This window comes from Pinus tabuliformis, chromosome 9, assembly GCF_031772625.1.
Source record: "Pinus tabuliformis cultivar Carrire ecotype Pingquan chromosome 9, CPIR1, whole genome shotgun sequence".
NCBI classification, from domain to species: Eukaryota; Viridiplantae; Streptophyta; class Pinopsida; order Pinales; family Pinaceae; genus Pinus; species Pinus tabuliformis.
In genome coordinates, this window is record NC_142307.1 from 221628514 (window position 1) to 221700602 (window position 72089).

General features: G+C 37.3%; 1 protein-coding gene across 1 annotated transcript; it reads left to right on the forward strand.

Annotated features, from left to right (window-relative positions):
* Nucleotides 1–12492: 12492 nt before the first annotated feature.
* LOC149147946 (protein neprosin-like) lies at nucleotides 12493–40318 on the forward strand. Its single transcript, XM_089442021.1, has 7 exons — nucleotides 12493–12786; nucleotides 38518–38598; nucleotides 38706–38948; nucleotides 39044–39208; nucleotides 39545–39598; nucleotides 39680–39823; nucleotides 39902–40318. Exons 1-7 carry the CDS (start codon nucleotides 12493–12495, stop codon nucleotides 40316–40318), a joined length of 1398 nt encoding a protein of 465 aa, XP_089298147.1.
* The last annotated feature ends 31771 nt before the right edge of the window (nucleotides 40319–72089 follow it).

Consider the following 72089-nt stretch of genomic DNA (forward strand, 5'->3'; position numbering starts at 1 on the left):
ATGCTTTGCTCCGTATCCTCTCTTTATGCAAGCTGGGTATCGGCTAATCCTACGAGTTTAACGGGTTAGACCTACAAGTTTAAAGGGAGGACCTAAAAAACTAAAAAACAAAATAACCGCCCGTGCTTGCATTCCAAGAGGTTTGCATGCCCCCAGGTGTAAGTCTAATTTCAAGGTCGCCCCTACTTATCCGTCAAAACCTTTGTTTTTAACGGGTGAGGCCTACCTCTTTCAGGTTACCCAAAGATTGGTTTTATTTGCTGGCGCAAATGAAACTCTTTCTTCGGCGATGTCTATCATTAGGTTACACAAAGATGGTTACAATTTGTTGCAGCAATAGAATCTCTTTCTTTGGAGGCTGCCCCTACTTATCCTTTAAAACATTTGTTTTAATGGGTGAGGCTTGCCTTTTACCCAAAGATGGTTACTACTTGCTGCCGCAAACGGATCCCCTTCTTTGGCAGAGCCTACTTATTTAGACAAAGGTGAATGACGATGCTCCGCCACACACTTAACTTTAACAAAAGAATCTTTTTCCAGAACAACCCCACTTCCTAACTGCCCCTTCTGAGTGCCCAACTCTCTCTTTGTCTTCTTGTCCTTCTTCTCCACGAAGATGGCTCAGAGGAAGATTCTCAAAGATGAAGGAGGGGACGGGGTACGGACTAGTCATATTCGCCCGCGGAAATTCTACTTTACACCCAAGTTTTTTTCTGACCCCAGCAGACCAGGATGCATGCCCCCTGGGTTCCGGCCCTACTTTCCCGAATCACCCGCACTCATCAGGAAGAAGAACCAGAGGTAGAGACCTTTCTTGATCAAAAAGATCATTCAGGATAGGTATGTGACTATTTGCGATGCGTGATCCCGGAAATGAAAGTTGGTCTACGAGCTTGACCATTCTTCCTTCGTATGGAAAACACATTATTCGAAAGAGTGAGGAGACTATTGCTTCCATGCAATATATGTAGTCTCGTCCAAGGAGTAGGTTATAATCCAAGGGTCCTTGGACGACCATCAAATTCATCTTGACAGCCTTCCCTTTCAATGTAATAGGCACATTAGGTAGAATCCCTAATGGTCGACTGGTTCCTTTGTCAAAACCCGAGAGATTTCTTATCTCAGGCAAAAGCGCTGGGCAACCCAGTGCTTTCCAAGCAATAGAGGACAGGATACTCACAGACTCCCCTTCATCAATGATAGTTCCAGCCATCACCATTTTGTATATTTGGACTATAATTCTAAATGGGATACTGGCTGGTAACCGGGGTCTGCCTAGTTGGTTCCAATCAAAGGACACAACCAGGTTGCTTGGTGGTGAGACCGAATATACGGCCAGGTATGATCCTGACGATGCTCCTTCCTGCGATAAAGGAGTGGGCACATTGTCCTGATGTTCATCAGAATCGGTGTTGATGAAAATAATATGGACGGTGTCATCCTTACTCTCTCCGGTAGGGGTGTCAGTTGAAGATGAATCCTCAGTGACTGTGGTATTTGAAGATGAAACTTCTGAAGGGAGAACCGGGTCAACTGCCGTTTCGACCTTTGGACTTTCGTCCGGTCCGAATTCAGTAGGTTCACTTTCAGCGACTGACACTTCAGCTGGCCCTACGAGCGGGGCAGCTGTATTTTCGACCAACGAAGGACTTGGCGCGAGTTTTTGGTATCCAGGAGGAAGTAGCAACGGTGCAACCGGTTGATCTTCCAAAACTCTCTTGGCTTCGTCTAAAAAGGGACAACGGCGGAGGGTGTGATTGCCTTCACACAGTTCGCAGGGGAATCTCATTCCCCTTCGTCGTCTAGAACCTTTACTTTCATTGGTCGACGGTAAGCATTCAACCTGGTTGTCAGAGGTTAACGCTTCCGAACTGTGCAAACGAGGGGACCAGTCCTTTAGTATCCGGGGAATACTGGGACAATCACGGTGGAGGTGGTCCCCTCTACATATGACACATGGCGATTTGGACCCGGTCCGTGCCATGTGTGGATTTTTGTTAGATGCCTTTTGCTTGCTCCCAGGCTCCTTCTGCCTCTTTTCTTTCTTCTTCTTCTCCTTCTTCTTTTCTATGGGAGCTCCGCTTTCGGCGGCTTGACCTTTCGAAGAAGAAGGATCGGAGGAAGGCTTATAAGAAGTGGAAGGCTGGAGAGTAGCTCTAGACTGGTCTAACTGTTGACTCAACTGTTCAGGAACCGTGGTGGTCTGAACTACAGTGGTTGAGAATAGCCAAATAGGCAGGCCAATTGTCAGTCCCGGAAGTGACAACATGGCCATGTGGGGCGCACCAACTTCTCCCCAAGAGGAGAAAGGGCTAGGGGTCCCATCATGTGGAATCCCTCGGTTGGTGTGTTCCATGTTCTCAACCTTAAGATCAACGTAGGAATCAAGGGTAATTATGTTCCGTTTAGAGTGAATTTTATATGACGACGCTTTAGACACAACTTGCTTTTTCACATTTTAAGAGTCGAGAAAAAGCTAAAGATGACTCTAGTCTCCTTCGATGTATTAACGAGCCCGAAGTGACAAATGCTCGGATGGACTTTTTCAGTTATAGAGTTTGAAAAAGGCCAAAAGAAACTACTCTGGAGTTCTAGGCAGAGGGTGTGCCTAACCTTTCGCGAAACCACAGAATACATTTTACGGTACGAGTGGTCGATCTTCGTGAATGCTGTGTTCACTGCATCGCGATCAGTAGGGCGGCAGACACGGTTTCCTATGGATAAAGGCTTTGTTCCTATAGGGGTCCCCCAATATACGCGACGGTACGCGGGGGCACAAATTTGTATTAGCGCTCTCATCCCTCAGGAGGAATCACCCACCTTCGTAGAGATCGATAGTCACTATGTTTAATGACGCCGGTTCACGTCTCTACCTAGACCTCTACTGTGTTTCGTTATGTTTCAAAGCGTTGTTAGATAAATTTAGTTCTTTTTAGGTTGATCTTGCTTAGTAGTTTGCCTTTATGGATCACCACATGATGTATGATACAACTCCTAAATGCAGTCTAAGAATGATAAGCAAGCTTTTTCAATTCTTTCAACTTTATGAAAATCCTAACTACTGAAGGAAAAGAAAGACATCATCTTTTCAAACAAATCATAGAGCACACACTGATGCACTTTTCCTAAATCGACATGCAAACTGTCAAAATGCACATGCACAATGCAAGTATTTCTTTTCTTCTCTCTTAATGTTAGTGTATGACAAAAAGAAAGCTGTTGTACGATTTCGAATTCAATTTCAAGCGAAAGAAAACAAGTATTTGTCCAATAATCAAAAGAACACCTTAAGATTTACTCGTTTCTACACAAGAAATACTGAAATTCGAACCATATAACGAAAGCAAATGCTCAAGCAGCTATGAACAGCAATAAACTAGCTCTTAGAATCACAACGACACTTTCTCACAGGTCTAGATCCAAGAGGTCACAGCAAGACTAGTTCACTTTCGCTACGGGAAACTGTGAATGAAAGCAAGAAATACAATAAGAACAATCACGGTTTCTTCATACAACTGAGGCGAAATGAAGGCAAAGAAAGGTAGTTTCAGCTGGGTATACAGGTTGACAACAGGCTGCAAAAACAATATTGAAAACTGGGCAACAGACAGTGGGGAACCCCAGTTGCACAAGGCAAAACTGGATCAGCGCAGGTACTGCACTGTCAATCTGACATGTAGCGCAGGTAGCCCCTTCGGGACCTGCGTTGCAGCGCAGGTAGCCTTTGCTGCAACTGCACTGAAGAGACAACTCTCGTCTCTCTCAGATTCCAGGTCACAGTTTGCTCAAAAATCAATGGTTTTTGGCCAAATCAGAAGCTATCAGTCAAGTATACACTAGAGGATGATTAAGAGAGATGAACACTATCACAAAGAGCTAAAAAGAGTCCTTGTGGATCAGCTCTTCAGATCATGAACATGCCCAGCACTCGGCTAGAGTAGCTGCCCTCTACTTTGCATTCTAAGGATTCGAATGCAGTTCGATTCGGTACTCCCTTTGTTCAAGAAATGAATAGCAAGAAACACAAGTTACCAACAAGACACGATCCCCAGCGGAGTCGCCAGTCTGTTGTGGGGGAAAGTATCCAACTCGGAATGACCCTAACCCACTCTAAGGGTGACAGTTCCTTAGCAACAGCTGAAAGCAAAGCTATCTAAAGTTTCTTCTTTATGACATGCAAGAGATAAAAGGAAGAGATCCACTTACCGATGTCTTGCGCAAATGGTCGATCCTATCTCCTTTGTTTACCGCTTGCTCCCAGCTCCAAGTCTTTTCACGAGCCCAGCTACACGAGATCCTGCAAATAAGACAAGAAAAGGAAACTACAAGAAGCATGCATTCATAATCGATTGAAGGATTAGCATAAATCAAAGACACAAGTAAGGCAATACACTATTGAAACACATGCGAATAGAAGAACCTCAAATGCTTTATTAATATATGGAAGTAAGGTTCAGGCGGTGATACAACCATGAGAGGTCCAATCCAGCATCACCTTCCCGACGGAGAGAAATCTCTTCTTCACCTCCCTCAAGCAATCACCCAATACTAACAACTGTAAACCAACAGCAATTCTTTGCACTAAATTCCGCCCTCTAGATCCCATGGGATGAGATCCTTATATAGAGTTTTGGAGTGAAGATAAGTCAGCTTGATGTGTGACTTGTTGTCCTCTTCAACTCCAGTTGTTCTTCAGTCCTTCACTCGGAGTTTCTGCCTTCCACTTGGAGTTTTAGAAGCTCTTAACTCATCATTAGGCGAATCTTCTGATCCAAGTGTCATTTTGGAAGCTTCCTGGGCACTGGCACATTGAGAAAAGATTCCTCCACATGTCAAAGTACGCCCAGCGCAGGTAGCCTTTGTTGCACTTGCTATGCAACGCAGGTACACCATAGAGCTTTTGACATTCAGCGCAGATGCTTAGTGGAGCAGCTGCTTTGATCCAGAATTGACCTGTTTTTGAGTGTTTTTCAGTGGAGAACTGATTTGTAGTGCTGTGGTTTGCTGACCTTGTTCCTCTAAGGGTAAGAACAACATGTTTAGGGACTTTGGATCCCTCAGATTATTGACATTTCATGCTCCATGCTGTAAGGCACAAAAATGTCTATAACAAGGAGTCTATGGAGTCACAATATAATCCAGCCGACCTAACAATAATAATATAAAGCCACAAAAATAACAATAGAGGGATTCTATGGGCACATTAATAGCAATATGGGGGTAATGGGGGCACAAAAATGTAAATAAGGGGTATAACTACAATAGTAATGGGGTAATCACTAGTATTATACGGACCCAACAGGTTGGCCAGCATCCTTGTGGCAGATGTGAAGAGGGAGATAATGTTTGCGAAGGAGCGAGAATCTCGAATGCTGCCATCAAGGAAGTTCAGGACATCATCTACAAAAAGAAGGTGTGTGAGGAAACAGTCATCAGTAATTTTTAGGCCACAAAGATCCCCATTCCTCTTTGCCGATTCAATAAGGCGACTCAATCCATTCATGACAATCAAGAATAGGAGAGGAGACAGAGGACAGCCCTGTCTGAGACCACGTTCAGAGTGGAAGAACTGGGATGCAGATCCATTTATCATAACACTGTAGGTGGGAGTGGTTATACAGGCCATGATCCAAGTGATGAAGTTATTAGGGAATCCCATATGAATGAGAATCATCTTGAGATAGAGCCAGCTGACCCGGTCAAAAGCCTTGGCTAGATCAATTTTTAAGATAATGGCTTTGTGATGCTTGGTCCAGATAGTATGGAGGGCTTCCTGAGCCACTCCAATGGCTTCATGGATCTGTCAGTGTTCGAGGAAGGAAAATTATTGAGGAGCAATATGACGAGACAAGATGGGACGGATGCAATTTGCTATGATTTTGGAAATGATCTTGTAAAGCACGTTGCAGAGGGAGATGGGACAGTAATCATCAAAAGAGGAAGGGGAATCAAATTTAGGGATTAGAGTTATGAAGGTAGAATTGATAGCATTGTATAGCGATCCCGATACTCTACATTCCTCAACCACCCTCAGAAGATCATTGCTAATTAGCTCATAGAAGGCGATGTAAAATTCGATGGTCCATCCGTTCGGCCCCAGGCTTCGATCCTTCTTGAACCACTTAATGGTGCTTTCAAGTTCTTCTGATGTCACTGGATCAAAGAGGGTCTCTGCATCATCATCGTTTACAAATCTGGGGAAGTGACCAGCAATGTTGATGATATCAGCAATAGTTGCACCAGGTGGCTGTTTCTAGAGGTTCTTGAAGTGGGATGATCCCAGCTGTGAGAGCTTGGGGAATGTGTCATCAACATCACCGTCTGGCATAGGGAGACTCCAAATGGTGTTCTTTACCTTTCTTCCTTTTGCATAATTATGAAAAAAACGAGTATTGTCATCTCTCGCTTTTAGCCAAGTAGCTCTGCTACGAAGTCTGGCAGATTCTTCTCGCTCCCTCAAGATTTTTTGCTTCTAGTTTTCAAGATCCACCAGGTGGGCTTTTTCATCAGCCGAGGTAAAGCCCAATCCTCTGACATCTGTGAGGGTGGATATTTCTGATTCTATGAGCTTTAGGACAGAATTCTCCTTATGGTTTTTTTCTCTGGCCTAGTTGATTGTAAGATGTTTGAATTGCGATAAATTCTTACAGAATCCCTTTGCCAACGAGTCTGATCTGTCGATCGGGTGAAGTACTCGGAAGTCCTTGACCAACTTTATGTAGGATGGGTCCTATAACCAGCCATGGTTGAATTGAAAGGGGCTTTTGGTTTTTGGAATGGCCCCGCAATCTCCAGGTAGATTGGGTGGTGATCAGATATGCCTCCAGAACCGACCCATTTTTGTAATGGTGGAGCTGCTGAAACAGAGAACCTTTCATCATAAACCTATCTAGTCTTCTAGCCTTGGCCGCTTCTCCAATTCTTCTGTTCCTCTAGGTAGGGAGAGGCTTATTCATGGGAACATCCAGTAGGTCATGGCGATCCGGAGGTCAGCCATATATTTAGTTATCGATTCAATCTGAGCCATAGTACCCCAGGATTCCTGATAGCCCAATGAAAAGTTTAGGTCACCCCCCAGTATGATATTCTCAGTAGTGAAGATTGATAAATTTAGGAGGTGGCTCCAGAAGAATTCTCTATGATGGCAGGGTCCATAAATGTTAATAACCCGGAGGCATTTACCCAGATCGGCCAAGAAGAGGTCAAGACCCATGAATCCAGGTCCCCCCCAAGTACCCAGAGCACTAATGGTCTCAGGATTTTAACCAATAGCAAGCCCCCTCCACCCCCCGAACGACCCATGGAGTCCATCGCGGAGAATTGCCATCCCGGGGTGATAGAGGAAAGAGAAGCAGATATGGAGTCGGCAGGGCCTAGGGTCTCCTGGAGAAGGATAATATCAATAGGAGAAGATCCAAACAGTCACTTCAAGGCTAGCTTCTTGGAGGCGCTAGCTAGACCTCTGCAATTGAAGTAAAGGCACTTCATGGAGGGAGGTTCCCAGGGGTATTCATTGCTCTAAGAACCCCATCGATAGTGGATTGTCACCCAGTGGCAACTCCGGCTTCCGCTCTTCAGATAGCTTTAGTGATATGATATTTTCTCCCCTGAGCAGATAATGTGTTCATCCCCAGAGATGAGATGCCAAAACCAGCAATCTTTAGATGTGATCCTAGGGTGTGGGGACGAGGTCGAAGATTGTAGGTATGCTTAGAACCTCGGGAGGATGATGGTGAGGATGATGGCGAGGGAGTCATGTGAGATGAGGGCATCGAAGGTGCTATGGCCGGTGAGGTAGGCAATGTACGAAATGCAACAGACAATGCAGGAGAGTGCAACGAGGGAAAATTGGAATATAAGCACAGAGCAGAGAGATGAGAAATACCCAGAGAAGAAATGGCTGCTGAGGCTGCTCGAGATCTGGTGACCGACACTGATACGGTACCTTGAGCTGCCCCGTGTGTCTGTTGAGTTGTGCTGGTGGGGGTGCTCGCAACCAGAAAGCGCTGTGCAGCCGGAGAGGTAGTCTTCGAGGGAATGGTAGATGTCATAGGAGGGTCTTCTTGTTTTTTGTTGAGCGGGCAGTCCTTAAAAATATGTCCCACTCTGTGACATCGACGACATCTGAAAGGCACCCCTTCATAATCCAGAATCTGAACCCGCATGTATCTGCCCCAGTGAAGAGTAATCTTTTCCTCCAATCCATCGCGGGTGTCAAGGTGAACGAGGATGCGAGCAAGTGTTCTGTTTCTGGACTCCACAAAAGTGCGGTCATGGTCGAGATAGGAACCCAGTGCGTTCCCGATGCGAATGAAGACTTCTTCGCTCCAGTATTGTAGGGGGAGCCTAGGCAGGCGAACCCATAATGGCCCAGCCCCTATTTGTTCTCGTTCATGGTCGAAGAGGGGACTCCGTCTCTTCAATAACACTGGTGCCATCTCGATGTGCAGTATCTAGCAAGTACCATATCAGTGTAGTTCTCCTTGTCGAAATGCAGGGCGAACCAGCCACGAGGCAGAACTTGAACCTCCGGGAGTTCCTTTAGAACACCTCCCCAAATCTCCTTCACCCAGAGGGTGAGCCGGGCAGCCGAATAAGCACGTCCTCGAACATGGCCGACTAGGATGGTGTTCGCCATTTTCGCAGCTTCCTTAATAGCCGACGTCTCCCCAAACCGAATTGAAATGTCCTTAGAAGTAGCTTTGACGCACCTGGTTCTTTTTTTCCCCGAACACGGAGCTAAAGGGTGGTCCGACAATGGATCCGAGGAGCTTTCTGGAGGGGTTGTCTTCGCCGAGCTGACCCTAACTACGGGGGTTTCAAAGCAACCTGAGGGTGAGAGGATGTGGGCAGGAGGCCCAGCCGTCGAAGAGGGGGGGATACCTGAAGAAGATGCAGCCAAAAAGGAGGTGGACAGGGGATGCGGATCAAATGAAGGCAATGGAGGAATAACAGACGACAGGAAGCGGAGGGTTCCAAGAGACAGAGGAGGGAGCTCTAGGCCCGTGGGCACGTGAGGTGTTGAGTACTCAAGCAGATATGGCGGTTGGGGATCCGAAAGAGTAACCACAGGAGAGAGATGCGGTGATGAGTGCGACAGAAGGTCAGGGCCTGCAGAAGACGAGCTGAAATGAGGTCGACTGAAAATAACATGAGAGTCGAGCGAATCCTCAAAATAATCAACCACTTCCTCTGTTTCCATAACGTCACCGACAGAGTTGGAGGTCATATTGAAAACGGCAGATGGTGCCAGGAAATCCGGCTTGAGTTAATTTATTATTTTGATTTATATTTTATTTATTTTATTTTTCCATTTTTTTATTACTATTTTTATTTTTATTTTTTTAGAATAGTTAAATCTAAACTTATTTATTCTTTATTTTGTTTTTTTATTATTTTTTATTATTATTTTTCAGTTTTATTGTTTAGAATAATTAAATTGACCTTATTATTACTAACCTTTAAAAGAATAAAATTAATTTAATTTTTTATCTGGAACTAATTTCCATATGTTACTTAGTTTTAATTAAAAAATGGTTTGTTAATTAAAAATAATTCTTTAGTCAAAACTAATTGTTATATTCTAATGCAATGATCTCATTCTTCATCTTGTTGAAAGATATCTCAACATTCATAATATGGATCACACAAACCTGAATTCATATATATATATATATATATATATATATATATATATATATATATATTCCAACCATTTATTTATGTATTCAAATATTTTTATAGTATAAGGATTATATATAATATAGAAAAAAGAGAATATAAGATTTTTATTTTTATTTTTAATTGTTTTATTTCTCTCTAATCTTTTAATAAATAACATTATCTCATATAGATATAAAAATATTTTGTTTAGATTGAGTGAGGGCGGACAATTTTTACCTCCCTTCATATTGAGTCCTAATATCAACTAGGAGAGACATCAAAATCATATAATTAAAACTAGCCAAAGAGGTATATTTATTATAGCTAACTTTGTATAGGTATATTTATTATAGCTGACCTTGTATTGTTATTTAGAAAATAATTGATTGTTATTTTAAAAAAGACACTCAACTCATGGTTGAGCAAAAATGGAATGACATCACATTGTAGAATGTGCCTGAACAAAAAAATCTCCAAAAAATCTACTTGGGCAACAATAATGTTGATGTTTACTATAATTTTTCATTAGAGACAAGGAAATTCAATTGAGAGAACTTTTATATATTCACATCAAGTAATAATACGTCTAAACCAAAAACCAAAATAAGAAATCAATTATTTAGTTAGAGAGAACCTTCAACCGACTCGGCCTAATCAACCTCGTGCTTAATAGGAACATACTCCTTCACGAGCCTATAAATCTATATAGATATGAACATACTCCTTCACGAGCCTATAAATCTATATAGATATGACCACTAAGCTCAATATTGCACCATTATAAGAGAAGTTGTTGTCACATATTCTAATGAAAGAATGATTGGTAAATATACCTAGATTGAGTGTAGTGATTTTTTAATTTATGCAGTTATGCAAATTTAATTTGATAATGAACTATATCTTGAAATACTTGTATGATGTAACTATCTTAGTATCATTGCATGCAAAATTATGCTAAATAGGTTTACCTTCCATATCTTTTATTTAATTATCAATAATTATTTGATGGATGTTAGTGATATAAGTTAAACTAAATATTCTAGAATAACATTAGTAGTGATCACTAAGAAAAAAAATGAGATTTATCTTAAAACTAGTTATACCCTTTCTACCCTTTCAATTAAATTAATTGATTAAAAATATGTCATATTAACATGTGCTATATAAATATAAGTTATGGTCCAAAGGGTTTGGATCCACCGTGAGTGAGGAGTTTTTCACTATGGAAGAAGATGCAATTCCTACGAAGACTTCCCTAAATCCATGGAGCACCTTGAGGTAGTCGTTCAACTTGTGTGGTTTACGGAATAGTTGTATCTTACTCTCAATAACTTTTTTTAAGAATTTCATCATAAGGAGCCATGATATTGCCCATCACAAATTATACATATAAATTTATATATATTTAATTCATACATTAATTAGCCCCACTTGCACCCATTACCATGTGACATTTATGAAATAATTGTATCTCATTCTCATTTTTACTAAATATAAATTATGGTTTTTTGGGCATTTGGTACTAGTAACACATGGTATAAGGTCAAACTAAATTATTATATTGTATTAACCATACAAATAATTTGGTTTCCAATTTTATTGTTTTACATAGACAAAATTATCATTAATGCCTAAGTTTCTATACTGCAATATTGCACAAAATTACTATTAATATTTAAAGTTCGGATATTGGATAGAATTACCATTAGTGCCTAAAGTTACAATCTCATGACGAGTCCCGCCCACCAATGTTTAATGACTGAGGTTTCTATATTAGACAAAATTATGGTTAATGACTGAGGTTTCTATAATACCCAAAGGTTTTATAGGTGAGGTTTCTACATTATACAAAACTATGGTTAATGTCTAAAGTTTCTATATTGAATAGAATTGCCATTAATACCCCATGGTTTTATAGCTGGACGTGTATTATACATAGTTTTTATCACAAAATATTTAATTGAGATCTTCTGCTCATCCTTTCGTGTTGTTTTGGTTGCTTTGCAATGAGTTCGTTTTTGCTTTTCATGTGTTTGTTTCTCTTTCATGTTACTCTCACCTCTGCTATTGATAGTGCGTGAAATGAGCATTGATGAATATATCAATTTCGTTAATCCTCCAGCTGTTCACCAATATCAAATAATATCAAGTCTGATTATATTAGAAAAGTTATCAATTTTTATGATAATATTTTTATAAAGCCCATTTGATTATTTTGTGTTTTGGAAATCGCTGAGGTGAGATTATATTTCAACCATGAAAATAGATTTAATATTTTGAATTTATTTTAAGGATGAATGCGTCAAATTTACGATAAAATTAACTTCGACAAAAACCAAACTCCTTTTTTTTACTCTCTGCTCTACTAAAATAACTTTGCAAAAAAACCAAACCTGATTCTTTTGTTCTTTCTATTGATACGCAGAATGAGTTTGGACAAACCATTCTTTGCGCAAAATTCAGCGATCTAATATCTGTGAAGTACTCACAGGATAATATCACGAGGGTATGATAGCCTAGTGTTTTGAACCTAACATATTAAACTGGGAAAACATCAAAAAATAAAATAAAATCTGGAAAGTGTTTGACTATTGCTTGTGTCTGTTTTGGGCGTAAAAAGTGTTTGAAGAAAGCACCGAAACTGAAGCCGCTAAGAATAAGTATTTCCAAGTCTGACTCCCGCCGCGCAAATTCCTCAAGAGTGGGCAGCGTTAAGTCTCAGTGTCCCGAGTGCACAGTGGCGACCACCGAAGTAAAATATTATTGGATGTACAGGAAGTGGACGCAAACGTAGGTCTGATATGGGGTTTATATTTCAACGGCAACGATATGGGTTATTGGCCAGCCTCATTGTTCACTGATCTCACTCAAGGCGCTGGTAAATTTGATGTTGGAGGAGAGGTTGCTTATTTACCAAAACCCCCGGGTACGCCCATGACTGCTACACATATGGGTAGCAGTAGATTTCCTGTGGAAGGCAATGGTTTTGCCACATATACCAGAGACCATCAAATGTATGGTCAGGGTGGGGCTGTGACTAATGCTTTTACTAACGTTATTGTATCAAAGCCCTACTGTTATGCGATGAGTTACTCTACTTTCCACAAGCAGATCCACGATGGGGTAAACATATTTACTTTGGAGGCGTAGGAGGTGTGAATAATCCTTCTTGTGTGGCCTGATAGATATCTATCTGTGAAAACTAATATTGTAACATGTATTTTACTAAGTAAATTGGTTTATGAAAATTAATATTATAATAATGATTTGTTTTACATTTTTTTTTATTAATTAGTCTAGCTTTATCTTAATTTTAATTTTAGATTTTGGTTTCTAAAAAATAATATGATAGGATGGATATAAACTTTTTTTCTCAGCATGTGGTAGATCCAGAGTTAACATGGATCTAAACTGGTTTAATTTCCCTTTTAAATACCCTTTTAACTAGGCTACATTGTATGTGAATACCATAAATCAAAACCATGGGTTCTTAATACATGGTCAATACCATAGCCCTTTTTATATTTATTATTATATTACTTTAAATAATATTTTCTTTACAATTTCTATTTTTTTTTTAAATTTTTATGTGTACTTTACATTACATTAATCATTTTGTTTAATTTTATTTTTTATTTTTATGTAATTGACTATACATGGGAGTTAGGTTTACTTATGGACCTCAAATATTAATATTTTTTTTAAGTTTTGGATAAAATATAATATAATAGCATTATATTTTACCCAATATTTTTTGCTACTCTTACCAAGTAATGCATTTTACATAATATTTCTCATCACGGGCCAAAATAAATATTACATTGCACTCAGTATTTTCCTTCACTCATCCTAATTTTATAGTTTTCACCCATTCTAATATTTTAGTTGAGTTGGTTTACTTTCGAACTCAAAATATAAATAAAAACTATAATAAAATGTGGCCCACTTGAGTGGAAATATTGGATAAAACACAATGTTATAGTATTAGATTTTACCCAATATATCTCACAAGCTAGTAAAAAGTAGATGAAGATAGGCATAAATATTTAGATAAAATGTAATAATTACACGACATCACATTCATAGCTTATTCATTTCTAAACTTACCACCTTAGATCTAGGAGCTCTATTTCTATAGCACATTATTGTACATAAATAAGAGAATATATTACATGTATTATATTAATGTACTTATCAAATAAGCCATTAGAATGAAAAGAAACTTTGTTTTGTGTTTTATGCAATTGTATTTAACCTTACACATTATTAAAACACCTTCATCAATCACCCAATAGCCTCGAGCAAAATCTAAAGTTTGTACCCATAATCTAAACATTCTACACATATAAACTTTATGTATTTGTCCATTCTACCATAAAAAACAAACATACTAATACCAAGTGTGATTGCATATCCATGGCTGAATACGGTCCTTAATGCCATGGGTCATTTTTATTTTCTTTGTTATTAATTTTTATAGGGTTATTTTTATTTTGTAATTTTTATTTAGAGTCGTCTTTAATTAGACTTTTCAATTCCGAAAATTTTGAGGTGAAATCTTCATTTGTGTTATTTAAAGTGGTATATATGGATTCAAAACCCTGAAAATTCCTACTACACTTAGATTATGCAGGGGTTACTCATGATGCTTGTGATTTTAATAAATTCCTCCCGGTAGTGAGATTATGTAGGGGTTACCCATGATGCTTAGGCCTATGATGATTAGAGAAATTAGACAAGAAAAGATCACTAAAAATCTTCCCAAAATTATCACTAAAGACAACTCGTTTTTATTTTATTTCTAGATTTAAAATATATTACATTACATTAAGTTATATGTCTCTACTACATTTTATTTTTCCTTTTTACTGAGTAAAAATGATTACATTAACATTACACATCTTTGGCATCTCTCTATAAAACCAATGTTGAATTTAAATTTATTGTGTATGTTATCACTTAAGAATTCCAATGCCAAAATTTCTCATACTAGCTTGATGACAAAGGTCGGTGCTAGTCTAAGTTTGTTTTTTTTGTTTTCCCTTAGAGTCTAAGTCTTAGGGGGTCTTGAGTCAAATATGCATTTTCATTCACCACTGGTCATTCTCATTTCATCATCGGTCTCATAGCCATGTGTTAGCTTGGTTTAGAAATTACTATGTGCCACAAAGCCTTTTAGGTGATTTCGTAGCGCATGTAACCATTCTGAAGTGATTTCGTAGCGCATTAATCCTTTTTAGCAGTTTCGCAGCACAAATGTGTTTTAGGTGATTTCGCAGCACGACACGTCTTAGGTGATTTCGCAGTGCATAATTCAAAATTTACACTGACCGCGCTCCGAAATCGAAGATTCGTGCATTCTGCAGCGAATCTTTCCCAACTGTCAAATTTGTCAAGTTAATTTATGGCTGTGTCATTCATTGTCAGTTTATGCACTCCACATATCATTTCCAACCGCTTATCTCCATTATTACAACCACTAGGTACGTTGGTACACAAGGAATACAAGTTCCAAGAAAGGCCAGGTATGCACAGTCTTAATGATGATTGTATGCCTTGCATGAGAAACAAGTGTGCAAGATTTCAATTTGAAAATATTGTCATCAAGTGAGGCAGTTATTAAGCGAGGCAGTCATTCAAGCAAGGCAGAGGTTGGAGTTTGAGCAGCGCTAGCAATTTCGCATCCATTACACTAAATCTTCATGGAGGGATCGGTAGAAAGGAAAGACCACAGATCAGGCAAATGTTTGAGAAATGAGCCTAAAGGTTTAGACATAACCTTGAAGAACCGAGAAGCTGAGCAGACATTTAAACAAGCTGGATGTTGGAATTTTTGCAAGAAGCTCCAGGGAGGTCATGCACAAGTTACTAAGGAATTTTCCCTGAATTTCACAAAACTAAAGTCAAAGGTTGGTATGTTGGAATTGCAGGTCTCACCAGACATGATATCCACAGTTACAGAGATTCCAAGAGGGCAAGAAAATTGGTTCAAGAATTTCAAATTTCACATGAACCCATGCAAAGAATTTCTAAAGGAGGAGTTCATTAACTTAGATTTGAGCAAGTCTGTTCCTAGAAGTTATGTCAAAGAATCATATGCCCATTTTCTTACCTGTATACAGAAGTACCTAACATGTGAAGGGAGATATAACAAAGTGTATTCATACCATTTTAAACTTATGTTGCATTTCACAGGGAAAACATCTATTGATCTACCTTTTTACTTATTCCGCAACTTAAGTACAATGTGTGACAAGGTGCAACTACGAAAAGAAGCCTGTGAGACTTCATTGTTCCACCATGGCTTGGTTAAGTTGATTGTTCTGCATGAACTCCAGAGGGTAGGCAGAGACTGGGACACATTCATATTCATGTCCGGTTTCAAGAGCAAGACCGGTCTCAACCCTCAAGCTGTAAAAGATCTTTCAACAACAACTGGTCCTCAAGCAGAAACAAGAGCCAAGAGGTTTTCAAAGTTAAAGTCAAGGAAACAAGTAAGAGAATCTACCAGGCCACTAACTATTCAGGATACACCCCAGCAGTCCATTAAAGAGAAAACTCAGGTCAAAGAAACTGCACATGAATCAAGCACAGGTGAAGGAATTCAAAGAAGAAGGACTAGGAGCCAGGTGGCTAAAGAAAAAGGTAAGTCAGTGAGTACTGAAGAAAGCCCTGTTTCAAAGGGAGACTTAAATGATTTATTGCAAGCAATTGACATTGAAGAGTCCCCACTAGTTCAAGCTGATTTGATACAATCAGGAAAAGAGAAGGCTAAGAGGGTCAAAGACTCAAAGAAACTAAAGTTTGATGATCAAGTTGATCAATTTGTTTTTAAGCCCAGGAGACCCATAACGAGGAAGTTCAAACAAGTACAGGAGGTGCCGCTAAGAGAAGATGAAACAGGGAGGTGACACGACCTCATGAAAGAAAGGATAAAGGCAAAACAATTGCCACTCAAGAAGAAGGTAATGTGGAAGACTTGAAAAAGAGATTAGGATTGGCCAACTTCGAAATTGCTAGACTGAAAAAGGCTGCCAGAAAATTTGCACTTAAGGAAGCTTATTTTAACGAAATGCAAGCTCGGTGGGAGGACCAAACATTTCAAATTCCTGAAGTGGTTGATTTTAGCGTTCAATTCCGTAGCTAGACTACTCCTGCAATAAAGGAAGCTCAATTTATCAGAAAAGTCAATACAAATCTCAGGTCTGGGATCAAAGTAATGAAGAAACAAATTGAAGACTCAAAGATACAGTTGAGCCAGCAAAAAGAATCTCCATAAAGAAATCTCACTTCAAGTAAGTTTATGTTTCAAAGTTTTGATGGTTTTGCTTGGTATAATCTTTATTGAAGAATCAAACCTTCCCATTCAGTTTTGAAAGGTCTTGGAGTTGTTGAAAGAATGCTTAAGTAGTAAAAGGCTCAAAATGGAAAAAATTTGGGTTGAAACTGTGATTTTTGAAACAACACAGCAGTTTCGTAGCGCGCTACAAAACTGCTGAAGGTGATGACTAAAACTCAGCAGTTTCGTAGCACGCTACGAAACTGCTGAAGCTACACAATCTAATCTCAGTCAACCAGTTTTGAAATATAAGCGGGAATTTTGAAAAGGGAATATCTACAAGGAATACAAGGCATCATTTGAAGCTATCAACATTCAACCAGGTCAAGACAGGTGGAGAAAATATGTATTCGAATCCAATTTTAAATTTTTTGTCATAAAGTGAACACATTTACCACAGTTCAAGATATATCAAAACAACTTGGAAGAACTTTTTCCTTCACACATGAAAAGGGTGGACAACACTTCAAGCACGTGGCAATCTGTTCTATTTTGAATAATCAAAGATAAAGGGCATGCTTCTTTGGATTCGAACATTTTGAGGCAAACCAAAGACCGATAAACAGGGGTAGTTTCCTCTGTTTCAGGGAAATGGAAAAGATGTGACATTGAAGACCAACATGGATCCTTGAACATCCATCACAGCTAAATTAAAATGGGAACAGATGTCAAAGAACGAGAATGATTCTAATCAAGGCTATTATTAGCATAATATGGAGTTAGAATCCTACTTGATTTAGATCTCTAAAAAGTCTAGTTGAAGTTTGTTACATTAAATAGGCAATTAAAAGTTAAACATTTGTCATTAGAAGTAGATTTCGAGTTCCCCTAATGTTTAAGCAGGAATCTCAGTCAGGTCTATATATAGGAGAAAGTGAAATGTAATAAGGGTTGGAAGTTTATGTAAAAATCTCTGTTATTAAGCTTATGTAAAAAACTTTGTTTCTTTGGTAATATAGTACTGGCTTCTGCTGCTCAAGAATCATAGAGATTTCAATGTATGTGTTACTGTTGTTGTCTTTTCATTTTGCCTATAGTATTATGAGTATTTGATTACTTAGAAATCACTTGCAGTGTTCTAATTTCCTTCACATACTTGTAGATTGTCCTCTATGTGTTTGGTGTACTATAACTATACTGAAATCTGAATGCCTTGATTTTATTACAAAGCCAATTCTACTGTTAATGCTAAAGGATATAGGACTCCATAAGCCTAATGGATGCTTGTTAATTTTGATTCCACCAGCTTCATTCCTATTTGTTTCACAAAGAGTTAGCCATATTAATCATAATTGAAAATCTTCAATCCTTTGAGAGAACCCTCTCAGGCTAAGGAGGCTAAGCCTTAGCTAAAAGATTGGTTTGAAACAGTTACTTGAATTCTTCCTGGTCTGTAGCCTTCCAAGGCTTGATTTTGAGATAACAGTATACATGATAATTATATCAATTTTTAATTAGGTTTGACATTGACATGACATTATATTTATTAAATGTTAAACATTTATAGTCATGCTGGGTTGTAGAACCTCTTAGCTCAATTCGAGAAAAAAACCAACAACCTAATTCCATTGAATACTTTATGTTTGTATATTTTGATGGTACATATTTTATATGTTTTATCTAGACCAATTGTTAATTCCTCAAATCAAAGAAAAAATAGAATATAATAACTTATAAGATACTAAATTATTAAAATATATATATATATATTTAAAATATTAAAGAAAAATTTTAAAATGAAAATGATTTTAGATACTAGTACTATAAGCTATTCACGGAAGTGCTATAGTATTAATCTTAATAAGTGGAGGGAACTGTAACAACATTAATTATAATAAGGACAATATTTATTGGATGATATTATAATTTCAATTTAAATGGGTGTTGTTAACATTGTATTAGAGGTGCAATGGTCACAATAACTTCGAACAATGGCCCATAGTGTCCATTATCCTTTCGTGAGATTTATCTCAAAAAGCAAGGAAATTTAGCTTAGAGGTATCCAACCGAAACCCTATCAAGTGATATGGTGTAATTTTGATACAAGTATCAGTCACCTATCTTTGTTTATTCACTTAGATGTAGGATTGCTTAATCTCAGGTCCAATTCTAGTTTCATCATCACTCTTAACTAGGTAAGAAGCTTTGTACAAAAAATGGTCCATTTACTCACTGAATGTGAATTCATTTGTATGCTTCCTTACCAAGGAAGTCCAATGAATCACTGACTATTCATTTCCCTATTCATCTAGTTTTTGTAATGTAAATTGAAATATATCTGATTGATGGAATAACAACAAGTAAACTAAAACTGAAGCATGATTGAAAACTCATTCTCTAGAAATCTTGATCAATTGTTCATGGATGACCTATGCTAAGAATCCGTTGTATTGAAAAATGATTGAAGGATTTTCTGCTGTTGAGAATACTGATAGGAAAGCTATAATGGCTTAACCATTGATCAATTTGATAGCCCAATAAACAAGAAACTATATAAATGAGTTCTTTTGTCATTTCAAACAACATAGAGGACGGATGAGGGTTTGTCCTTGGAAATTCAACATTCTCAAGTAGAAATGTCTTGCAATGTTTGCCTCTATAGGGAAAAGTGAGGTTTTTGTAGACTTCCATGAGGGAATATACTAAAAATATTCGAGAGAGGCTAAGTTTTAGATTTGAAGCATATGAAATATGGAGTTAGAGGTAATTGTGAACAGGATGTCATTTTTCTCAGCTACAATTTCTCTTTGACTCGGTATGTAGCTAAAATGACACCATGAGAAAAATTATGGAAAATGATGGGTTTGTAGTAAAACAAATTGAGGTAGGAAGGAGTACCACAAACTCAATTCATCACTAAGATCAACATATTTTTGTTTTAACCAATTATGGAGTTCCTAGAGATCGAACTCACAATTGGTTCAAATATTTTATATTGTTGATCAACTAAGGGTTGGTGGTCTAACTCAATTAATGGGGGAAGCATAGGGTTTTCCATTGTGGATTTCGATTTACCTTTTGAAGACATGTTGAAAAGAAATGAAATGGACAACTATAATTACTCGGGAGTTTGTCTCATGAAAAATGTTTAGCTTGGTAACTAGTTAGAGTAGTAGCTTAAGTTGTTCAACATTGTGGAACAATAGAGGAAAGGAAAACTAAACAAGGTTTCACTTTATCTAATGTGCGAGATCATTTACCATTGAGATTTATCCATTTAATGGAGTAGGTTAATTAATTTGGCAATGATTGTATGTCGAACGGTTTCTCAATGGTTAAATGATAGGTAAAGTTATGCGACAGTGGCGGGAGGAGAGTTGGAAGGGATGTGAGACTTGGCAGGTGCAGATTAGAGTAGAGGGAGTGAGGTTGATAGTTGTTATTAGGAAGGAAGGAGGAAGGCAGATTATTGGGGGGGGTGAGTTGTAAGCGGTTTAGGAAGAGAGGGCTATGAAATTGATGAGGGGGTGTCATGTTGCTAAACCAAGATTCTGATTTTTGGACCCCCTCTTTGCTTAAATGTCGGAGGGGAAAAGGGGGTTTGAAGTGATCGAGAGTTGTTGATATGGGCAGGATATATCGTGATGCTTGATTATATTGTGTTGGTTATTACATAGGACAAAATAGTCGTGCCAAAATAAATTTATTAACAACTAAGCTAACCGCGACTACATTTTACCATTTAACTAATTAAACTCAATTTATTTAATGCAAAATTTGATCTAGCATCACCTATTTCAATTTTTCTAATGGTTTTTAATCATTTTTTATGTACATCTATTTTTATTTTAAAAACCCTATTTCATTTTTCTTTTCTTTTCTTCTTTTATTTTTATTTTTGGAAATAGTTTGCATGTTGAACCATTATTTACAACATCTCTTGACATGAAAATCAACAAATAATCATCAGTTGATTCTATAAACTATAGGACCCTAACAGTGGCTTCAATGGGGATGGCATCCTCCTTGTGAGGTGTCAACAACACTGTAGATCAATAGCCTTTGTCTAGTGGGTATCTTGTTCTTATTATATAACTGAATTTATTAACTATTGTTATTATAAATATTGTCAACAACTCACCATAAACTTACGTCTTTCTCTTTGGGCTTTAATTCCTAATGTTAGCCACCCTCTCTCTTTCAGTGAAATGATAAAATGATATTTACAATGACCTGAATGAAAGACTTATCTATTCTTTAGGAAAATAGTGCTTGAGGAGTCTGCCATTGACAGATTCTCTTGGTCATCCTTCTCCAGTCAAGGCTTTTAGCAATAATGCATTGTTACGTCGGAAAGCTTCAATTTTATAGGTTCCTTTCCATAGACTATCAATTTTTCAATGTTTACCTTTCTCTTTGTTTCTTGAGTCCCATATCAACACAAGCTCATCTAGTTTGAACACATTTACTTTGGTCCTTTTGTCATGGATCTTCTTGATTTTGTTCTGAATTATGTAAGTTTTGTTGTAGAGCTCATCCCTAGTTTGCTGCAACTGTATCGTTGGATTTATCCTTCTTTGTATGTCATTTTGTTCCACTTCTAATTCTTGCAATAATTTTACCATAAGTATTCACAAGGAAGTAGCGAAAATGACATCTACTCCATATACTAACTGGAAAGGAAACATTCCAATAGAGTTCTTAGTGCTAATTCTATCGTCCCACAAAGCAATAACTAACTTCTTGTGCCAAGAATTTTTTATCTTCCTGTAATAGTTTCTTATATTGTTCACTAAACTCTATTAGATGACTTAACTAACCCATTCCCTTGCGAATAGTAAGCAGTAGAGTGTCCTAACTTTATGTGTTACTTGTGGAAAAAATCAATCATTCTCTTTGATTTGAAAGCATCTACATTGTCAATAATGGTATTATGTGGACATCAAAATTTGGAAATAATACTAAATTCTAAAAACTGAATGATTATAGTGTATGTAGATTGTCTGGTTGGAATGGCCCTAATCCACTTGGTGATGTTGCCAATGGCTGTCAAAATCCATTTCTGTTGAGTTGAAGAGATGGGATGAATTTTTCCAATATAATATAGATCCCATTGTTGAAAAGGAACCTCAATTAAAATGGGATTTAAAGGTAAGGGAAAATGTCTTCTTTTTCCTTCAAATATTTGGCATTGATGGCATGTTGAAACTCTCTTATGAACATATGAAAACAAAGTAGGTGAGTAAAAACCATCCCTCGGGGTTATTTTACTTGTGACCTTCTAGTATAAATTTCCTCAATAGCCCCCTTGATGAAATTATTCCATTATATTGTTTGCTTCATCCTTCAATAAATAATTCAAAAAGATATGCCAATCATCATTCCAATACACAGCTTGATCTAAAATACAGAATTGCATAGCCTTTAACTTGACAAATCTAGATTTTGTCTCTCTTAAACTAGGAGGATTTTGTAAATTTTGTAAAACAAAGATAATATATGCACACCAAGGAGAGGTAGAAAACTCTTCTGATTCCCATGGATTCACTAACTTTTTATGTTCATCAAGTGAAGATATAAAATTTATGTCTAGTGCATGAAATTTGACTTAGCCACTAGCTTATCCAATCCTTCACCTTTTATGAGCTTAGTAGGTCTTATGTCAATGTCATATTCTATCATTACTACAACCCATTCGTCTCTTTTCCCATCTAGATTAGTGTGAGTGAGGATATCTTTCACTACAATAATTGGAACAAAGACAATTATACGAGAATGTAGAATGTACAATCTGAACTCTTTCAGTGAATCTACTAAAGAAAATGCTTTTTTTTCCATGATATTGTACTTTAAGAAGGCATCTCTTAAAGCCCTACTGAAGAAATTTATAAGTTTTTCATGTCCCTCACTATTTTTCTGCAACAAAACTGTTGCAACGGTGTGTTCAGATGCAGAAGAGAGAATCATAAAATATTCAATAAACTCAGGGCTAACTAAAACATGAGCAGTTGTCAAAGCTACCTTTACTTCACTAAAATAATTTTTAGGCTCACTATTCCATTTTATCGCAGTCTTTATTCATCATGTTTGTGATTTCTCTCAAGGTCTCTGCCAAGTTTGGAATAAATATTCTCAGGAAATTTATCCCACTGATGAAAGACTAAATTTATTTCTTGTTCATGGGAGGATCAATATTCATTATGGCTTCAACTCTTCAGAGCTCTATTCTGATACCTTCTTTTAAAATAATGTGACCAAGTAGCTTTTCTTCCACTAAACCAAAAATAATATTTTTGGGTTTAAGGAAATAAAATTTTTCCTTCATTTTTCATAATTTTTTCTAAAGTGTAGCAGGTGATCTTCATCTGTTTTCGAAAATATAGTAATGTCATCCTAGTAAATTAAAATGAACATATCCTTCTGATAAAAAAATGCAATATCCATTGCTCTTTGGAAAGTGGCCCGTGCATTGATAAGGCCAAAGGACATTTTTACATACATAAAAGTCCCCCAAGGTGTAGTGAAATTTTTTTATGCCGATCATCAAGATGTACCAGAATTTGGCTATATCCTAAGAAACCATCCAACAAATAAATTTTGCCTGACCCAATTATTTTCTATAAGATATGATCCATTTTAGGTAGAAGGTAGTTGTCCTTGAGAGAAACATTGTTCAGATTCTTGAAATCTACACAGATATTTACTTTTGCTGTCTTTTTTCTTGTTGGCACTAGATTAGACACCCATTTTGAAAATCTTAAGGGTAGAATGATTTTCACATCAAAGAGTTTTTTAACTTCCTTTTCTATCAAAGGTAATAGAAGTTGGTTTACCCTCCCTAATTTAATCTTGAAGGGTCTTTTCTCTTCTCTAATGGGAATGGTATGTTGTATGATACTCATATCATATTCTTTTAGATCTTCATAGCACCAAGTAAATACATCAAAAAATTATTTTTAATACATCAATGTACTTAAGTTTTTCTTTGGGAAGCAAGGACTTGGAAAAATTTACAATCTTAGGACTTTCCTTAGTAGCTATATTACAATCCTCAACCTCAGCTCCTACAGGTTCTATTTTTTCCTTTCTGCCTATGTCGTTGAAATGAAATAGCTCTTCTAATGGCACCAATTCTCTTGGTAACACATTTTCTTTCGATTATAGAACCTCCAGTTCCTCGAGATTATCATTGATCTTGTTTAAAACTATTTCATTTATATTCTCATCTACATCATTATCTGCATCAATATGTACACTCTCAAACTCCTTTTAACTATGAAAGTTGTTTCTACCTACATATCACTACCAAAAGCCTGGCAAAATTTCACATTGTGTGGGACAAATGGCATGTGTTTCACTTCAACCTAATATTTTCTATTGGGATATAATGGCATCTTACAAGTAATGGCTGAAGTAGCCAAAGAATCAACCAAGATATTTTTCCTTCTAGAAATAAGAGACAATTGATATTCAAGGAAACATTGTAGCAGATCTAAGAATGCATTTTTGTACGCCCTTAGTTTAGGTTGTTTATTCCAGTACTCACATTTAATTTGGTTAATGATGAGTTTAGAATCCCCAGGTAAAAAAAATTACTTTTAGCTCCTAAACTCTTCAAAAGGTGCAGTCCTAAAACAAGTGCTTCATATTCACCTATATTATTTGTACATTAGAAATTAAGCTTGTAAGAATGTCCCTTTGCTATACCTGTTTTTGAGTTCGAGATTCAAACACCTGCCCCTACTCCTTCCTTTCTCATGGACCCATCAAAAACCATCTTCCAAAGGAATTCACCCTCTTCATCTTGTTTCTAAACATGCAATTTATCTCCTCTGTCTTTCTCAATTCAACTTCCAAGTGTGACACTTCCTCCTTTACGCATTCGTCATTATACAAAAAAAGGAATCCATATATGAATGCACAGAATACATGGCGTAATTATTTGGTTTGTTTTGGCTGCTAACCACATATTTCATTGATGTTTCCCTATATAACCTTCTCTGTTGACCAAAAACAAGAATGGTAGCATAGGTCATGTTCGTCTACAAAGTACCATGTAACATTTCTCTCCGTGATCTTGATAGAAACATTCCATACTTGGGACATATGTCTGCTACTACAATATCCATTACCACACTATTTGCTAGTATTTGGGCCACAGTAACACATAAATATTTATCATACCTAACCATCTTACTTTTCTCGAATCAAAAGAGTATAAATCTTTGTAGGGTCTTGCTATGTATAATCATAGCTCTCCCATAATGGCTCTAGGCATAAGCTTGTGCGAACCACCAGAATCAAGCATAGCATTGTGAAAAATATTATCATGAATGTTAAAACTGATATAGAAAGGTTTCACACTACCATATTGAGACTTCCCTTCAACTTTAGGTCCAAACAATAACTCTAGTTGGTCATGAGTTAATTTTATTGTTTCTATCCCTTACACTATCTTCAGAAATTTCATGACTTGAGATCGATATACATTCTTGTTAATAAATTCTGTCAGGGGAATAGAAATTTTTACCTTGGCCAATTCATTTTCAATATTGAAATATGTATAAGGTTTATCTATTTCTTTTATCTTTACATCCTGTATTTTAGAAGTCTCCTTTTGAGAATCAACCTTTGGCTAACTAGTAGAAGGGGTATCACTCCGAATCTTCTTGGGAGAAGTTCCAGCAGCCTTCCTACTCCCCAAATTATAATACTTGTGAACCTCGATGATATAATCATGGTATCATTCTTTATAAGCATCTAACTCTGAAGGGATTGCATTTGGTTGTGAGAGCAAGAACAATCTTGCTCCTCCTTAGTTAAGAAAATGTGGTTAATTTCACTTTCCCCCAAAAAAAATATTTGATTTTCTTCAAGATCCTATAGTAACTCAACTTGTTCATCTGCATAATTATCTTGGAATGTAGGTCTAATATTTTCATAATGAGTTCATCCTCTTTGTTATCTCTGTCTAATTTTGGGTGGATTTCTACTAAAACTAGGATTTCCAATTGGAGAGCCATCTAGATTTTCCCTTGGAGGAGCCCTATCAATTAAGCTTATACCAGGGGGAATAACGAGCTACCATGATTGGTAAATAGGAACATGAAGAAGATAAAACTATAATAGATATGGATATGGGTGGTATTAAACCGGGTGGGATTATACTTTGTTGTGTTGGTGTAGTGGTGGTAGGGATATTAGATGAAATGGGTATAGTTGTAATGGGGGAATTACTGGAGGGGCAGTAGTAATGGGGGAATCACTAGAGGGGTTGGTGATGAGGTTGAATAGGAAAAAGATGGAAATTTAGATGATTGAGGAGTAAGAGTTTTCTCCACACCGTGATATAATTCGGTCACCAAAACTTCAAGCTTATTACATTATTTTATGACATCTTCATCAGAGTTTGGATTAATAGGTTGATTCTTTGAGATATAAGGTTTCAAAATACTTTGACAAAAACTATCTTAGGTACAAATCTATATGACATGGTACAAAAAAGGTTATCGTCAATAGGTAAATAAAATTCAATATCCTCTACAGTTACAAAAATTTGAGGGAGAGAATTAAATCTTGGCTTGGCTCTCAGTAAAACCCTTCCTTTTGATAAGTTTTTCAGGATTATCTTCAATTTATGATGGTTTAGGATCTGGATGAACTCTAGTGTATATCTTTCTACGATCCATATCTATAATAGATTATTTATAGATAGAAATATGTAAAAAAATTATGTGGAAAGCAACCTTAATAACATCTATTTCATAGCCACACATTTGAAATGGCTTTAATCTCTAAAATAATAATTTTAGCAGGGAAAAAGTCAATTTATATCATATTTTTCTAAAATCCCCAGTATGGTCTCCAGAATGTTATCACTTTGTAATTTCCCAAGGTTGTGAGAGAAACCCAGAAGTAACTAAAAAATCGCTCGCAAATCTGGGATCTAGCCCTTCCAGCATCAGGGAGGGGTCTCTCTATTGGATTTAGATTTGTTCTTTTGATATATTAGGCTACTTATTGAGTTATGAGTTTGGTTTTTCCAAAGATTTGGTTGAAACTACAAGGTGAACCCATTGGGCAAAGGATTCATAAGTGTTTGGGTGATCAAAAACAAGAATGATAGAACAGATGTAACAGGGAAAGGTTGGCAAGCTTTTTGATAATTCAATCATTTGTGGGGTGAATGGGATGAAAATATTTAGATCCAATTAAATATTGAGCATCCGAAGACGAATTCTATACTTAATATCAGAGTCATAACATGAATATTGTTTATAAGCTAGAGTAGAGTGTATTCAAAAAAATTCATCCCTTTATCTTCTTTAACCAATAGAGACATAAAAACATATGGAAAACTATGAAAATAAAAATTTTACATGAGAGGATACATCACCAATTTCCTGACACAGGAATCGTGGAACAAACTTTCTGTATTAATGGAATTGATCACATCATTACATTCACAACCCTAGATCAAGGATCTTCTTCCTTCATACAAGTTCCAACACTTTGTACTTTTATATATGAAGTATTTAGACAATTTCATCAAAATATCTTAATTTTGAATTTTAAGATGTTTCCATAAAATATCCTTAAAAACAAGTTTACAAAAATAGTACAAAAATATAGGAAAATTAAATTGTTGAAGCTACCTGACACTGATTTCGAGGATTCTAGGGATGAAATAGATTGAAAAGGTTGTTTCTTTACTGCTAAATATGAATACCTATTTAATCAGGAATTTTACATAATGTATCCTGTCTATCTTCATTTGGGGTGGAGAACTTGATTAGCTTTTTATAGGTTTTGTTCCACCTCAGTATATTTCGGTAAAGTGGACTTGACTATAAAAAGATGTTTGATTTTATGTTTGATAAGTAAGTCTAACTTAAGACCTTCCATGGAAGCTTTCCCTGTAATGGTTCCCTTTACGGTGGAAAAATTGGATTTATCTCTTGCTATGGAAGATATCTTTTGCTGATAATCCTATAGCTCAACTAATTTATCTCATATTCCCTTTAAACATGGAAGCCCCTTTTGATGCAATATACTGAACTTTCTGTGGAACTTTTGAATTCTAGAATCCAAGTTACAACATTTATTCTCTAACTATAGAATTAAATTCATCTTCGTAAGAACTCTTCTTACCCCAAGAATTGTCACAATTCTCTCTGCAATATCATATTCTTCCATTTCTTCTTTTTTCTTCGAATTCAAAATTCTCACTGTGGCAGTGGCTTCACCTAGTTTTTGACCCAAACTTTCCTTCACATCTTCTATTACCTCTTTTGATTTCTACACGAATTCCTCTTGTTCGGAAATAATTTCAATGGAACGCGAGATTTCAATCACAGATTCATTAATCTCTACCACGATGTTTTCCTTCACTTGTGCAATTTTCCGTGAGATAGCAGATTCATCCTCTAAAAGTCCAATTATGTGAGTTAATCTATGAGTTTTTGAATCTCTGACAAATAAACATTATCATTTTTATTTTTTCTCTAGATATTATTAAGTTGAGCTTTCATCATTTCCATCTCATTCCCTCTAATAGCCAAGTCTTCCATAACTCTCATTTATTATCCTGATGTATCTGTAGATTGCCTCTCTGTTGTAGTAGTTGATGAAGTAGAAGCCCCTGTTGTTGATGTACATGTAATTGGCACTGATGTGAGAGGAATGACAGCTAATTTAGTTTATTCTTCTTTCTCCTTTAGAATTTTTTCTATTTCAATGACCATTTCTTTAATATGTCCAATTTGTTCAATGATAATTTTGATCATGTATTCTTTTTCCTTTTCTAGTTGGCCAACATCCTTTGTTTGTGGATCTTCAGTAGATGGAATTTTTAGCTTTTTCTTTAGGGCTACAATGTCAGTTTTTTTTCTCATAATCATTTCCTCAAGAGATTTTACATCATTGGGATCATATCACAGTTTAATCGCTAAATACTCTAAAGAATTTATGTTAGTGTCTTCATCTAAAGAAGATATTTTTTCTAATTTTAATTAAGACTGAATAATATTGTTTGGAGCTTGAATTTTAGATGCTACCATTGTTGAGTTTCTCAAGGTAGAATACAACATTTCGCCTATTTTCTTGTGCGAATCCATCTGTTCAATAGGGTGGATTTGGTCAATGTTAAATAAAAAGATAGACTTTTTGTAGTCCTTTGTAGTATTTGGAAAAGGAAATCTAGCTTCAAGGAAAGATATCTGCATTATTCCTTTCTCAGTATCAAAAGCAGAGAGAAGTCTTTGTTGTGATGAATTTGATTGCTTCCAGAATTGGGAATAGGTTGTTTCTTTCAAAATTTCATTCTTCTTTTTCATTTCCTTCCACTGGAAAATATATTTGGTTCAGCTTGATCATGGACCATTTCTCCTGATTGAGACGTTTCCAGTAGTTCTTGAGAAGCTAAAGATGATGGTGACCCTATGAAAATGTCTTTATTTTGAGGGAAAGTAGAAGTATAAAGACTTGCCAATATTATTGTAGACTATACATTTTCTTACTGCAAAGACTCTTTCGTTGGATTAGTTTTCTGCCTCTTTTTGTATATTTGGAACTATTTCCCCTGAATTTCTCAAACCGAAGGGGAAACATCCTCCCTTGGTGTTTTATCTAGTTTTTCATGTGGCACTGGAGCCTTTTATGCCATAGTAGAAAGTACATGTTCTTCTACCTCCTACAATATATTTTCTTTCCATTGATCTCAATTTATATATTACTCAATTTTAGGTCTGAGAGTATGAGTTTAACGAGTATTTTTCTGCTCTACTCTCAACTTTAAGATTATTCCTAAACGATCATATGACCAAGAGAACTCAGTTTAAATTTTATTTGTTTGAGGAGAATATTTGCTTCTTTTGTTGTTGCCTTGGCATTGCAAATGAAAGGCCCAACGCATGTTTTGACTATGAACTAAGATTTATGTTTGGCTACCAGAAAGTGCACCGGATCCATATTTATCATTTGCCTAATATACGCTAATGAAAAAACTCTTATAGGAACAAATTTAGGCAATCTATATGGAGGTTATTCACATTCATACACTCTAATCTCAATGTAATTTTGATATAGGTACCATTCACCTATCTTTGTTTGTTCACTGAGATGTATAATTCTCTTAATCTCATGTCCAATTATAGGTTTAGCATCATTGTTAAGTAGGTAAGAAACTTTTTACAAAACCTAGTCCAAATAATAATTGAATCTGAATTCATTTGTACGCTTCACTACCAAGGAAGTCCAATGAATCACCGATAGTGAATTTCCCTGTTCATCCAATTTATGCAGTGGAAATTGAAATCTATCTTCTTGATGGAATCTGTTTGTATCCACCCTTAGGCTTTACCAAAATCCTGCCAAAACTAGTCAAGGGATTCCTAGGCACTATAGGAATTTTCTTTAGACCACTCACCCGTTTCTATAACATTTAGGTGATAAAAAGATAAAACAAAAAAAATAACCCCATCACACCATCGTTATACAAAAATGGAAAGGAGAGGTTGAAACCATTGTCACACTTGGAAAAATACATGCCAATGGTAGCAAGAGAACCAAATACACAAATGCATGTACCATGCATTCACAAACCAGCTAGGAATTCACACATGCAAGTTGTTGCCTGCAAGTATTCTCATTCAATTTTCTTGATCCAACACTTCCTTCCTTGTCCCTTTCTATCCTTTGCCTTCTTTTCCTTCCTTTGCTTTCCTTTCTGCAATCTTAGAGTGCTCCAAGAATGCTCTAAGTGTGAAATAGTATGGCAGAATAGAGAGAGCTCCTAGTTCAACTAACAAAATCTTAACGAGCAAAAAATGTGAATTCGTCCTCAGAAGCATTTTAATTATTGAAGCCTCTATTTCTTCATTTTATTCTATTTTTCCTTCCAATTTCCTTCATATGAAAATTTGTGACCTTTCATATCCCTTTTCTCCTATTTTCTTTTATTTTTATAATAAAAATTCCAATTAAAACCTCTTCTCCTTTTCCAATTCCTTTCTCAACTTCCCTTAGCCATAATAAACCAAATGAACACCCACTAAGATCTTTTTCCAAACATTTAGTTTGGAATTCGTGTCCTATGACGTTGGTCTTATTCTATTTTTATTAACTTTATATACATGAACTTTTAACTGAGGAATGCTACAGTCACTTGCCTAGTAAACCTAGCAGAGGAAGTGATGATAAAAAAAATACGATATGCAGAGTCACACAAGTAACAAAGTAGAAAGGAACAAATATTAGAGTTTCATCTGATCAACAAGTAATATCTCATCCTATCAAGAATATTTATCACTCCCACATACCTATATTATTTCTATTTTCACTGTTTTATCTACCATAATTTTGGTTATAATGTGGTATGTTTCTCAACATAAAAGGTATCAAGGCTAACAATGCAATAGTTAAGCCAAGTTTACATGAAATGACAAGAAGTATAAAATCATTCAACAAGTGACATTTTCTACACTCATGGATGAAATTTACTATTTTATTTACAAAAGCATTGGGTATAAGCATAACGAATGTAGAAGAAAAATTGTGTCCTCCTATCAACTATATAGAAAGGAAGAGTTTACCAAAATATGGAAAAGGAAGAGGACTATACATCCAAAAGAATGCGGATTGATTTTTCATGCCAAGAATCAAGGAAACCAATGACGTATTGATAGTGGAATTTAAATACCCTTGAGAGGTGATAGAAGTAATGGGATAGTCAATTGCACATATTGTCGCCATTAATGACAAGAATATGGTATTGTTTCCAAAGGTTGTTTGAGACCACGGCATCATCATTCTTGATACTAAATGAAGTAATAATATCCTCTATGAAGGAGTATGATACTTAAATATCACCAAGTGAAGTTAAATAGCCTCATGTTATTTGATATTTTGATGTAGTTATGTTTCCCTGTTGATGGTATAAATAGCATGCATAGGCATGTTTAATACCTTTTGAATGATATATCTTGCTCTACAAAACTACTCCTAGATGAGAAGTTTCAACCGTTTGAAAATAAGCATTAGTTGGAGGTCTAAACTCTAGGGAAAAAATCCCAAATTTTAATATGTCAAAGAGTGTGCACCTTTTGGGTATTTTATAGTCCATTAACTAGGTGAACTATATCAAGAGGACATGCATGACACTTAACTCTATTAAACATCACTGATATTTCACACATTAGACTGGTATGGTAGTGGGATGAAGAGACTAAATAATGGATGACATAACAGTTGCATGATATTTAACTCATCCCACCGAGCCAATAAGAAAATGACACATGGAAAGAATCAGTTGGGAATTTACATGGTAGATCCAAGTAGATGTATAGGACACATTGCATGTGTTGGTCAGTGAACGATGGTGATGGGCTCTTATATACATGACACATATACTTCCTACCTCCTAAGCAATGACATGAAAACATAGGTACGTGCAAGCAAAGTATACACCCTCACATATAGGTGTTAAAATACTTACTCGTAATTGATGTTACATTGTGAAGATTAAAAAATTCATAAAAATTAATTGAATTATAATATTATTATTATATCTTATGTTTGTTAGGTATATGATATGATTGGCACACCTAAAATTTGGCTGTAGTAATCCCAACCCAAAGGCATGTAAGCTATCAAATTTGTTGGGGATCATACCTAACCTATGCCACAACAACCCTTACCATGACTATATTTTTACCATAAAACTTTGAACCCTTACCATAACTATATTTTTACCATAAAACTTTGAACGAGTGACATTTTCCCAAAATGTTTCTTATCAAACCATTTGTAATAGAGTAAATGATATTTTTTATTATTATTAAATTATGTTATATAAATTTTAGTATTGAAAATCAGTTCATTAATTTATTTTGTAAATTAAAAAGATAATAATGTAAAAAACATACCTATAAATGCGTAAGAAATTATAATTTATATATAAAATAAAAAATCATCCACCATATATTCAAATTAAATTATTTCGAATGAAAATAGAATAAATGAGCTTTATTCCCTGAACGTTATTTCATGCTAACGTCCAGCTTTTATGGAGTGGAAATTGATTTAAAGTTCAAAAAATTAGTAAGCCAATTGTTTCTGTAGATCATGACTTTATAAATGCATATGTCCATGCAGATAATATTAAATTATTTCATTTTGTGATTTTATACACTTCATTAAAATACGGTAAGTGAATGAAAATAGAATAAATGAGCTTTATTCCTTGAACGTTATTTCATGCTAACGTCCAGCTTTTATGCAGTGGAAATGAATTTAAAGTTGAAACAATTAGTAAGCCCATTGTTTCTTTATTCCCTGAACGTTATTTCATGCTTACGTTCAGCTTTTATGGAGTGGAAATGAATTTTAAGTTGAAACAATTAGTAAGCCAATCGTCTCTCTAGGTCATGACGTTATAAATGAATATGTCCATACAGATAATACAACATAATTTTATAAATATATTATTATAGATTTTTTTTTATTGAGAATGGTTATGAGAGATTAAATATTTTGAAGTGTAAATTAAAGTGCAAAATAAATGGTTGGATGTGGGGATATTTGATCCTCTCAATGCTTGGAACTAAATTGATGATCAATGGTATTTCTTTAGGCATCCTAAAATTTAATTTGTTTAAATTGTTATAAAAAGAGTTTCGGCATAAATCACATATAGAAAGACCTTTGTCGACGTGTTTCGAACCAACAAGTGTGGTTCATCGGCTGGATCTGTTTCTTCAACTTGTCACCACGCTTGTTGGTTCGAAACACGTAGACAAAGGTCTTTCTATATGTGATTTATGCCTAAGCTCTTCTTATAACTGTTATGGATCACACAAGTCTCAATTCAACAATTGTTTAAATTGTATTTTTTGAATATATAAATAAATTTTATACCTTAAAAATTCTTAAATCTAAACTTATTTATTTTTTATTTTCTTTGTTTATTTATTTATTAGTTTATTATTTCTTATTATTATTTAGAATAAGTAAGTTTGAACTTATTATCACTGGCCTTTAAAAGAATAAAATTAATTTAATTTTTTATATACAACTAATTTCCATCTATTACTTAGTTAATTAATGATAATTTTTTTAGTAAAATCTAGTTGTTATATTCTAATGCAATGATCTCCTTCTTCATCTTGTCTTGAAAATGAATTAGATGGCTCAAAAAGCCTAGACTTAAAGTTTTTTAATATGTTTTTAACCCAAAAATATCTCAACATTCATAATATAGATCACACAAACCTAAATTCAATATATATATACAAATATATAATATTTCAACTATTTATTTATGTATTAAAAAATTTTAAAGTATAAGGATTATATATAATATTCAAAAGAGAGAATATAAGATTTTTGTTTTTATTTTTAATTATTTTATCTCTCATAAATAGCTATATCTCATATAGATATAAAAATATTTTGTTTAGGCTAAGAGTGAGAGTGGACCATTTTTACATCTCTTCATATTGAGTCCTAATATCAACTAGCAGAAACATTAAAATCATATAATTAATCTAATCAAAGTGGTATATTTATTATAGCTAACTTTGTATTTTTATTTAGAAAATAATTTTCTTTGTTTCAGAAAAGACACTTTTCAAGTCATGGTTCAGCAAGAATGGAATGGCACATAGCCCTCACACTGGATTGTATAATGTTCCTCTCTGAACAACAAAATGTATAGAAAATATACTTGGGTAGCAATAATGTTGATGTTTACAATAACTTTTCATTAGAGAGAAGGAAATTCAATTGGGAGAACTCTTAATATATTTAGATCAGGTAACAATACGTGCAAACCAAACACCAAATTAAGAAATTATTTAGTTGGAGAGAACCTTCAACCAACTTGGCCTAATCAACCTCTTGCCTAATAGGAACATACTCCTTCACAAGCCTATAAATCTATACAGATATGACCAATACGCTCAATAATGCACCATTATAAGAGTTGTCACATATTCTAACAAAGGAATGATTGGTAAATATAGCTAGATTAAGTTTATAAGAGAATTTGTTGTCACATATTCTAAGAAAAGAATGATTGGTAAATATAGCTAGAATGATGGCCTATAAATCTATACATATATGACAAATAAGCTTAGTAATGCACCATTATAAGCGAAGTTGTGGTCACATATTCTAACAGAAGAATGATTTTTAAATATAGCTAGATTCAGTGTAGTGATTTTTTAATTTATCCAGTTATGTAAATTTAATTTCATAATGAACTATATCTTGAAATACTAGTATGTTGTAACTATCTTAGCATCATTGCATGCAAAATTTTGCCAAATAGGTTTACCCTCCATATTTTTATTTAATTATCAATAATTATTTGGTGGATGTGAGTGATTTAAGCTCCACTAAATATTTTAGAATAATGTTAGTAGCGATCACAAAGAGAAAAAATGAGATTTATCTTTAAACTAGTTATACACTTTCTACCCTTTCAATTAAATTAATTAATTAAAAAATGATATATTAAAATGTACTATATAAATATTTTTTCACCATTGAACAAGATGCAACTCCTATGAAGACTTCCCTAAAACCATAGACCACATTGAGGTAGTGGTCCAACTTGTGTGGCTTATAAAATAGTTGTATCTTATTCTCATTAACATTTATTCTCTTGAAATATATATAATATTTCAACTATTTATTTATGCATTAAAATATTTTAAAATACAAGGATTATATATAATATTCAAAAGAGAGAATATAAGATTTTTGTTTTTATTTTTAATTATTTTATCTCTCATAAATAGCATTATCTCATATAGATATAAAAATATTATGTTTAGGCTAAGAGTGAGAGTGGACCATTTTTACATCTCTTCATATTGAGTCCTAATATCAACTAGCAGAAACATTAAAATCATATAATTAATCTAATCAAAGTGGTATATTTATTATAGCTGACTTTGTATTTTTATTTAGAAAATAATTTTTTTTGTTTCAGAAAAGACACTTTTCAAGTCATGGTTCAGCAAGAATGGAATGGCACATAGCCCTCACACTAGATTGTATAATGTTCCTCTCTGAACAACAAAATGTATAGAAAATATACTTGGGTAGCAATAATGTTGATGTTTACAATAACTTTTCATTAGAGAGAAGGAAATTCAATTGGGAGAACTCTTAATATATTTAAATCAGGTAACAATACGTGCAAACCAAACACCAAACTAAGAAATTATTTAGTTGGAGAGAACCTTCAACCAACTTGGCCTAATCAACCTCTTGGCTAATAGGAACATACTCCTTCACAAGCCTATAAATCTATACAGATATGACCAATAAGCTCAATAATGCACCATTATAAGAGTTGTCACATATTCTAACAAAAGAATGATTGGTAAATATAGCTAGATTAAGTTTATAAGAGAAGTTGTTGTCACATATTCTAACAAAAGAATGATTGGTAAATATAGCTAGATTAAGTTTATAAGAGAAGTTGTTGTCACATATTCTAAGAAAAGAATGATTGGTAAATATAGCTAGAATGATGGCCTATAAATCTATACATATATGACAAATAAGCTCAGTAATGCACCATTATAAGAGAAGTTGTGGTCACATATTCTAACAGAAGAATGATTTGTAAATATAGCTAGACTCAGTGTAGTGATTTTTTAATTTATCCAGTTATATAAATTTAATTTCATAATGAACTATATCTTGAAATACTAGTATGTTGTAACTATCTTAGCATCATTGCATGCAAAATTCTGCCAAATAGGTTTACCCTCCATATTTTTATTTAATTATCAATAATTATTTGGTGGATGTGAGTGATTTAAGCTCCACTAAATATTTTAGAATAATGTTAGTAGCGATCACAAAGAAAAAAATGAGATTTATCTTTAAACTAGTTATACACTTTCTACCCTTTCAATTAAATTAATTAATTAAAAAATGATATATTAAAATGTACTATATAAATATTTTTTCACCATTGAACAAGATGCAACTCCTATGAAGACTTCCCTAAAGCCATAGACCACATTGAGGTAGTGGTCCAACTTGTGTGGCTTATAAAATAGTTGTATCTTATTCTCATTAACATTTATTAAAAATTGGATCCTAAGGAGCCATGATATTTCCAATTACAAATTATACATATAAATTTATATATGTTTACTTCATACATTAATTCACCCACACTTGCACCAATTGCTATGTGTCATTTATGAAATAGTTGTATCTCATTCTCATTTTTTCTAAATATAAATTATGGTTTTTGAGCATTTGGTACTAGTGACACATGGTATTGGGTCAAGGTAAATTATTGTATTGAATTAACAATACAAATAATTTGGTTTCCAATTATGTTGTCTTACATAGACAAAATTATCGTTGATGCCTAAGGTTTCTCTAATGCAAGGTTTTTGTATTGCCGGCAAAATTACTATTAATGTTTAAAGTTTCGATATTAGACAAAATTATCATTAATACCTAAAGTTGCAAGTCCCATGACCGGCCTATGAAATGTTGATGTTTGGAATCCATTTACACTAATTCCACCTGTTTTCAATTATTGAGGTTTCTATATTGGACAAAATTATGATTAATATCTAAATTTCTATATTGCATAAAATTACCATTAATACCCAGAGTTTTTATCTTGTACCTTATCATTAATGCTTAAGGTTTCTATTTTGCACATAATTACCCTTAATACCTAAAGTTTCCATATTTCATACTTTTAGCATTAATGCAACATAAAATTATTATTAATACCTCATCGATAGTTGAAACTTGTTTCAAAGCTATAGGCCCCTTTATAAAAAACTGTTTTTATTCATTGCGATGTGCTTGATAGATATGGTTGGACGAATAATTTCGTAGATTTAGGTGGTAAAAACTCTATCTAATCAATAAAATATTGAGGCACGAATTCTTGCCCAGTTTTACGAGAATGCTACGTACTTTTCCGTCGATCTTCTAACTTAAGAAAAAGACATGAGACACTGAACTTCCAGGCTTCATCTATATATTCTAGCATAGTTGGACATGTATTATACATAGTTTTTATCACAAAATATTTAATTGAGATCTTCTGCTCATCCTTTCGTGTTGTTCTGGTTGCTTTGCAATGAGTTCGTTTTTTCTTTTCATGGGTTTGTTTCTGTTTCATGTCGCTTTCACGTCTTCTGTTGATGTGCGTGAAATGAGCATCGATGAATACATCAACTTCGTTAATCCTCCATCGGTTCACCAATATCAGGTAATATCAAATCTGATTATATTTGAAAAGTTATATATATTTATGATAATATAATTATAAAGCCAATTTAATTATTTTGTCTCTTCGAAATCGGTAATGCAAGATTATATTTTAACCATGCAAATAGATTTAATATTTTGAAGTTTTTTTAAAGGATGAATAGTCAAATTTGCAAATTCAATACATTCATATACAATTTAGAATAAAATTAACCATAACAAAAACCAAACTCTTTCACTTTTACTCTCTGCTCTACTAAAATAACTTTGGGTCTGATTTCTTTTCTGACTCTGTTCTTTCCATTGATACGCAGAATGAGTATGGAGTAACCATTCTTTGCGTAAAATTCAGTGATCAAATATCTGTGAAGTACTCACCGGATAATATTACGAGGGTATGATAGCCTCGTGTTTTGAACTTCACATATTAAAGTGGGAAAACATTAAAAATAAAATCTGGAAAGTGTTTGACAATTGCTTGTGTCTGTTTGTGCGTAAAAAGGGTCTGAAGGAAGCACCGAAACTGAAGCCGACAAGGATGAGTATTTCCAACTCTGACTCCGGCCGCGCAAATACTTCAAGAGTGGGCAGCGTTAAGTCTCAGTGTCCAGAGGGCACAGTGGCGACAACCGAAATCAAACGTGAAGATGTAGAAAGAGCGGGATCCGTGAGACAGTTTTTAAACAAAGGACACGGAAGAAGAAACAATACCATACCTGATTACGATGACGGCGCCACCCATGATGTACTAAGATGGAGGTTTATAGATAAATTATATGATTGATGCTATGTATAAGATTTTCTTTTAAATACATCATTCCCGTTTTCTATGTATTACAGTATGCTGTTCTCCGCTACTCGGCGCCTGACCCAATGGTTAAAGTGAGTGCTACTTTGAATGTATGGCGTCCGTTAGTTGCTCCCGATTCTTATTTCAGTCTCAGCCAAATTTGGATCGTTACCGAACCTCCAGACACACGGGAGACAATAGAGGCCGGATGGATGGCAAGTGGATGAGAAACTTCATTCATCTTTCTTATATATTTTTTTTCTTCCAGTTTAATCTCTCTCGTCAAATTAAGCTCTTGGGAGAGCTTAAGCTCAATTGGCTATGGCTGCTTTACAAAATATTATTTGAACTAAGAAATTCGGATTCAAATCGCAAATCTAAAAAATTAAGAAGAATAAAAATACATTTATTGATCATATTCATGTCAATGGAGCATGAAGAATCGAACACTCAGCCTCATTCAAGCAGCAAATCTTAGTGTAGTGATTAAGGGATCAGCAACTAAACTAAATACTACCAACTAGTAATCCATTCTTAGATGATTATTGCAGGTGTATCCGCAGAAATATCGTTCAGCTGAACCAACGTTCTTTGTTTTCTGGACGGTAATTACATAGTCCCAAGTTTGGTTGAGGTATTAACGGTGTCATGATGCAGATTGCTGATAAGTAAATGTTTTGATGCAGTCGAACGACTACAATAACGGATGCTATAATACAGAATGTCCAGGATATGTCCCATCTTCACCCCAATATGCGCCCCCTCAACCAATTTCGCCGGTATCGCAGTATGGAGGGCAACAGTATGAGATTACTCTAAGTCTTGAGCTCGTAAGTAATCTGTATTTTGATCTCTATATTTGATGCCAAAGTTTGAAAATGCTAAATAAGTAAAATATTATTCGACAGCAAGTAGACCCAAACGCAGGTCTGGTATGGGCTTTATATTTCAACGGCAACAATATGGGTTATTGGCCAGCCTCATTGTTCACTGATCTCGCTCAAGGCGCTGGTAAATTTGATGTCGGAGGAGAAGTTTCTTATGTACCAAAGCCCCCGGGTACGCCCATGACTGCGACACAGATGGGTAGCGGTAGATTTCCTGTGGAAGGCAATGGTTTTGCCGCATATACCAGAGACCATCAAATGTATGGTCAGGGTGGGGCTGCGACTAATGCTCTTAGTAACTTTGTTGTATCAAAGCCCTACTGTTATGCGATGAGTTACTATACTTACTTTCCACAAGCAGATCCACAATGGCAATGGGGTAAGCATATTTTCTTTGGAGGCCCAGGCGGTTTTAATAATCCCTCTTGTGTGGCCTGATATCTATCTGTGAAAAATAATATTGTAATATGCGTTCTGCGCGGTAAATTATTTCATGAAAAATAATATTATAATAAATGGTTTGGTTTACATTAATTTTCTATTAATTAGTCTAGCTTTATCATAATTTTAGATCTTGGTTTATATAAAATATCATTTAGATCTTGGTTTAAAAAAAATAATATTTATCATAATTTTAGATCTGGGTTTATATAAAATATCATTTAGATCTTGGTTTAAAAAAAATAATATGATATGATGGATGTAAACTCTTTCCACTTCTTTCTGGTTACTCTATAAATCCACTTCAGAGTTATGATGGATTTAACCTGGTTTAATTCTTTTTTTAAAGAGGCTACATTCCATGTCACTACCATGAATGAAAACTATAGGTTCTTAATACATGATGAATACCATGGCCCTTTTTACTTTTATTATTATATTATTTTTTAAAGTAATATTTACTTTACTATTGTTTTATTTTTTATTTATTTATTTATTTTATGTATACTTCACATTACATTAATCATTTTGTTTAATTTTATTTTTAAATTTTTATTTTATTTTTTATTTTTATGTAATTGAGTTAAGTTTACTTATGGACCTCAAATATTAATAATTTTCTTAATAAAAGGTAGAATGTGCTAGAGGAAATTTTGGATAAAGAATAGTATGAAAGTATTATATTTTACCCAATATGTTTTACTACTCTTAATAAAAATTTGTCAACGGTGAGGCATTACTAATTAAAATGTAATATTAATTCATTTACCTAATATTTCTGGTTACACCCCCAAACTAAATATTACATTTTACTCAATATTTTCCTTCACTCATCCTAATTTTATAGTTGAGTTTAAAAGCTACAATAAAAAGTGGCCCAGTTGAGAGGAAATATTGGATAAAACATAATATTCTAGTATATATTTTACCCAATATTTCTCACAAGCTAGTAAAAAGTGGATGAGAGTAGGCATAAATATTAGATAAAATGTAATAGTTAGATTTTATCTAATCTTTCTCCCACCTCCTCTCCTTACCTGAACTAAGTTTCATAGCTTATTCATTTCTAAACTTACTACCTTAGATCTAGGAGCTTTATTTCTATAGCACATTATTACACATAAATTAAGAGAATATATTACATATATTATATTCTAGTTATCAAATAATCCATTAGAATGAAAATAAACTATTGTTTTTTGCTTTATTCAATCATGTTTAACCATACACATTTTTAAAAGACCTTCCTGAATCACCTTATAGCCTCCAAGAAAATCTAAAACTTCTACATAATCTATATTTAACAATAAAAAGACTTCTACATAATCTATATTTAACAATAAAAAGAAAACATACGAGTACCAAAGTGTGATTGCGTATCCATGGGTCAATACAATAGGTTCTTAATGCCATGGGTCATTTTTATTTTTCTTTATTATTAATTTTTATAAGGTTATTTTTGTTGAATTGAGGCTTCTCTGATCCATATCAAGTTTACGAGAGATTTTTCAGTGTAAATCACGTGATATTTCATTTGTTGACGTGTTTCGAACCAACCAGTGTAGTTCATCGTCATGACAAGTTGAAGAATTAGATCAAGCTTTGCATACGCTAAATCTAACTTCAACTTTGAAACCTGCAAGCCTACCCGTTCAAAATGATGAACCTTGGTTGCGATGGCTTTTTGTGCAAGGATTCAATTGTTGAATTGAGGCTTCTGTGATCCATATCAAGTTTACGAGAGATTTTTGGGCGTAAATCACATGATATTTTATTTGTCAATGCATTTTGAACCAACTAGTGTGGTTCATCGTCAGGACAAGTTGAAAAATCAGATCAAGCTTTGCATACGCTAGATATGAATTCAACTTTGAAACCTACAAGCGTGCCCATTCAAAATGATGAACCTTGGTTGCAATGGATTTTCCATGCAGGGATTCAATTGTTAAATTAAGGCTTCTGTGATCCATATCAAGTTTACGAAAGATATTTCGGCGTAAATCACATGATATTTCATTTGTTGACACGTTTTGAACCAACCAGTATGGTTCATCATTAGGACAAGTTGAAGAATCAGATCAAGCTTTGCATACACTAGATTTGACTTCAACTTTGAAACTTGCAAGCATGCCCATTCAAAATGATGAACCTTGGTTGCAATGGCCTTTCCATGCAAGGTTCAATTGTTGAATTGAAGCTTCTGTGATCCATATCAAGTTTACGAGAGATTTTTTGGCGTAAATCACATTATATTTCATTTGTCAATGCGTTTCGAACCAACCAATGTGGTTCATCGTGAGGACAAGTTGAAGAATCAGTTCAAGCTTTGCATACACTAGATTTGACTTCAACTTTGAAACCTATAAGCGTGCCCATTCAAAATGATGAACCTTGGTTGCAATGGCTTTTCCACGCAGGGATTCAATTGTTGAATTGAGGCTTCTGTGATCCATATTAAGTTTACGAGAGATTTTTCGGTGTAAATCACATGATATTTCATTTGTCGACGTGTTCCAAACCAACCAGTTTGGTTCATCATCACGACAAGTTGAAGAATCAGATCAAGCTTTGCATATGCTAGATCGGACTTCAACTTTGAAACCTGCAAGGGTTATTTTTATTTTGGCATTTTTACTTAGAGTTGTCTTTTGTGGGACTTTTTGGACTTTCCTTTGTGGAAACATTTGATGTGCAACCTTCATTTGTGTTATTTAAAGTGGTATATATGGATTCAAAACCCTGAAAATTCCTACGGCCTCATTCCAGAGTTTGCCATCCTATGAATCCAATGCTTCCTCCACAGTTCTGGGAACATCATCAGTAATAGATAAAGCAAAATTTGAACAAAATTCAAATGGAATATACCTTTCTATTTGCCTTCTTTCTCGAACTGATCTTCTCACACCCGAAGTTTGTGGCTCTTCATCTTCTGATTCCTCTTCTGATGTAGAGTATGATCCTTCCTCTTTAAGCCCAAACTCTATCTTCTCATGTTCCTTTGGTCAGACTTCATGTTTAATAACATATTTCACCTCTCTGAACACCACATCTCGATTGTACACAACCTTCCTTATTACTGGGTTCTAAAGCTTATAACATTTTAAACCATCCTTATACCTAATAAAGATGCACTTTCAGATTTACTATCTAACTTGATTATTTTCTCCTTTGGAACATGTACATATGCATCACATCCAAATACCCTCAGATGTGAAAGAGCGGGTTTCTTACTAGTCCATACCTCTTGTGGAGTCTTATCCTCCAACGCTGATGAAGGTGATCTGTTGACCAGGTAACATGTCTCCACCACCTCTGCCCAGAATTCGTGTCCTAACCTAGCACCACTTAGCATGCTTCTTACCCTTTCCATCAATATCTTTTTCATTATTTTTGCAACTCCATTTTGCTCAGGTGTGTATGGAGTAGTCTTTTGTCATGTTATAACACACTTCTTAAAGAATTCTTCAAACTCCTTGCTGCAAAACTCTTCACCATTATCTGACCTCAACACCTTTATCTTCTTCTCTGTCTGGTTTTCCACCAGAGCCTTGAATTCTTTAAATCTCTCAAGGACTTTAGATTTCTTCTTAAGGAAATATATCCATGTATTCCTTGAGAAGTCATCTATAAATAATACATAGTACACAGACTTACCCAGTGATGGAACCTTCACAGGTCCAAACACATCAATGTGCACAAAGCTCTAATATCTATTTCGCCCTCTTACCACCAGAGGGGAAACTCACCCAATTCCGCTTCCCATATACACAATTTTCACAGAAATCAAAATCCAGAGAGCTATTACTCATACCTACTACCATACCTTTACCATGAAGTATTCGAAGGCCTTTCTCTCCAATATGTCCATCCCTTTGATGCCACAACATGGTCTTCTCTCCAGAGACCTCTAGATTTTCTACTCCACTTTCAAGAACCACAGAATTGTTTCACCCATCAACAATAGTGCTATCTTGCAGCTTGTATGGAGTTTCAATCCAAACTCCCCACATCAATACCAGTGCTCCCTGAACCATCTTGTAGGTATCCTTCTCGAACACTGTTTTTACACCTGCATCATCCAACTTTCTTATGGAAATCAGATTTCTGGCTAATGCAAGAATATGCAGAACACCTAGAAGTGTTCTAACCCTTCCACTTTGCAACTTCAACTTTACTTTTTCCACGACCAGTGATTCTATCCTTCCTGTCATCCCCCAAGAAGACATCACCACCATCATATTTCTCATACTCACAGAACCACTCTCTATGGGGAGTGAAGTGAAATGACGCACCTGAGTCAATCAACCATACCTCATGATCTACATTGTACCTAAAGAATCCAAGTACACATCCCCACCTTCATCTAAGGTGGTCTTCGCCTCTGCAGAAGGAGCATCATCAGATCCCTTTCCTTTGTCAGGAGCTTTAGATTTACAGTCACTTTTGTAGTGCCCTTCCTTTCCGCATTTCTAGCACACCACCTTTACAAGTTTTCCTGGAGATTTAGATCTCTTAGTCGATGACTTATTTTTGTTTCTATTATGGGACCGTCCTTGTATAGACAAGGTATCACCATTCTGGATCTCAATATTTTTCCATCTCATCTCCTTCGTCAAGTCACACCCATAGGTAGTGAAATCTTTTCCATATTTGTTGGCTTGTTGGGGCCCGACCCAAGTTCGGAGATAATTTAGCCAAAGAAATCCTGGTACTACTGGTCCTTTCGGCAATAGTCCATGGAGCGCGGACTGAGGTCTCACTCGAAGTCATATGGGAGGGTGCTAGAACTAGGTTTCTGCACCCTAGGGATGTCTAATGCATTCCAAGTGGTCTGCGGTTTGACCCTATGCACGTGTCCTTACGCGCACTTGTCAGTACTTCACAACCTATGATGTTGCCTTCGCGTAGCCCTACTCGAGGGCTGAATAGTGTTATTACCCAAATCCTTACTATTAACTCGATATTATTTGAGTAACTTAGCTTATTTGTATGCTTTCATTTATACTTAACAATATTCACCATTCATACAAAAGCGCACAGTAAAGAAACAATATAATTGCAATTGATATCAAATAGGTAATAACACAAGAAAATATACTCGGAATTGAGATAAAACTTCTCTTTATTATTCTTCTTCCTTGGTTACAGACTAGACTCTACCCCACGCATTCAGCTACAGGGGTCCACGAACTCAGCTGCGGACTCTACTAGGCCTCTACGCACTCAACTGCAGAGCCTCTTCCTACTAATATGACCCAAGATACTTAAACTCTTGCTCTATGCTTGCTATCTCATTTTATCTATCAGATTCCATCCATTTCCTCCCATTAGTTCCTTTACAACTTATAGCCTCGCTCTATTTATACAATCCCATGGTCCGCGGACCATGGGTAGGCTGACACTACATTCAAAACTTAGGGCGGACAACCCTATGACTCTAACATACAATTCGCGCTCCGCACCCATAATTCACGTGGATTTACAACAATATTACTCAAAACTTAGGATTTGAGCCCCAAACCATGTTGTGGGGGGATTCCATGCCCAACAAACTCCTTCCTGGACAGAGGTATTTTGTAAGCTTTCAATCTATATCCATTGAAAATAAAGGAAATACCTTCCTCATCAATGGTCCCGATTTGAGCAAACCCATTGTCATGGCACTTCTCTATCAGGAATGGGCCAAACCACCTTGTCATCAATTTTCCTTTGAAGTTCTTGAACCTAGAGTCATATAGCAAAACCCAATCCCCTTCTTGAAAAACCTTGTCCTTGATGTTTTTGTCATGCAAAAACTTCCTCTATACTCGGATAACTTCAATGTGTAGGAGGGCTTGCATCTTGAAGTCATCCAGAACATTCAGATGGAGTAGCCTCTCTTTTTGTACCATTGTGACATCCAAATCCATCTTTTCATCCATTATCAAGGTGTTGTACTCAAACCCAATGGAGAGTAAAGACTTATTTCCATAGACCAAGTCATAAGGAGTGAAACCAGTGGTTTTATTCCATGTTGTATTATAGGCCCAAGTGGCCTCCACTAGTCTATCAACCCAATCTTTTCTGATCCTGCTCACAACCTTGGTGAGGATGCCTTCCAATGCTATGTTCATCACCTCTACTTGTCCATTGGCTTGAGGATGATAGGAAGTTGACTTCATGTGTTTTATCCCATCCTACCTCAAAAAAATTTGATCAGTTGTGATGTGAATTGAGCTCCCTGATCGGTGACTAGTTCTCTATGGTACCCAAACTTGTAGAATACATTATCACTTAAGAACTCACCCACTTTCTCCTATTCTACTACATTGACAACCTTGGTCTCATCCCACTTTGTCAATTAATCAGTGCATACAATTATGTACTTTTTCTTCCCTAATGGTGGATCAATTGGCCCAATGAAATCCATGGCCCACTTATAAAATTTATAATCACTTGAGGTTGAAAGGTAATTTCATCCTTGGGAGTACGTTTTCCCATCCTCTAGCACTTATAACATCGACTAGTGTATCTTCTTGCATCTTGTTAGAGAGTGGGACAATAGTAGCCAGCTTACAGTGCCTTGAAATTTGTCCTCTTGGCTGCAAAAGTGGCCTCCACAAGGCCGATCGTGACAACCTAGATTGGTTTCAAAGACTTCCTCTTCCCTAACACACTGCCTCAAAATTTCATCTGGGCCCAACTTGAAAAGATTGCCCCAAATCCAAGTAAATGTGGCACTCTTCCTTACAATTATGATCTTCTCCCTTGATTACATATTTGGAGGGAAGTCAATGCATACTTGAATAGTTCCTTTATTTTTGTGTATGGGGACTAGATTAGAGACCCACTCAGTTAAAGGAACGAAGTATATGAAACCCACCTTAAGCAGCTTCTCCACTTTAGCTTTGATAGTTGTTTCTTTTCTAGGATTGATCGTTCAAGGTTTTTGATGAATAGGATTAGCATTTTCATATGTCTTGATCTCATGCTTGACTATAGATGGATCAATTCTAGGAATTTCCCCATAAGACCAAGCGAACACATCACGAAACCCTTTGAAGAGATCGATATAAGTTTGAATTTCTTCAAGGGAACAATCAGCTCCAAAGAAGACATTTTCAATCATGTTGGGATTCCTAGAGATATTCATTGGTACAGTTTGTGAAACAATAGATATGTTACCTTAAAAAAAAAACTATGTTGGGGCCAAAGGGTTTAAAACTACATGGACATCCCTAGTAGAAGGACTGGACAAACTTGAATCAATTTCCCACAAATGAGGGAGGAAATACAAACGATGATGCAAATCATCCCAAGGTCTATCAACACCCATCATTTCTTCTAGAATTGCTTCTTCAGATGGTAAGATAGTATCTAAGCAATCCTGAGCAGAAGTCCAATCGAGGGTCTAGGTCAGAGCCACATCTCCATCCATCACCTCTGGTGAAAAAGGAGTAGGATTAGAGTCTGCAGAGTTAACAATAGATTGATAAGCAATTTATGCTGCAGACATATGACATGCCATTCCACCTACCTTCCCTTCATCTAATGTGGTGGTAGATGAGGGTAAAGGCCAAGGGTCCGAAAAATAATATGTTCTAAACAACTCTCTTCGAGAAGGTCCCTTAGAGGATAAAATAACATTAATTCTAACAATAGGAGAAGGAAGATCAAAAGTACCCATTAAGGAAGTGTACATTCAAACTCCTAAATTCTCTATAGGGTGTTTTGGATTTCCCACTAATGGAACAATAGACTCATAAGATGTGTGGGAGTCACCTGGAGAATAGTCCATCTGATCAACCTTTACAATTCTCCCTTCATGAGGAATGAGAAGCATGCGAAATAATGATGATGCAATGGCATCCATATCATAAATCCAATTCCTACCTAAAAGGAGGTGGTAATCCAGATTCGCATCGACTATTTCTACTTCAATATTTACCACATTTCCCCCAACACAGATGGGAAAGGATGGAATAATCCCATGCGGCCTATAAGAATGACCATCAAATTATGTCAACAAAGTTAGTGAAGGAATAGCTTGGGGCGATCCAATGGCCTTCCAACATGACATGGACATTACACATGTGGAAGATCCCTCATCGATAATAGTTCGAAAGATATTGGTATTTCGATATGTAGACTTTATCTGGAAATCCATATGATGCAGGAGTCCCTTTTTGATATTTGACATATCAAATGTAATCACAAGAGAATTTTTTGGATCAACTGCTCTGATTGTAGTGAGTAATGCACTCCTTTTCCTGGGGCATGACTGGAGTACCTATAAGGCTGACATAGCACAAGGAATTTGAGCCAAATCTTCTACAATCGAGTAGTTTTAGGCTGCCCTAGTATTAGGGTTAATGGTCAAGCATTTTGCAGAGCCTTTCAACATCTGAGGTATAGACTCAACAGAGGGCCTCTCAATATGGAGTGGCTCTGAAACATCGGAAGCAGACTTCGCCTTATATGACTTTGATTCACCATAATCACATGATCACATGGCAATGTCGATATGTGAACTTATCATGTAGACATTTGATGTATTATCTCCTTCTTGGTTGCCCCCTGCAAGGGTACCAGTACTAGAGTTTGCACCAGTAAGTAATTGTTGCTCTTGGGGAAAGGGTTAGTGAGGATAGCCTAGGAGCTTGAAGACCCCTTCTAAACTATAAGCATTCAGAATCTTGGATCTTAGGGAAAATATGAGTCAAATGATATCTCTTTTTTCTTAGACTCCTTTCTACCCCCTCCAACATCTTTGTCAGGTTTGTTTGCATTACCCTTCCCATCTTGATTCTTTTTCTTACCTCATCCTTCCTTCTTCCCATCGGATTGTTGCTTTCCTTTGGGTTAGAAGTTTGGATGGAATTTATAGATGTAGGTTGAGAAGGAATAGGTGACAACGATGATTCCTACATATTAGAAGCAATTTATAAAGACAACTGATGCAATTGATTCAGCAAGTTAGTCGTGTTAGCATCGATCGATCTGACTAACCCGTCGACATGGGGACCTAGTTTCAGCTTGGCTATATCAACCTTGGACCTAGGAGCATCGAGCAGCATTTTTTGAAGAACCCAGATCGAGAATATATAAGTTCTAACTGCTCATCCCTAAAAATAGCCTGTTCTTTGGTGAACACATTAAAGAGAAACACATCTAGAGATATCGGGTTGTAAAGATTGAAGAAACCATTCGAGAAGGAATTCTTGTGGAATATATGCTTTAATGAGCCTCTTCCTTCTCCATTCTTGGATGTGATCCGAAATGTGGGTTGCCTAATCCTGGTGAAAATTAGCCAAAAGCTCATTTCCAACAACATAGCGGACAGGCAACTGAAAATGGTTCAAAAATATGGTAGCCAAATCGCTGAAAGAAGCGAAGGTGACCCCTTCAAGTTCAATTTACCACTTCATCACATTTCCAATTAGGGTATGTTGGAATCATCTCAACCTGATTGAATGATCTATCAAGGAGTTTGATGAACACCATAAGTGGAAAGTGGTTAAATGGTCACACAGATCTTCACCAGTTTTCCCTTCAAATTTAGGTATATCTGAGGGAAGTTTGGTTGGTACCTAAGGCCAAATTGGGTTATATCTAATTAGATTATTAGTAAATTTAGAAAGATCTGGAAAGTTTAATGTTTCCAGGAAAGGTAGTTGTGGAGGACCCTGATGATTCCACCCGGTGTGGGCAGAATTCCAAACGTTCTGAAAGGGATGCCCTGGATTTGTGAAGGCACCAGGTTGCCTAAAGTAATTTGTAGACCCAGCTGAACCATGAGGAGCTCCTTATGGTCCAGAAAAAATTGGATTTTGACCAACTCCTGCCAAAAAAAATTCGTAGCCTTTAAAATAACCCCCTAGATAGGTGTTAAAAGGCGCAGAGAGCCCTTGGTAAGGGTTCCATGCATTAGTATATGGAGAAAAGTTTTGGAATGAACTGAAAAATGAATATGACATATTTCCCTGTTGGCCGAAATAAGATTGATTGTTGGCTCCAAGCCCACTAACTACAAGGTTAGTCCAACCTTGAAAAGGGTTATAACTTTGACCCGTAGAGGGAAAAGGTATTGATCCCAAAGATGGGTTGTCATGTGATATATGACCACTCCCAAAAGGGAAACCCTAAAAATAAGTTGACCCACTTTCCATGGAATTCATGGATGTGGAGACAGCTGATGGAATACTTAATGGAACCAAAGGAATTGTGTTGGTCGACATTCCAAAAGGGAAAATGACAATGCCAGAGAAAAATCTTGAGTATTTTCACTCGAATATGGAATGGAATTAGAGCCAAATATAGTAGTGCTAGGAGTAACATAAGGTATGGAAATCATCCCCCCTCCTTGTACAGATACAGGAGTTGGCATATTCGTAGCACTCATGGTGCATGCCATGCTTCTAGCAATGGTCATCGAAGGAAAACATTGAAAGAAACCTGGGTTTGAAGGCTTGTTGGTCGGAGTCCCGACGTATAATAAAACATCTGGTTGATTGGGAGGAAGAGGAGAATTAGGAGCCAAAAGAGGCTATTGAAGCTCTTCGACCTTAATAATGTATTCACACTAGAAGAGGACTCTAGAAAGAACTCGAGTGTTCCTCTCCAACTCTCTACTTATACCAGGTCTATCTTGTGAATCAATAACTCCAACTGGAGGATCAATCTTCGATGCGTCTACTACTGATTGAAAATCACTGGTAGAATTGCTGCTATGCCTTCGAGGAGAAGGCTTAGGACTCATAGTTGAAAGCCCACGAAGTCTCCTAGACTAATGAACTGATCGGTCAACCACTTTGAAATATTTTTAAGAAATCTAATTAAAGACACAAAAAATTTGTAAAGCTAATTCAACTAGGAGCAAAGAGCACTCTCTAAAAATCCTTAAAGATGCAATTAATCAAACTACTTTTGATTATTTTCGCTCTGGGTGATGAGGATCGGACACCAAAATATAAGAAAGTGAAAATCAAGGACCTTTTGAAAATAGTCTGGCGTAATGACGACTGAACCCTACTAGCGAAGGTATCAAAAGCAGTTACACTGGCCTCCAAACAAAAGCCTTTGTCGGTGCAAGAAACCAAGCTTCGCAAGGGTACCCTCCAAAATTACTGAAGAATGTGATGCAATCTCTACCTCAGGTGCCACATGATTCCCCTTCGCAACCACCTATGAGATCCCTAGGAAAGGAAACATGGCCACCAACTCATATAAAATGTTAGTCAGAACAGTCGTGAGGCTAGATCCAAAAAATAAGAGAGGGGGTATCTCTCTTCCTTGTATTCAATCTCCCTCGTGCTTAACTCCAAGTCATGGAGCTTTCCCGGTCTTTCTAACAATATTGGATTTCATTCATTATTCATCTTCTATGTTTGATAATTTGAGTAGCCTTGGACAGTTAACTCTCCGCTCACCTATTCCAAGGCCCTAATGAACCTAAACTTGTTGGTGTTCGTTAATGACAAAAATAAAAAGTTCTAGTTCATTTTATTAAATCTCTTGATTTTAAAGGGGTGTTCTTTAAGTCAAGGGTATTACGAGAGTGAAATTGAGGATGTTTAGGATGCAAAAGAAACCAATAGAAACTTAACTATATGCATGCAATTATTTTCTTTCGATGAAGAGGGATTTCTACTTGGGTTCTAAGAAAAAAATTACATCAGAAAATTATTTTTCTTTTCTGAAACACTCCACACATGCCCAAAATCTAAAAATGCTAAGAATGCTTATGATGCAAACTAACCTAATGTAAATTTAAATGATGATGCAAGATCCTAACACTCATACTATAAGAAAATGTGCTTCTTTATGGAGTCAATAATCCAACTTGATAAGGAAGAGGGAAAAAATTTTAAGAACAAATTTCCCTCAAAAGAAAGAAAAAGGAATTGAACAAGATCACAATTGCTCAACAAGCAAAACAAAGAAACCAAAATCCAAAATCTTGGAAAAAAGAGAAGAAAAAGAAATGTTTTTGTGTTTTTCTTTTAAGGAAACTAAAGAAACTTTTGAGGCCACAAAAAGCACTACTAAATTTCAAAGATCAAAAAGCAGCACAAGGAGTGCTTATAACTTGCAAGTTATAAAACTCATTAATAAGTGAAACTTGAAAAAAGAAGGACTACAAACTTACACAAACTGATCTAAACAAGATTACAAGACTTCAGCAAACCAACAAAATTTCAAGAAAGAATAACTTTCAAAATTACCAAAAAGACAATAAAAAAGCATGAAAAGCAACAAGGCCAATAAAAAGGAAAAGCAAAGCAAGGAAACTTGAAATCTTGGTTACAAACGAAATTGAAATCAATTTATCGTTATGGAAAACCAAAACATCCAAGAACTTCAGACAGAGGCCTGAACCCAAGACACAAGCCAAACACTTGCTCAAAGAGAAATCCTAGGCCACTAGGCTTTTAACTGAGAAGGAGATTTGAAAAAGAAAACTTGCAAGAGAATAGAGTTCTTCACATAGTGGATGACCATAAAATAGTAGAACCACCATGGAGCAGACCAAACTGGCCAAAAATATTTGAAAAAACAATTCAAAAAATGTATAGATGACTGTGTAAAGACACAAAGGCATGCACACACTTTTCTAACACAAGAAACTCGTGTATACGCGAGTCTATTTGAGGAAACTTGCTTGTATACGCGACTGTAACCCATGAAAAAAGCGTATACAAGGCTCAATTAAGAAAAAAAAAAATGAAGGCTTGATCCAAAAGAACAAGCTCAATTTCTGGGAAGCTAATAAGTCAAATAACACTGTAAAAGAAAGCAATCAAGAAAACAAACCCTAATTGATAACAAAAACCCCAAACTAGGAATAACAAGAATGTTATCCCCAGTGGATTCTGATGAGCCCTAAAAATGGGTAACTTATTGGGCTCATTTTGTCTATTTTTCTTTATCAATCCACCATTTTTCATAGTTTATGCATGTTTTTTGAGTATATTTATGTTAGTTCAACGAATGAGGATAGTCACTTGACCAAGAAGGATAACACGTGGTTATTGCAGATTTTTGGACAAATTTTGGACCAAGGCCAAGCATTTATGAGCCAGATGACAGCCAAGCATGAAGGAACAAGGATGAGGATTTGTAGGAAGGGTGTCTCCTGCACTAAATGGCCCCTTCCTCAAATTCTCCACCCTCAGCTCGGAGTTCAGTAGGCCACCAAAAAGGATTCCCAAAGGCAGCCGAGCAGTTTTGTGTAAAGTGTCTGATCACTGGCAGTTCAAGCAGCCGAGCCCCTCTAGTTAAGGAGGGCTATTGGAGACCCTCGTGGTGCATAAATAGGAAGGCTTCCATCCTTCATAGGTTACTTTTTGAAAAGTTTTATTCTGCACTATAGCGTTGCTAGTTTCTCAGCTCATTTTGTAGCTTCTGCTGTACAACTTTATTTGTGACATGGTTATTTTTGAATAATGGAAAGCAGTTTCATTTGGCATGAGTTCTGAGATTTTCTTAGGAACATGCAGCTCTTGGGGTTGGTCCCAACCCAAGTGCCAAGGCCTCCTTCATGTATTGTTATATGTTTTTTATGTTTTTTGCAAAATAATTTCTGTTAAGTAGATTACAGTCTTGCTTGGTTACCTAGATCATTGTTGATGATTAGAAAGGAATTTCATGTTTAGATTGACTTGATAGGTTAATAACAGAGAAGATCTATAGAAAAAGGCCATCAAGAACCCCTAATCTCACCTCTCCCTCTGTGGAACCATGAGCTGGGACCAAAGTGTCATTGCTGGCCCCAAAAACACTGTCTTTGCTTCATAATGCAATTTTTAGTGTTAAATTCTCATTTGCAAAAGTTGATACCAGTTGTGGTTACATGTTCAGGTTCATGATTGCTTAGTTTTCATAGCTATTTCACATGATTTTGCTGCAATAAACATCTGCTCATTTTCTTTGTTGATAATCTAGGTCAGATTAGGTTAAAGTAGCTAGGTCTTTGGTTTTTCTGACTCTTTGTTTGAATAGTTTGTAAAATAACTTGTAGAGCACCTGTAATACCTCTTTTCCTACCCCTATTCCCTCAATACTGCCTGCTTCATCCTCCAACTCTGATTCTTGCCTCGCATTTTCCACGTTGACCTAACTCCCATATTTTTGTGCAACATTTCTCTAACCCTCCTTGAACAAATCCAGCCATCCTTATCACTCACCCGCTTTGTTCGCCAAGTCCTAGACCTCATCACGCCCTCATATTACCTCCATACCCACTTCTCCACCTTTTTTTCACCATCAGCCCCTTGAAAACTCCCCTTCGGAACATCTTGTAGAACCCCTGCAGACTTCCTGTAGAAGCTCACAAAAGCAGTTTCTTGAGATCCGAGCACTGTGAAACTCTCTAGAAGGGTTCTAGGGACCCCTTATGCCCTCTTCTAACATTCCCAACCTCCTACAAGCACCTACTCCATTTCCTTTTGCCAATCAACCTCTACACAGTCAACAACAGTTAAAGCACATGCAAAATAATTCTGATAAATTACTCAAAAATGCAAAGCGATGTTTTCTTCGTATTTCTCTTCAGAAGTAGCTTAGTCACATACATTTTACCTTTTTAGAAGTCAATGGCATCCATTTCTGTAGCTTTCATCCTTTTACTTGCATCAATAGGGTTAGTTGGTAGAACTAGGGTTTGCTAGGGTTTGTGTTCCTTTTTCACTTTCAACTTCTTTTTGTAAGTAGATTAGCCTCCTTTGAGTTAGCTTTCATCCATCATATTTAAAAGCTTCTTCTAAGAGCTCATAGAAGTTGGTTTAAGTTCCTAGTGGACTTGTGCCAGCTGGTCCAGTGACAGCTGTGACAAGAGCTAGTACTTGTGCATATAGCACCATCGCTTCCAAGTTTGCTACAAACTACCGGGTTGATAAAAGTAAAGAAGGGAGCACCAGGAGTTACAACATTATTGCTGCAATACTGGAGCCCACCATTCTTTTTGGCGCCGTTTCCGGGGAAGCGTTAGAGTATTTGTGATTGCTACTTTTCTTCTATTTTCTACTACAACCTTCTACTAAGTAGTTTATTTCATTTCCATTCTCCAATTTCATTCCTTCAAAAGTAGATTAGACATTTCCTGCTTTCATAGATTAGCATTTCAATTCTGCAAGCGTAGATTAGCATTTCGATTCCACAATTTCAATTCTGCAAGAGTAGATTAGCATTTCAATTCCGCAATTTCAATTCTGCAAGCGTAGATTAACATTTCAATTCCGCAATTTCATTTCAGCAAAATAGATTAGTCCTTTCCTGCTTTCATTTCAATTCCACATTTTCATTTTAGCAAGATATATTTTAGCTAGTTGCAATTCAATCTCTTTCAGTTTTGCAGGTACAAGAGGAAAAGAAAAAAGCACAAAAGAAACCAAAATATTCCATTTTCATGCCTCGTAGGAACAGAGACAATACCGGAAAATTCCTACCCAACACCCCCACCACATCACTGAGTCACCCTTCTCTCTTCTTTGGTGGCAATGATCCAGAAGAACCTATAGGTGAACCTCCTGAGATATACGAAGATCCTATAGTAGAAAAAGAGCAAGAAAACATTCCTTTTGAGACCATGGCTAAAAACGGAAACGGTAGAGAAGATGAATAGAGAATAGAAGGTTCCTTTCCCATCCGAGAGACCAACGGGGACATGAAGATGAAAAACATAAGTCCCTCAGCCTTACCTCATTCGATGAATTGACCACTGAAGACCCTGATACCTTCCTGTTTGAGTTTTTTGTCCTTTGTCGAAATTATGACTATGTTGAAGACGAGCAAAAGTTGAAAATCTTTCCCTCTACCCTCAAGGACGTAGCACTACGCTGGTTCATGGGGCTACCTGGAAACAATATCACAACTTGGGCTCAGATACAGCAAGCCTTTAACAACAAATATCGGGACTACTTTAGGTCAAAGGAAACAAAGGGAGAGATCTTTCGGATGACCATGGGAAGTGATGAATCTTTAGAAGACTACGAGGAAAGGTTCCAACTTAGCTATAAACGGGCCAGGTGCATGCTTGACCATGAATCTCTGAAGTTGGTTCTACTCCGAGGAGTCCCCGAAGACCTTCTAGATACCCTCCATCTGCTAGATAGAGGAGACATCTACCAACTACCTTATGAGGACATAAAGACTGTTTTTAGAAACCACTCTAGGGCAGCCCAGAAATGTGGTAAGGGGAATTCACTCTTAGCTAGTACCACCTTCTCTAAGCATGAGTTTGCTAATCAGATCGAAGACCTTAGAATTGAGATGAGGCAGACCATTGCTATGCAACTGGATACCTTCCAAATCCAATAGAAGAAAGAGGAAGCTGAGAGGGCTTTGGCCATTTTTTGTCCCAGATGTACCACGAAGCATCCTAAGAATGAGTGTCCATTGCACTCAGTGGAGGTACGTTTCGTTTGTGAGGAAGACCACCCCACGGAACAGTGCCCAACCTTACCTGGACTTAAAGCCATGTACCAAGGGGCTGAAGGGGCCATTGAGCCACTCTACTTCCTCAACCAAAGAAGGTCGCATGGGTCCAAACCTTACCAGCAGGGGATGCAATGAACATCCCAAACTTATTACAACCCCAACCAATCCCCTCACATGCCTTCTTGGGGGCCCCCTACTCATCCTTCCTGGTCCACACCTCCTCCTTGGTCTTACCCATCTCAATACCATACTCAACCTGCTGCTCATTCATTTCACTCTCATGTCCAACCACACCCTCAGTGGAATGCACCTCAATCAAGGTGGAGGCCCCAATACAGCTCTCCTCCTGCTATTTTTCCTCCACCTCCTACTCAACCACAACCATTACCTCCTACTCCTCCAAGACAACCCCAGATGCCTGCTCAACCGAACCCGAAACCCCAACAATAGATAGGCCCAACAGGTATACACTGGGGAGACAACATGCCCTACCTATGCTGTGGAGATTCAGGAGATCAACCTATGATTTGGAAAGGTCCTTCCAGATCGCCAGCCTCCTCCAGAGGAAGAGGAAGAAAAATAGGAAAGTGAACCCAAAGCCATTCCACCCTTTCCTGAGAGACTAGCAGCAGACACACAACCAAACCTAGAGGAGACTGAACTTCTGGGAGAACTTAAACAGTTGTGTGTGAAAATCCCACTTCTCCATGCCATAAAATATGTACCAATCTACAACAAATTGATCAAGGAGAAGTGTTTCAGGCACCCAGGTAAGCGCAAGAGAGATTCCCCGACCATCAATGTCATAGGACAACTGTCTAATCTGATATTGGGACAAGTAATCTGTCCAAAATATTTGGACCCTGGGAGTCCTGTATTTGATGTCCACCTCAATGGCACCATAATCCCCCACACCTTGATTGATCTAGGGGCTGCCATTAATGTGATGACTAGGGACACTATGCTTAAACTTAACCTTCAGAGTTCCTTAAGAAAGACCTCGACAGTACTGCAGTTGGCAGACCGCTCCACCGTGACTCCCGAAGGGATTGTGGCGGATGTCCTGGTCTCTGTTGATTCTTGGGAGTACCCTATGGACTTCTTGGTCCTTCAACCAAAGGCAAAACTCACTGGATACCCCCTCATTTTGAGAAGGCCTTGGTTAGCTACTGCGGATGCTTACATCAGTTGTCAAGCTGGAAGCATGACCATCAAGAATGGGTCTATGTCTAAACAGCTAGTCATATACCCTCCTGCCCAACCTCTGTTAGAACATGACTTATCGCTCTGGTTGGAGGAGGAAGACGAGGGTGAAGTCTACTCTACACCATTGTGCACAGTAGAAGCCACCAGGGGAGGTCCTCTGACTGAGGATGACTTGATTGAGAATTTGAATCAAAATCCACCTCCCAGTGCATTATCATTAGAGGAGTTAGTGGAAGGTACCCAAGCCAGCACTTTAGTGGACCTTTGTGTGGCTGATCTGACCTCACCCAGAGTTAAAAATGTGGAATTTGGCCCTGAAAGAACCTTAAAGATCAGCTCATCCCTATCTTCCTCTCAGGAGAAGGAGCTCTGTAGCTTATTGAGCCACCATTTGGATGCTTTTTCCTGGATCTATAAGGAAATGAAAGGAGTCCATCCATAGGTCTGTACCCATCACATTTACATTAAAGAGGATTGTAAACCAGTCAGGCAGCCTCAAAGGAGAATGAGTCCAGCCCTTAAGGACATCGTTAAAGAAGAAATTCAAAAGTTGTTGGATGCAGAATTCATCTACCCCATCTCGAACAGCGAATGGGTTTCTCCTCTAGTGCTTGTACCTAAGAAAAATGGGAAGTGGAGAATCTATGTAGATTATCGAGAACTTAACAAAGCCACCAAGAATGACCATTTCCCTTTACCGTTCATAGATCAAGTGATAGATGGGTTGGCAGGGAAGAAGTTCTTTTCTTTCCTAGATGGGTTCAGTGGGTACAATCAAATCCAAATCAGCCTGGAAGACCAAGATAAGACCACTTTTACTTGCCCTTGGGGAACCTTTTCCTACTAGGTCCTTCCCTTTGGGTTATGCAACGCTCCCGCCACTTTCTAGAGGGCAGTATTGAGCATATTTGCTCAGCTTGTTCACAATTCAGTGGAAATCTATATGGATGACTTTACTCCTTATGGGTCTAACTTTCCAGAAGCATTGTCTAACCTGGGAAAAGCTCTAACCAAGTGCATTGAAATGAACCTGTCCCTCAGCACTGAAAAATGTGAATTCCTGATGACTGAAGGGACCGTGTTAGGTCATACCATTTCTCAGCAAGGATTGCAAGTGGATCCTAACAAAATTTCTATCATCCAAAAGGTTCCACATCGTCAAAAGGTAAGGGATGTTCGAAGTTTTCTAGGCTTAGCAGGATACTATAGAAGATTCATTAAAGATTTCAGTAAGCTAGCCTCGCCATTGTTTGGCCTCTTAGGGAAAGATGTCAAGCGTTTCAATGGACTAACGATTGTCGAGGGGCTCTCGATGAGTTGAAGGATAAGCTGGTGTCTGCCCCGATCTTGAGAGGTCCAAACTGGGCCCTAGCTTTCCACATCCATACCGATGCCTCGAACAGAGCCATAGGGGTAGCCTTAGGACAAGTTTAGGAGAAACTACCATATGCCATATAATTTGTCAGCAAAAACTTGTCCAAGGCAGAGATGAACTATATTTTAACCGAAAAAGAGTTCTTGGCTATAGTCCATTCCCTAAACAAGTTCAAACACTACATCACTGGTTATCAAACATCCATACACATTGATCATGCTGCGATTAGATATTTAATGAATAAGCCTGATGTAAATGCTCGTACCATTAGATGGTTACTTTTGTTGCAGCAATTCGATTTGACCATTGTGGACAAGCCAAGAAAGGAAAATGTTGTTGCTGACTTTCTGTCTAGATTGGATTTGCCTACAGGTGAAGAAGGGACATGGGATGACCAGATGCCAAACGAACACCTGTTTGCTATTTCAGTACTCTCTCCATGGTTTGCTAATATAGCAAATTACTTGGTCTCAGCACAGTTCCCTCCACACCTATCCTCAAGAGAGAAGAAAAAAATTGTGAGGAAAAGTGCCCCATGCACTTGGATCAGGGGAAAACTATTTAAACTTGGCCTAGATCAGATATTGAGGCATTATGTTAGGGAGGAGGAAGTTTTTGACATCCTCCTGACCTGTCACGATGGGCCCTATGGAGGTCACTTTGCAGCAAAAATCACTGCGTTCAAAATTCTACAGGCAGGCTACTATTGGCCCACTCTTCATCAAGATGTCAGAAGATACATCAACCAATGTGACCGGTGTCAAAGGATGGGGAAACCAACTCCAACAGAAGAAATGCCTCTCCAACCTCAAGGGACCTTCGAGCCATTTGAAAAGTGGGGCATGGATTTTGTGGGTCCTATCAACCCTCCTTCAAAGAAAAGGTCTTACATCATAGTCTGCGCAGACTACCGAACAAAGTGGGCAAAAACCAAGGCAATCAAGGAAGCGACAGAAGGAAAAGTGGCTGAGTTCTTAAGGGAGAATATCTTCTACAACTTTGGCTACCCAAGAGAGTTGATCACAGACCAAGTCAGTTCACCTCTAACCTGATTGAATACCTGCTCACTCATCACAAGATCAAGCACGGAACATTCACCCCTTATCATCCGCAAGCTAATGGGAAGGTGGAAGTTACTAATAGATCGTTGGAAGAGATTTTGACTAAAGTGGTGAGCAGCAGCAGGAAGGATTGGGCAGATCGCTTGGTTGAGGCCATTTGGGCCTACAACACCACTTGGAAAACTACAACAAGTTTCACACCTGATGAGCTGGTCTATTGGAAGAAGGCCCTGCTGTCCATAGAATTTGAGTACAACACATTGAGGATGGCAGCTCAGCTGGACCTAGATCTCAACCATGCACAACGAAAAAGATTATTGCAGCTGAAAATGGATTAGATGAATAGAGAATGCAGGCCCTCCTCCACTTAGAAGTATTTCAACTCCAGAGGAAGATATGGCATGATCGGCACCTTAATGAAAATCAATTCCAGCCAGGAGATTGGGCGTTGTTGTATGACTCAAGGTACAAGGATTTCAAAGGGAAACTGAAGACAAGTTGGTTAGGACCATATACAGTAGAGAAATGCAACGACAATGGTTCAGTCCTCATTAGGACCATTGATGAAGAAGCCATCCCCATGCTCGACAATGAGCATCGATTGAAAATCTACAGGAAACCCCTTTCGAGGCAGGAGTTCATTGAAACTTTGGACAAACCAGTGCTGGTAGTGGAGCAGGGCCCTGTCTCTACTCCACCCACACCTTGAACATCAAAAAAAAAAAACAGAGAAATGAAATAAAAGATCCCTGGGTGAAAACTTCTTAGAAGCGCCCGGGGCAGACAGTGAGGGTGAAAACCTCATGGACATGCCCCAACTGTCTCTCTCTCAAAAAAAAAAAAAGGAAGAGAGAAAAAAATAGGCTTAATCTCTACGGAATAATTGCATGTTGCAGGGAATATATTGCAGGTTAGCCCGATAAATCATAAGATTGTGATCAAAGTGTTGTCAATATCAATCTTGCTTCCTTTTGTTTTTCATTTGGGTCATTTCATATCCTCCCGTGAGTGCATCCCTTCCTTTTCTTCATGTCCCAACATGAAATTTCCATGCTTTCCTTTGTCAAATCCCATAAACTAATTTACATTTAATTAGGTTACAAAAATGTAAATTAAAATTAAAATTAATATTAAATTTTAAAATAAATTAAATCAGATTTGGTAATCCATATTAGGTTATAATTAAAAAACAATGTAATAATAATCTTATGATATTTATTAGAATTAATCTGTTTTATTATTTATTATTTCTTATTAGGTTAAATTAAAATATGAAATAGAACAAATATAATTGAATAATATATATATAAATTTTAGTATTATAAATTGGTCGGCTTCTACTTTAATTTAACAGAAGGTATTTATTTATTTATTATGATCGGAAAATTCTTCTCTCAATCTATCAATTTCTTTCTTGATGAGGGATCCCCTTTGGGGTTCAAAACGTCGACATGATGAAAAAGATATTGTGGATAATCTAGGTCATATTTTTCCAAAAGATTCATACATACTTATACAGAAAGAGTCCATACATGCATGTGTAAGAAAACAGATACACATATCATTAGAGTAACCAAGATAGCTAAAATATAATAACAACATATGCATGAAATGTGTTGGCTCTGTTATATTGAGAAGTGAAAGTCCATGACCAACCACTAGTCCCAGTAGCGGAACATTACAGTCACTACCACCTGCTCCTCCAAAGAGATGTACTAGCTTTGCATTGTGGAGAAGCCAAGGATCGTTACAATACTTTCTAAGATTTCTTTAAGATACTCCTATCGGAAGCTTGGCTGACCAAAAGCCTTTAAAATGAGTTATGAGGTACTATATATAGCAAAGGGTGGAGTGACCATTGACATTCACCTTTGTTGACTATTCATCTACCCTCATGGCTCTTCAACTACTCTATGGGTGTTACATCCAGCGATTCACACTTGAACTTCCACTTGACAGGACGTTACCTAAAATCTGCACATGTACCCATGTGAGACAAAATAGGCTTGAGAAAGCCATTCGAGACATCACTAAGGCTCAGGGAGTTGTGGGAAGACCAACTCTTCGAGATCCTTGTGATGATTGATGGTGGCAGACTAATACGAAGCTTGGTTGTCCATGATCGTGTCTATGCGCTCAAAGCTGACATCCTGCTGAAAGCGAACTCTTACCTCCCTTGCATTTGGGTACACTAATATGTCTCCTCTGTTCATCTCATTTGATAACATGTGCATCATCGTCTTGAGTGCAGTTGGACCAACAACATACTGATGCATAGTGTTTGTGTTGATCTCCAAGTGTGTGCTAGTGACCATGCACATCAACTTGTCGAAATACATGTTCAGGTCCAGTCGGACTTGCTTCTCGTCTTTGCCTTGGTGAGTGTGCCGAATGGGTGGGATCACATGCATGCACACAATGACATCCATGCTCTTGAACACCCTTGCATGTGATCGACAACACTGCTCACCCTGTTTGCTCAAGGCCAGTTGTTGGATGGATCCATAACTTGTATGGGTGCAGTTTCATCGGTCTATAAACATTGCACCTCCTGATGTGCATGTTCCACTGCAACTCCTTCTATTGTCTATGTATCTCATGTTCTTCCTTGTGTACCACTTCAACACCTGTAACTCCTTCTATGTTTCTCTCTCTGCCTTTGCATGATCCTCTTGTTTCGTTGTAGTCTCATAGCTTCAATGTCCAAAGCTTCTTTCATTACAAGTGGATTTTCTTGAGCTTGCAACTTTGTTCTGCCTCCGTGCTGTCAACAACCTTCCTCTTGCATTTGTCGCCTGCAAGTGTGTTTCCTTATGTTGTTGGTGATGGTTCGGCTCATATTGACACTACTGTCATTTTATCTTGATATCCTTATCCATGAACAACTTGATGTCTTCATATATAAGCAAGTTCATAGACACTTGATCAACTACATCCCGAGTTGTGCTATGAACTGTGTCTTCGACTCTACTCTCCTAGAAGCCATTATATCTAATCTACTGAGGGGAAGATGATTACCTATGATACCTAGAGACATAGCAACACTCATGACAAGAAATATGTCAGTCAAAAACCAAAACAAACTGGAGGACTGACATGCAACATACCTGTGTGACTATGTGTGAAGATTAAGAAATTTTCAGCGGGAGGCTGGGAGACTAACTATGAAAACTGCGCAAGCCATAGTCCGCGATGTTGGGAGGCTGACTAACTGTTCGAACTATGAAATGCATAATTCAACCTAGCCTGGTGAGGAATTAAACTATGTAATGCGTAATTTTAGTTAGTAGTGACATGAAAACCAACAAACTGCATTGCACAGTTTCTGGGGCCAGCAAGGCACTGCCTCCCATAATTGTGCAATGCAAGCCTGGAGGGTAGCACTCAGCCAAACTTGTGCAATTTCTTAGAAGGAAGGAAAATCATTCACTTCTAGAAATGCACAATGCTAGTCGAGTAAGCCAGGCTCTAGCCTAAGGTAGCCGAGACCCGCCGACGGGAGACTGAGAACATGAGAAGTATGAATGCATGGTGATACTGAGTGTAAACAAGAGTGAATGATCATGCACTCAAACATCAAGTGCAGGATTCAAAAAATGAGAAACATGCATGTGTGTGAAGCGAGTTGCCACAACAACGACCGTCGGTGCGAAAACAATGTCATGCATGTGACAGTTGTGAGATGCAAAAAAAAAATTAAACAATGATTCTACAAGCTAACCTACATCAAAACAATATCAAGCACTCATTAAAATCAAGAAGACAATAGTCACACAAAGAGAAACACAAAAAGCGACAAAAATGCAGCGCAAGACATGCAAGGTAGGCTTAGCTTGAAACAACTGATTTGAATGTGCTAATGACTCCTAGATGCAATGTGGGATGTCAGAGATGCAATATCGATGTGAGGAATGAGATATAAAACATCCAGTTCATAAGTTTTGATAAAATCAAGTTTATGGCATGCATGCCACAAATATAGGAAAAGCGACACTTAGCAGGAAGTTTCTAAAATGAAAATTGCATGTAACCTCTAGCTGCTAAAAATAGATCCCTAAACCTAGGGATGGCTTTGCATGTTGCCTTGGGAAAAGTAGTCCATGCATGCAAATCTATTTTGCTCGGTCCCAGAGGGAACTGGTCAACCTAAAGGCACATGCACTGGTCTGCAAGCTTGGGATGAAAAATTGTGTAGTTCCTGGGATGAGCTGGGCTAGCTACCCCAGAGGGATTACACCATTTCTGGAGTCAGCAAGTGACTACCTCCCATAATTGTGAAATTTTTGGGTTGAGCAGTAGTGTTGAGTCAGATTGCAGAGTTTTCTAGAGGAAGACTGCCTTATTGCTCTGCGCAATTCTGAAGCCCAGCAAGCTGCCTGGTTGATTTGTGAATTTTTCTGGAGGGAAGGTTGGCTCCCCTCTATAATTACGCCATTTTTCGAGGGAATCCTAACAAATTGATTTGGGAAATTCTTGAGTTCGACATGCTGGCCAGCTGATTTGTGCAATTTCTAGAGGGAAGGTCAGTTCCCCTCTACAATTGTGCAATTTTCCTCAAGAGCTGCCTAGCTAGAACATGGTCTAACTCTGGAGAGACAACCTATGAGGGGACTGAAGTAGAGTGACATGCACAGGCTACCAACACACTGAGAAATAGTCAAAGCCTATATGCTTGATGGTGCAAGACATGTTGTTGAGGATGGTTCATAAGGAGGCTGAAAAACGAAGCCGAGGCAAACTTTTGGACGGTGTATGTAGCTGCTACAACACTTGGCGACACACTGGTATAAATCCCACTTTCTGAAAGGATCTTGTTGGTGAAAATCAAGTCTAACACCTCTGGAAGCATTGTTCAATTCTTCGTTCGTCTTGGTTTCCACACTTTCTTGATTGTAAGATGTATCATCTACCAAGCCCTTGGTCGGTCGACACACATTCCAAGCCAAGTGAACACAGTTATTTTGATTGGGGATGAGGGGTATATTGGTGCACAAGTCATATGATCGTCATAGTTTTAGTTTCATATCTGGTGTTGCTCCACTACTAGCAAGCCTAGATAGTACCCCAATGGAGTCATGCAGGATTGCAAGCATCGCTTCATTGCAAATGAGCCTTGTTGGTACCTTGGTAGAGTTACTTGCATGACCTCTCTACATAGGAAGCCTTTCTCTTATTTTGCCTTATTCATTTTTCATTTTTTAGAGTTTTTTTTCACATCTTCATTTTTTCATTCATTTTTCGTAATTATGCATAGCACTTATTCATTTCAGAGGTGGAAGAGGGATCCGACTTATTGAGATCGAAATAGGTTGTTCCTTCAGAGAAGTAGTTTATATATACCTCTGACATGCTTGTTAAGGTTTCCCCCTCACCTTACTCTACTTGATTGAGCTGACAAGGATTAACCCAAAAACAACTAACTAGAGTAGGTGACACTAGTTAGTGCACAAGCGTCATCTTTTTGCCAAGGCTCACTTCAAATAGTATGTATTTTCCATTGATGTACCATGGACTGACGACAAAAAATTACTCATGCAGAGGCATGGTGACAGATAACCAAGTATTGATAACTACACAAGTCCTCTTATACTTTACCCATCTTGTTTCAAGAGTCACGTAAAGTTTCATGGAAAACTAACCTACGAATGCAAACAAGAAAACAAACACAAAATAAAGTAGAAGGAGAAGTAAATGCATAAGAAAAGAAAGTAAGCAAACAAGCAAGCGAGCAAACAAACATTTAGAGTAAGAAGAAAGCAAACATGAAAGCAAACAAACCAAAAACAAACACAAATCCTACTCCTAAGCTAATGGTGAATGGCTCTACTCACGTGAAGTGATACTTCCAATGCAGCCACCGGTGCATTGGTCAACCCATGTTGGTGAAGGCATGGTTCGCGAACAACAGAGTTGTGCAAACCAGCAAATAGGAAAGACATAACAATGAAGACAGATACACTCCAACTTTATATGCGTCCACAAAACATAAGTGAGTACAAGTGCATGGCATGCAATCCATGGACTTACCATGAGGTGGTGTGACATTGTGTGCAAATGTTAAGTGTACACACTCCCTTGACCATGGAATGAAATAAAATGTGAGAAAGGTAGACCACTTACGTTGCACACATGTATTTGTTATGCAAGATTCCTCCATTGCATTAGTGATCGAATCATGTAGTTTGAGTTGAGGAGTCATCATCAGTATGTGAGATTGATATTCAATGCATCCAGATGAGTGATGAGGAGCCTCAGGTGTTTCAACAGTTTATTGATCGAAAGTGAAACCAACCTTAGGACAACGAGGGCGTGACATATCCATCAGCTCGAGCTAAAGTGCCTCGATAGTCTAGGGGGTTTCAACTTCGTTAATGGATAGATAATTATAGACCAGTGTATTAGACACATTAACAATAGCCTAATCAATATCATGAGCAGATGAGGAAGTAGAGAGATCATGAAAACCAAGATCAACAAATTCAGGATGTTTGTCGGCATCCTCATGGTTTGATGAAACACACAGAGGCGTAGTTGAGAAGAAATAATGTTCAGCCTCTGTGTTTCCAGGAAAAGAAAATGAAAAATCAAGTTGATTTTCAATGAATGATTGGTCCTCTCTGTTGTCAGATGATGGGCTAACATACGTTGTGTCCTGCGAATGATCAATAATAGGTGCATCAATGGATGGAGATACACATCAAAAATCAGGGATGGCAGGATCATCAAGGATGTCAGGAAAAAATGGAGGAGGTACGGACAGACAGGAATGGCCCTCTGTTGCCGATAGATGTTCAAGCTCCCAATCATACTCTTCCTGAATGACATCACATGTTTTTTGTGCAACACCAACTCCACTGATGGCTTGATCCTCGTTCACAACAATTGTAGAGTCCGGAATGGAAGAACACAAGACAATGTCATCTGAAGGATCATTTGAGTATAAATATGGAGGTTGAGGTACAAAATTCATGTGATAAACCAATGTATTCCCAACCAATCTTACGTGAAAATTAGAAGGAGCAATTTCAGGAGGATGTGACATTGAACAAATTTGTGTGTATGCTCTCCCGCATCACTCTGTGATGGTGGCACTGTTTGATGAGGGGACAAAAAACAACCACTTATGAAAGTGACCATGTCCATCCATGATTGTGCAACTCCATCACTGAAGTATGAGAAGTGGGGTTTGATCTTGAACTTCATCTTGGAATTGACTAATTTGTTAAGGCAGTATTTGAATTTGTCCCAAAGATATGGAAATTTCATCTGGCTTTTCGGAGCTTCAAACTCCAAAACATGGAAGTGCTGCAAAAAATCCATAGTTGATTCATATGGGGCCTTCCATTGTTGTAACAATTTTTTGTCAAGAGGTTCTGGATCAAAATGATGGAAAGTACATTCAATGAGATCACAAAACTAGTTAAATGAGTGCACGCTCCCAGGAGGTAGACTCCAACGCCACTGTTGTGGGGATTCTTGAAGTGTGTATGATAATATTAGACTGACATCTTTTGCATAGAACTCGTCTGCATTCTCAAGGAATACATAGAAGTCTTCTAAGTACTCAGGCCAGGCTACTTAAGCTTCACCATCATATGTGAATTCATACAAGAGATGAAAAAATCCCTCATGATGTTGAGAGGTTTGGCATGCAAAAGACATCATGGAGGGATGAGTGTGATAGAATCCATGATAGATGTGTAAGGGTTCAAAACATGATGAGAGGACATAGCTTGTCATGTATCCCTCCTTCTAGCACCAAAATGTTGGCGTTGTTGGAACCAACAACATGTCAAGGGATCTCCCTGGTAAGAAGTCCAACCTAGACCTCATACCATTTGGTGTAGGAGTCCCAATAGTGGGTTGTACAATATCGCCTTGACCGTGGTTGCATGGAGAGGAAATTAAGATGTCCTTGTTGGTAGTAAGGGTGTGACATGTGCAACAAGCTAAGGAAGGTGCATGAACGGTTCTAACACATAGACAGTGAGGTGAGTGTGCCCCTTGGAAACTTGTGGAAGCACGCGGCTTGGAAGGGTACACACGAGCGAAGACACATCACAAACTGGAAATAAAGTAATCTAACAATAAAAATTGATGGCTAAACCAACAACACATCTTAGTACACATATCATTAGAGTAACCAAGATAGATGAAATACAATAACAACATATGCATGAAACATGTTGGCTCTGTTATATTGAGAGGTGAAATTTCCAATCATACAGTATGACCATGACCAACCACTAGTCTTGATAGCAGAATGTTATAGTCATTGTCGCTTGGTCCTCCAAAGAGATGTACTAGCTTTGCACTATGGAGAAGCCAAGGTTCGTTACAATACTTTCCAAGCTTTCTTTAAGATACTCCTATCGGAAATTTGGCTGACCAAAATCCTTTAAAATGAGTTATGAGGTATTATATATAGCAAAGGGTGGGGTGACCCTTGACATTCCCCTTTTTTGATTGTTCATCTACCCTCATGACTCTTCAATCTCTGTGACTGTTACATTTAGCTATTGACACTTGAACTTACACTTCACAAGACGTTACATACAATCTGCACATGTACCCCTGTGAGACAAAATAGGCTTGAGAAAGCCATGCAAGACACCACTAAGACTCAGAGATTTGTGGGAATACCAACTCTTCGACATCCTTGCGATGATCAACGTTCTCGAATTTATGCCAAGCTTGTTCATTCGTAATGGTGTCTGCACGCTCAAAGCTGACATCCTATTGAAAGAGAACTCTTGCCTCCATTGCATCTGGGTACGCTGATATGGCTCCTCTATCCAACTCATATGATAACATTCGCATCATCATCTTAAGTGTAGCTAGACCAGCAACATACTAATGCATAGTGTCTTTGTTGATCTCCCAGTGTGTGCTAGTGATCATGCACATAAAATTGTCGAAATACATGTTCAGCTCCAGTCGGACTTGCTTCTTGTCTTCACCTTGGTGAGTGTGCCGAATGGGTGGGATCTCATGTGTGTACACAATGACATCCATGCCCTTGAATACCCTTGCATCCAATTGACAACACTGCTCACCTTGTCTTCTCCTTTCCAACTAGTGGATGGGTCCATAACCTGTATGAGCGCAATTTCATCAGTCTGTACATGTTGCACCTCCTGTTGTTCCTGTTCCCACTGTAACTCCTTCTGTTGTTTGTGTATCTCCTATTATTCATTGATTTTCCACTTTAATGCCTATAACTCCTTCTCTGCTTCTCTCTCTACCTTTGTGTGATCCTCTTGTCGTGTCGTCTCCTCATAGCCTCAATCTCCAAAGCTTCTTTCATCACAAGTGGGTCTGCTTGAGCTTGCAACTTTGTTCTGCCTTTGCATTGTCAACAACCTTCCTTTTGCATTTGTTAACTGTAGGTGTGCTACCTTCTATTGTTTCTAATGGTGCTACTCGTTGTGACGTTGTTGCCATTTCACCTTGATATCCTTGTCCATGAACAACTTGTTGTCTTCATAGATAAGCATGTTCATAAACACTTAATCGACTACATCCCTAGTTGTGCTTTGAACGGTGTCTTCGACTCTACTCTCTTTGAAGCCATTATACCCATGCTTCTTAGAGGCAGATGAACACCTGTGATACCTAGAGACATAGAAGGACTCATGACAAGAAATATATTATTGGAAAACCAAAACAAACTAGAGGACTGACATGCAACATACCTGTGTGACTGTCTGTGAATATTGCGCAATTTTCATTGGGAAGCTGGGAGACTGACTGTGAAAACTATGAAAGGCATAGTCCGGGCTATTAGGAGGCTGATTGAATACTAGAATTACAGAATGCACAGTCCAACCTGGCCTGCTAAAGACTTAAACTACACAATTGGAAATTTCAGTCAGCAATGACATGAAAACCAGCAAACTGCATTGCACAATTTCTGGGGCCAGCAAGGCACTACCTCCCGAAATTACGCAATGCAATCCTAGAGGTCACGTTTGGGCTAGAATTGCACAATTTTTGGAGGGAAGTTGAGCCTACACTTCTAGAAATGCGTAATGTTAGCTAGGCAAGGCAAGGTTCGGGCTAAGGCAGTCGAGACACGCTGATGGGCAACTGAAAACATGAGAATTTTGAGTGCATGGTGATACTGAGTGTAAGCAAGAGTGATTGATCATGCATGCAAAAAAAAAGTGTGGGATTCAGAAAATGGGAAAACATGCATGTGTGTGAGGCGAGTCGCCACAACGGTGTCTGTTGGTGCAAAAACAATGACATGTATGCGATAGAAGTGAGATGCGAACGAAAACTAAAACCATGCTTCTACAAGCTAACATACATCAAAATGAGAGAAAGCGCTGATTGAAATCAAGCAGACAATAGTCACACAAAGAGAAACACAAAAAGTGATAGAAATACAACGAAAGACATGCAAAGCAGGCTTACCGCGAAACAACTGAGCTGAATGTGCCGACGACTCCTAGATGTGATCTTTGATGTCACAGATGCAATATTGATGTTTGAAATGAGCTCTAGAGCATCTAGTTCATAAGTTTTGATAAAATCAAAGTCATGACTGCATGCCACAAATCTAGGAAAAGCAACACTTGGTAGGAGGTTTCTAAAATGAGTATTGCATGTAACCTCCAGATGCTAAAAATAGATCCCTAATTATAGGGATGCCTTTGCATGTTGCCTTGGGAAAAGAAATCCATGGATGCAAAATAGTTTCGCTCAGTCCCAGAGGGAACTAGTCAACCTAAAGGCACATGCATTGGTCTGTGAGCCTGGGTTGAAAATTTGCGCAGTTCCTAGGATGATCTGGGCTCGTTGTCCCAAAGAAATTGCACAATTTCTAGGGCCAGCAAGTGACTGCCTCCTAGAATTGAGAAATTTCTAGGCCTAGTAGCAATTTTGGGTCAGATTGCGTAGTTTTTTGGACAAAGACTGCCTGACTGCTCTATGAAATTTTGAAGCCCAGTAGGATTCCAAGCTAATTTCTAAAAAAGTGGAGGGAAGGTTCGTTCCCCTCCAAAATTGCGTAATTTTTTGAAGGAAGCCTAACTTATTTGCACTATTCTTGAGCTTAGTATGCTAGCGAGCTGATTTGCTCAATTTCTAGAGGGAAGGTTGGTTTCCCTCCATAATTGCACAATTTTCTTGGGAAGCTGCTTGGCCAACACATGGCCTAAGTTTGGAAAGACAATCTATGAGGGGAGTGAAGTAAACTGACATGCATAGGATGCCAAGACACTGAGAAACAGTTGAAGCCTATATGATTGATGGTGCAAGACAGGCTACGGAGGATGGTCGATAGGGAGTCTCCAAAATGAAGCTAAGGCAAAATTTTATAGGTTGTTTGTAGCCGCTACAACATATTCATAGATTCAAATAGTGATGGTACTTCCATGTTGGTGTTACAATCACAACCATCATTACAATAAGCAAGGGTAGAATAAGGGGATGTTAAATGGGACTACCTCATACATTTTGTTCAGGCCTTTGGATTCTTAGATCAATGGGCTCTCAATAATCCTAAATGGGTTTCCTACTTCCACCTTTAACCCATCCATAGGTCACTTGCAAGGTGATCCAATCTCTCCCTTTATTTTCATCTTGGTAGCATAAATATTGGGAAAACATCTCAAGGTAATTGGATGTCAAGCCAAGTTCAAAGGGCTCCAGTTATATGGTGAGGATTTACCCATTATACATCAACAATTCATGGATTATATTA

Bases quoted from the DNA above. Each gene is read 5' to 3' on its own strand.
- LOC149147946 (XM_089442021.1), top strand. From the start codon at position 12,493: ATGGGTTATTGGCCAGCCTCATTGTTCACTGATCTCACTCAAGGCGCT. The intron at 12,787-38,517 runs GTAAACATATTT...ATTGATACGCAG, and splicing joins ACAAGCAGATCCACGATGGG to AATGAGTATGGAGTAACCAT. The intron at 39,209-39,544 runs GCAAGTGGATGA...TGATTATTGCAG, and splicing joins CAATAGAGGCCGGATGGATG to GTGTATCCGCAGAAATATCG.